At 38.7% G+C, this 72,089-nt stretch overlaps 1 protein-coding gene across 2 annotated transcripts; it reads left to right on the forward strand.

Moving 5' to 3' along the window:
• The first annotated feature begins 7,464 nt into the window (after positions 1-7,464).
• Positions 7,465-54,231, forward strand: LOC136867418 (alpha-ketoglutarate-dependent dioxygenase alkB homolog 6). 2 transcript variants are annotated; one of them, XM_067144620.2, is made up of 5 exons: positions 7,472-7,630; positions 7,714-7,890; positions 25,860-25,964; positions 43,096-43,197; positions 53,888-54,231. In XM_067144620.2, exons 1-5 carry the CDS (start codon positions 7,601-7,603, stop codon positions 54,161-54,163), a joined length of 690 nt encoding a protein of 229 aa, XP_067000721.1. In that variant the 5' UTR covers positions 7,472-7,600; the 3' UTR covers positions 54,164-54,231. The 2 variants fall into 2 exon arrangements, with proteins under 2 accessions (XP_067000722.1, XP_067000721.1); XM_067144621.2 differs by lacking the exon at positions 25,860-25,964 and having other exon boundaries at positions 7,465-7,630.
• Positions 54,232-72,089: the final 17,858 nt, after the last annotated feature.

Consider the following 72,089-nt stretch of genomic DNA (forward strand, 5'->3'; position numbering starts at 1 on the left):
CTCTCTTTCTAACAATCCATTTGAAAGGTACAGGAAGTGTTGTATGTCCTCCGCTCTCTTCGCTCTGCGCCAGCCAGCCGCACGCATGCAAGCGTGGATCGTTTGAGACTCGACGCGCAGTCTTCAGTGCGCGTGTCTGTTACGTCATGTGCAGTATATAAGGAGCTCCCTGTCTGTCACTCATTAGGATTCTCCCCAGTGTCCTGCTCCAGAATACACTGAACGTCGAACACGGAGGCTACTCCTCTTAAAAATGTGTCTCGACCAGGTGGACGGAATTCTGGTAGTATGAGGTTTCACCTCAGGTCACTGCTCCACTTTCCAGTTCCTTCATCCATGTCGAGCCCCGATGTTGTATGCCACACATCCCCAAGCTCACTCAAGCTCCGACACACACATTAGATTCTCTAATTGTGAACATAGCTTTCATTTAGTACAAGCTTATGAACTCAGACACTTCAAGTTAGAAGGAACTCTCTTAGCTAATCTATGCTAGTGCAAATGATAGTTTTCAACTATCACGAACTATATCTTTCCCAAGAACTATCTTTTCAAGATAGCAGTGAGTGTAAATACATTCAGAGTATACATAGTGTATAGAAACAGAAACTCTGTCAAGATTAATCATCTACTCTGCTTCAAGACAATTTTATGTTTTATTCCTGTACATACTGTAGAATTCTGTGTGAAGCAAATAAATAAGTTGTGTTCTTGTAAACCTTATCTTGTTTACAACAGGAAGTGTCCAAAGTTCAGGCCTTACTACATTCTCATAATAAGTAGAATACCGGTACTGAGTAAGTGAGCACCACGCTCACTATACCAGTAACCGCAGGTTAAGTTTAGGTGAGGTTTCTGACTTAAATATGTCTTATGGTATGGCTGGCGATCATCTGAAATTAGCAACCATTGATGGATGGCCATGACTGAGAGACATAAGCCTATTTATATTCATTTGATTTTTCCATAGGTTTTTTTTTTCTTTCCGGGTAATTTGTACGTTAAGATCGGCGATACTTATACTGAGGAATCTAACTTTTCAAGTTTACCACACTGAGTAGCTCTAACGAAGTAGCGTCTACGGGTCCAACTCGCGGCATGCTGGATCTCAATGCATGTCATTTCCATTATTTTTTTTCGCTTTTACGGTAGTTTAAAAATTATTCTCCTTGGATTTGTTTGCATAGTCCTATGTTTTCTCTTTAGTTTTACTGAGCTCGATAGCTGCAGTCGCTTAAGTGCGGCCAGTATCCAGTATTCGGGAGATAGTAGGTTCGAACCCCACTATCGGCAGCCCTGAAGATGGTTTTCTGTGGTTTCCCATTTTCACACCAGGTGAATGCTGGGGCTGTACCTTAATTAAGGCCACGGCCGCTTCCTTCCCCACTCCTAGCCCGTTCCTGTCCCATCGTCGCCATAAGACCAATCTGTGTCGGTGCGACGTAAAGCAACTAGCAAAAAAAAAAAAATCATTTTTTTATATTGAAGATTGCTATCAATAAATTGTAATGTAAAATAATAATAATAATAATAATAATAATAATAATGTTTAATGCGGCGAATGGCCAAAAAGTAATTACATGATATGTACACATGAATTATTCCTTACTTAGTTCAGTCAACATCATATTTCTTTCCTGACAATGAGAGACATGATATCTATCACATCGCTTGCCACACCACAAGCACACACACTAGAGCTGGGAACGGAGCAGTTGCTCCTATGACAGCAATTGGTAGTGCGAGTGCAGTGCTCCATCTGGTATTCTTCGGTAGTAAACTGTTGCTTGGAATCCAATCGGTGTTTACGGTGGGCGAGCGGAGGACGGAGGAACAGTACTGAATGTGTGCTCACTTGCAGTTCTAGTAGTGGAGCACAACGAATGTGCTAGCGACGTAGTAAATAAGGCTTTATACTATTAAGAAGGCGAATATATGAAATAAATACATTCTCATTTATCGTTAGTGTTTAGTAACAATATTATATGTACTGTATATGTTACATTATAATTATATATTATATTTAATGTAATAATTATAATATAATTTATTATTATTATTATTATTATTATTATTATTATTATTATTATTGTTGTCCACCTCTGTGGTGTAGTGGTTAGTGTGATTAGCTGCCACCCTCGGAGGCCCGGGTTCGTTTCCCGGCTCTGGCACGCAATGTGAGGCGTGACATGAGAGCTGGAACGGGGTTCACCCCGCCTCGGGAGGTCAACAGAGTAGAGGGTGGTTTGATTCCCTCCTCAGCCATCCTCGAAGTGGTTTTCCGTGGTTTCCCACTTCTTCTCCAGGCAAATGCCGGGATGGTACCTAAATGAAGGCCACGGCCGCTTCCTTCCTACTCCCAGGCCTTCCCTATCCCATCGTCGCCATAAGACCTATCTGTGTCGGTGCAACGTAAAACAAAACAAACAAAAAAGAATCTCCGACCCAAAGTCTCACGCTCCAGGACACTGTCCTTGAGGCGGTATAGGTGGGATGCCTCTCTGAGTCCCGAGGGAACACCCAACCCTGGTGGGCAAATTGATAGAAATATTATTATTATTGTTGTTGTTGTACTCCCATAACCACTTCTGTGGTTTTCTGCGACGTTAAGGTGCCGGCATTTTGTGCCACAGGAGTTCTTGCATGTGCCGGTACACCTGCCGACATGAGACTCTCGTATGTGGCCACCTTGAAGTACCGTCGAGCAAAGTCGGGATTGAAACCGCAAACTTGAGCTCAGAAGGCCAGTGCTCTACCGTCTGAACTACTCAGCCCGGTACAGCATATAACCAATTCCAATCGGTTCGTACCCTTCAGAAAAAAATGAAATGGCGTATGGCTTTTAGTGCCGGGGTGTCCGAGGACAGGTTCGGCTCACCAGATGCAGGTCTTTTGATTTAATGCCCGTAAGGCCACCTGCGCGTCGTGATGAGGATGAAATGATGATGAAGACGACACATACACCCAGCTCCCGTGCCAGCGAAATTAACCAATTAAGATTAAATTTCTCGACCCTGCCGGGAATCGAACCCGGTACCCCTGTGACCAAAGGCCAGCACGCTAACCATTTAGCCATGGAGCCGGACGTACTTATCCGTAATAAATGAGCTACGAGTATAATTAATGTAAGAGCATCGTATATAATACATGTTTACATACAATGGAATATAATTATAACTTAAACTGTTTTACTATTAATAATATTGTAAATGCATTTGCAACGGTATAATATAGGCCTATGCCAATATTCAATCTACAGTATTCTATCCACCTGCACCTATTGCAAACTGAATGTCAGCAATCAAAATCTGTTATTCATAGCGTAACAAATAATGCGGCGATCTTGAAACGACTGCAGCATTTGAATGGCAAACGTAGGGAACACATGCATATGTGGAATTAGTACCGAATTCTAAATTATAATTCCTCCTAAGATCACCGTTACAACATTGCCCACATTAAGACATTTGAATTTTCCGCCAGTGAATTCAATCGGACTACCGGAGGTCTCCGGAGGACGAGCGAAAACAACTGCTCCGCTCCTACTGTTCCCAGCTGTAACACACACTGCAGATTTGGTACATGATACGTCTGACATTGGCAGTAGTGATGGGCAGTCTGAGACTAGGTCTCAAGATTTCTCGAGATTAGCGCAAGCACTATTTCTCGCGAGAAATTTCGAGAGATCTCGAGAGCGTTGTCCCCGCATTGTGTGGCGAGCAGCGTGTCGTAGGCTTACAGGTAGTCGGAGCTGAATGTTGTTTGTGCCGAGTATGCGAATAGCCAACCACGGGCCTTCTCCATTTCGTAAATACGTGTCAACAAGCGACTACGGTGTTCATTTCTACAGAGGTCTATTTTGACGCAATATAACATAATTATAAAGGATACGCATTCTGGCACTGTATGCACTGGTAGGTACACGAATGAGTAGTTTAAGTGCAGAACCTGACGGCTACTGTAGGTACATGTGCCCGGATACTGGAGGTGTGCATTATTCTAACTCGAGACGAGGCAAGATGCACCTTGCTGCGTATGCAACCACCATTACGCTTGAGTGGAATGTGTAATCTGAAAGAGTTTGCTCCAATTCTTTCGACAGATAGGTGTACATCGTTATCAGACCCCACATTCAATAACATATGACCACTGCTTGTGTTTACTGATATTTTGGTGACGAGGGAAATAATTCCTTACAATGTTATAGAGTATTCGCGTCATATGTAAAGTTAGCATAATTACCCAACAACAACAGGAGTACAACAAGCAATTCCATGGAAAGGAAATATTACAAGTACTACTAATTTAACATTCTAATTCCAGCATCATAAACAAATTCAGTATTTGCAGTGCTTAACACTGCCGCTTACAATACTATAGGTGCAGCTTTCTGCTGGCTCAACATTACAAGTGATAATAAAGTGAAGTTAAACCATCATTACCCTACAACTATAACGACAACAACGAAAGAATATATGACAAAAAATGCTACTAGTTTAACTTTCTAAATCCAGTATCATTATATACAAATTCACACACAACTTAAGTATTTCCATTACTTAACTGGCTTACAATACTATAAGACAGGTTGAACTTATTACTAGCTTAACACTACAAGTGATATGAAAGTTAAACCATAACTATCCAACACCTACAACAACACGAGTACAACAAGCAATTCCATGAAGAGAAATATTAGAAGAAATACTACTAGTTTAACATTCTAAATCCAGCAGAAAATCACAAATTCAGTGTCCGTCGTTTACAGCTTTTACTTTTCACTTTGCACTAGCACTAATCATCATCTTAAACGATTTGATATCTGTCTGTTAGGTCATCAGCCCAGAGGCTGGTTGGATCCTCAAATAGCACCACCAAAGGTTATGCGGTTATAAGGAAACCGCAAAAACCAATGGCAGCACCAAAATGAGGCGTACTAGGCAAGACGAGGAGTGAGGTAGTTTGTCATTGCTTTCCTCACTGGGTCAGAAAGTGCTATTGCAGCACGACTGACCCTATGAGCAACACCTTTCATAACAGTCAGATGCACTAGTCGTTCTCTGAATGTCATTACTCAGCACCACCCATACCCCAGCAGCTTCCATATTGTCACAGCCATGGATGAGACTGGGACTTCGGTGGAAGCTACACTTTACTCTGGCCTGTGCCAAGAGATGGATACAAAAGTACTGTATTCATCAAGAAATGGCAGCAGGCAAAAATGATTTGATACCGGAAGAGAATCTATCAAGGACTGCTGCAGGTAATTTATTCCAATCCCTTATGATCCTGTTTACGAAGGAAAACTTGTCCATATCAGTATGCTGGTTATTATTACACTACTGTAAGTGACCGTTTCCACCGGGATATTTCCCATTTGCGATGTATTTGTTAATAATAATAATAATAATAATAATAATAATAATAATAATAATAATAATAATAATAATAATAATAATAATAATAATAATAATGTACTTCGGTATATGACAGTGCAATGTGTAATTGTGTCTAGTTGTATGCGACAACTTGAAAACGATGTCCGAAATGCAACGTAGTCGTGGATGTCGGTTATTTTGAAGAGATGCCACATAGCACAGCCCGCTGTGTTGTTTATCCAAAAGAAGTAAAATACTTCGGCAGAAATACTTCTGGGATGATCCGACACTTAATATAAATGAAGAGGAATAGTCACAGAACACCTCCGGCCCAGTCTGAATCACAAGAAGCTACCCTGCCGACAACGATTTTGAGGCATCTAGGCCTAGGTAGGTTTACATCCTAATAATAGTTATCAACAAATTATACGGGTTATTCAGCTAAAAAGTCCGCCTGAAATAACTCGTGAACAGTTTCACTTTCATTAATGGTATTAAGGAGCTCATAGTTCAACATGCAGTGCTTTCCTAGGCTTTTGACAAAATTTATCGTCACACAAGTTTTCATATGAGAACTGCTGATGATAACTATCAAGCTTACACTCGTAGTTCTGGGACGTCGCGTCGCACAGCTCGCAGCACACGAGAATCGGTCTCGAGAGCGTTACCCATCACCCCTGCTGAAAGAATTGGAGCAAAGTCCGGCATATTAGATTACACGTTCCACTCATGTGTAATGGGAGTTGCATATGTAGCAAAGCACATCTTCCCGTCTCAAGTTCGAATAATGCACGCCCCTAGTATCCAAGTAGGTGTACATCCTATCTACAGTTATTCACAAATTATGCAGGGTTATTCAGCTAAGATGTCCACCTCAAATGAGCCGTAAACAGTTTAAGATACCGTACTGACATTCGGTTTTCACTTTCGTTAATGGTATTAAGGGGTTCGTAGTTGAACACAGAATACTTTTCCAGGCTTTTGACAAAATGTATTGGCTCACACGTTTTCATATGAGAACTTCACGCTATAACTGCCAATGATTAGGCCTACTATCAAGTTTAGAGTCGTACTTACTAGTACGTAGCACAGCTTGCACTACAGGAGGATCGGTCTCGAGATTCTCGCGAGAGTCTCGAGATTCTCGCGAGAGTCTCGAGATCTGCGACGTCAGTCTCGAGAGTCTCGAGCGAGAGCGTTGCCCATCACTAGTTGGCAGCACACCTGTGGTTATCTTGGAATACAACTCATTTGGGACTAACATGACTTAGAAGAAGGTAAAAGCGATCTACCTCAAAAGATGTGTGAGTGTTTTAAAATTCATCCTATCTCGTACCGGTATAGTATATGAAATGACAAGAGAAAGCTTCTTTATTGAAGATCTTCGGAATCAGGTGCATCTGCATTACACTACGAGCTATTGGACGAACTGAAGAGGAAGAAAGAAGAAATATGGAAGAATTCTACTCTACTGATGCAATTACAACGACAGAATGGACAGATAGCGGTTACGAATTGAGACATTCAGTGACCCGCTTTGCTGTTCACGGATTTCATTGTAATGTAAAATACAACGTCGGTAAGGTCCAGTTGATGGGTTCGATCCCGGCTCATTCCATGTAATACTTTATACTCATAGGCCTACTCTGGCTCAGTGCAGTGGTATTTGAAGGTGCTCAAATACGTCAGCCAAGTATCGATAGATTACTGGCACGTTAAAGAACTCCTGTGGGACAAAATTCCGGTCTTGGTTTCTCCGAAAACTGAAAAAAAAGTTAGTGGGACTTAAAACAAATATTAATATTTATTATTTTTCAGGCGTGATTATCTAGTTTTATAGGGTATGCTACTTTGATTGGTCTGATTCTTTTGTCTTTGTTTAGTGTTTGAAACGACTAATTTTTCGTTTCAAACAAAGGGGATATATAAATTTTATTCTCAGTGTCGTTGCTGGGACTCTTTTTAACGCAAGCCTATTCGTCTCTTGTTTTTTTTATGTCGTCAAATTTCGTTATCTGTGCAAGAGCATCACTTCGCAATTCGGACCTATTTATCCTCTTTCTCCTTGGTTCGGAAGCAAAGTGGTGGACAAAAGAAGATAGAATGATGGTACGGCAGTAGCGGCAAGCGGTACCAAAGATGGTGGTGATATCTTCACGACAGATTTTCATAGTCACCTCAGGGTTTCTTACCTTCTCTCGAAGCGCTCCTTTCAAAGTGTAATGGACTTTAAGGCTTACAGACTGGAAGAGGTAAAGGCAACAGACGATCACTTCACATGATGCTTAGTTATTGTAAAATACAATTTTTCTTTGACATTCATTATAATTTGCAGGCACCACCTACGGTATACTATGTCCCTGACTTCATCACTTCTGAAGAAGAAGATAAAATTATCAGTAATGTGTATGCAGCTCCGAAACCAAAGTGGACTCAATTGTCAAATAGACGTCTTCAAAACTGGGGTGGTATACCTCATGTTAAGGGAATGATTACAGAAAAAATACCAGAGGTTAGTGAGTCAGTTGCGTAATTTCATGACATTGGCATTTCGAGGTTATGGTAGAAATCCATGCCCACATGTACAGTAGGTACCGGTATAAATATATGACACCCAGTCTTTGACGGTTGGCGAAAATCTTTTGCTGTCCTATTCCAAATTTACAAACATGTATTCAGTGCCCAGATAACCAGCAGATAAAAAAAAAAAAAAAATATCTTGATGAATGTCAGACTCAAAGTCATGTAATCTGATCTGCTGTAGCCTATACTCAATTAAATACAGACTGCCCTTTAATTTTGATTGTGCTTTGTCAGCACTTTGAAACCACTGTTATTGGTGATCTAAACTATAAACGGAAGTAACTCTATAGCTTTAGTATAGGGTCTTCTCTGTATGGACTAGGCGGGACTTAAGTAGGAGGCACATATACATCAAGGTAACTAGAATATAAGGTAGGCTACTTGGCGGTTGAAGCTTCCATTGGCTGCAGCGCTCTGACGTCACGCGGTATGAACGATAGCGAGTAAGGAACACAGTCGCAGTACAGCAAGCCTGTGAATTCTTGTGCCTGTGAAACATCTTCTCAATCTTTCATCAAATAATAGTCTGGTTTAGTCCGATTCGATAAGTAACGGCACTTCCAATAGATTTAAAAACGTGAAAATGCGTTAAATTTCGTCACATGCTGAGTAGGTAGAACATCAACTATCAAATACATGACATACAATACGATAAGAAATAAAATATTGCCATGCAACTCAAAATAAATAATTTATTTCCTGATGAAGTAAATATTTAGATTAAATGGCATAGGAAAATATGCATCATATCGACATCATTATGGAATTATATTAAATTATTAAAACGTACGTGTCAGGAGACTTAATTACTTGATGAACCAGCCCAAAGCTTAGCGTTCTTATTCGCATATTTTCTCAGTGCTGGCTCCTTACTCTTTGCATTAAAATGCCATATCCTAATAAATGTCCTGGTCCTTACGTAGAGACAAATTATTTTGTCATGGAATACTGGAAATTTTGACTTAATAATAGAAGTAAGAGTTTTCACTTTTTTGCATCTGGATACAGTCTTACCGTGAAACACACCAAATGAAATTTCGAACTGGGCTATATTTTTTAAACACTCATGACTGGGATGTGTGAGGCCCCCTTTTGAAATAACCGAGATCCAGTTACAGGTCTCTTCTCGCACAACATTTTTGTCTCTTTCTTCGTATTTACTGTATATCGGATCACGGATACTGTATTATTTCACGAGCTTCGAAATATATTCAGAAATATAAGTTATTAGCACATAATAATGTTAATGTTATTGGATTTTACAACCCACTAACTATGTTTTTGAGCACCTTCACCACCGGACTGAGACAGGATTGAATCTGCCAAGTTGGGCTAAGAAGGCCAGCGATCTACTATTTGAGTTGCTACTCAGCCCGGCTATTCGCACATAACAATAATTATAGAAAATATGATTTTCATTCAGTCATTTATATCTGACACCTTTTTACTGTACGAGCTGTAATAATGGAGATATTCAAGAGTTTATTACAAAGTGATTCGATAACCAAGCATTGCTGACGAGGAAGTATTATGCCATCACAGTAGCAAACTAACTGGCTATGATGGTTGTTGTCGTTATTGTCTTTATAATATGCGAAATAATAATAATGTTATTTGTGTTACGTCTCACTAACATTTACGGTTTTCTGAGACTCGAGGTGCCCGTAATTTTGTCCCACAGGAGTTCTTTTACGTGCTGACAATTTATAGCGCCACACACGTTTTCATAATATGTTGACTGCATTTTAATCAGTACAGTGGTTCTACTTCAGATACTGACAACACTATAAAATTACTATATATCCGTGATCCGATATACAGTAAATACGTAGAAAGAGATAAAAATGTCGGTCGGTCACTTGCTTTCTTGGCTTACGCTGCGTGAACCATCAACAATAGACCCCAAGTGTAAGCGTACGAAATGTAGAGCATAGAATCCTCTACAAAAAAGTCTGCGATGGCACATAACCTATTTCCAACCGGCTGCCCTCTAGAAGCGATTTTTATGCTACAGTCCGTGGTAAAAAATGTAACTCCTTAAAATTAAATAAATATTTGGATATTATCGTCGAGTTCCTCATCAAAATAAATTGTTTGACCTCCTCCAGTATTTTATAAGGATTACAATAACCTTGTCAGGACATTATTTGCATGAATGGTTCAGAAGTTATGACCATTTTAGACTGTAGTGGTAATACGTGTCAGCAGGACAGGCGACCGCTGTCTCATACCACATGACGTCACGCAGAAGGCGGACAGGGAAAGAAACAAGTGAGCGTGATGCAGGAAGAGACCCCTGTGCATATACATTATCAGCATTGTTGCCATACAATGTGACTAGATAGAATCAAGTGAAGGCAAGTCAATTGTTTTGTAGGGCAGATTGAAGTCAATGTCAGTCTGACGTTTACACCACAATGACCAGAACACTTAAATATTGTCTTGCAGGAAAAGCCATGGTAGCGAAGCAGAAATCTAATTTAAAACATTCAAGCTTTTTAGGCCTTTTCAGTTGTGAAATTACCGGCATTTTGGCCAGTGTAGTGGGCTCATCAGTTGGATTGCTAAACCTACCAAAGATGCTGGCGGATAGTGCGCCATTGAGACATTGCTGCAAGCCTCCTATGTACGGCATTGCAATGATGGTGCACCTCCACTTGTATAAAAGCTTGCTGTTGACCTTTATATAAGAAAAATGATAAAATCTAATTATTTGAATATTTGTGTTGTGTCTAGTCTCTCATTGAAAGGAGTGGATGTAGGACCACTTCCAAAAAGGCTTAATAAACGGGTCACATAAGACAAGAAATTGTACAGAAAAACTAAAGTTGATGAATTTGGGACTTACCTTAAATCACAATTCAGTTGTAGGCTAAGTGAAGGGAGTAATGTTTGGGTAAAATTTTAAGGAATCATTTGGGAAGGAGAGAAGAGATTTGTACCTGTTAAGAAGGGTAAAATGACCTCAGACCCTGTTTATTATACAAGGGAAATAAGAAAATTAAAAAGAAAATGTAGAATAGTAAATAGGAAAATCAAAGAGGATAAGGAGAGTAGAGAAACTAGAAAACAGCTAATGAGGAAACTTAGTAGAGCGAAAAAGAATGGCATACTTCAAGAGGGTAATGACCACTTTGGGAAATGGAAAAAGCTGTATTCATATATTAGGAATCAAAAAGGAAAAGGAATCCAAATTCCCACAATGGTGGGAGAGCGGGGTGAACACTTTTTCACAGATATTGAGAAAGCAAATCTATTTAGTAGGGAATTCAGAGATTCAGTAGAAGATCATCAGGAGTTGGAAACTGAAACAGAAGATAGAGAGGCAGAGACACATAAGGAAACAAGAAGCTTCTCATTCACAAATGAGGATATTTTTAGAGAAATTCAACTGCTTCAGCAAGGAAAAGCAGCAGGGGGTGGTCAAATTACTGGAGAGGTATTAAAGGCATTGGGGTTATTTAAAATTTATCTTTGACTATGTCATAAATAATAGTGTAATACCGAAGGAATGGAAGGAATCTATAATAATTTATGAAGGAAAGTGTGATAAAAGGAAACCTGAGAACTGCAGACCAATCAGCCCGACCAGTGTAGTTTGTAAAATACTGGAGAGTTTAATAGCAAAGTACATCAGAGGAGTATGTGATGATAAAAATTGGTTCATGAGGAGCCAATACGGATTTAGAAAGAAATTTTCATGTGAGGCATAACTGGTGGGATTTCAGCAGGACTTATCAGATCAGTTGGATTCAGGAGGCCAGTTAGTTTGCATAGAACTAGACCTTTCCAAAGCCTTTGACAGAGTGAAACATGGAATATTATTAAAGAAATTGAAGGGAATAGGATTGGACATAAGCGTTATATGTTGGATAAGAGCATTTCTAAATTCAAGGGTTCAGAAAGTCAAAGTAGGAAATAATGTATCACAGGAAGAGAAATTTTTCTTTTTCTTCTTATTAAAAGCAACTGTACTCAATACTCTCCTGCTGACTTGCTAGGCCTAACGCATAAGAGGATTTTCTTTCAGGGTTTACTCCCTTAGCCTTTGAGGATGCCTTCCTCGTCCTACAAGGCAGTAGGTTCCATCTGTACACCCCAGAAGGATGGGTTGCCTCTTCCGCCATCTCCACTGTACCGAAGTCCATCTTCTCCGCCATAGATGCCGTTGAGGTCTTCACCCTTAACCCAGAGCAAGGGCCCTCCATATTTATGACCCCTGGAGAGAGGGTGTCACAGTATTTCAAAACCCCCAGGAATTGGGCTACCTGTTGGTCCGTGGGTTGTATTGGTTGTTTCAACCAGCCCTACATACTGTAGGGGCCCCCTATCCGCCACCTGGGGACGCGCTCTGTAGGGGTCAGGTTCCCCTGGTTACTTATTGGAAGTTAACCCCACCCACAAGGAGTAAGGTTATTTGCAGATGATGGAACTCTGGCACAAGAAGAGGGAGAAATTAAACAAGAACTCAAGATCTATTTCGAAAAGCTGCTGAATGGAGATACAGGAAACAACAACGGATAGAGGAGAGCCAAGTCGAGGAACCACAACTGAACCACCAATTACATGGCTTGAGGTTGAAAATGCGCTCAAGAGCATGAAGAAAGGAAAGGCAGTGGGCATAGATGAACTAAGTACAGATATGCTGAAAGCAGCGGAAGTTCCAGGAATCCAATGGCTTTATAGACTGCTCAACAAGATATGGGAGGAAAATACTATTCTTGAGGACTGGAAGATGGGCATCATTGTACCTCTGTTCAAGAAAGGAAGCCGACGAAAATGTACTAATTACCGTGGTATCACACTACTGTCTCATGTCCTGAAAATATTGGAAAAAATAATAGAGACCAGAATCAGAGATATTGTTGAACCAATTTTGGAAGAAGAGCAGTATGGTTTCAGACCAGGAAGGTTAACTACAGACCTTATATTTGCAATTAGGATGCTAATGGAAAAATACTGGGAGAAGAACAAGCCTTTATTTCTAATATTTTTGGACATTGAGAAAGCATACGATAGTGTACCAAGGGAAAGAATTTGGCAATGCATGAAAGAACTTCAAGTGCGAGACAGCCTCATAGACAAAGTGAAAATGTTGTATAGTGGGAACAGAAGCTGTATTCAAGTAGGATGTGGTTTGTCGGACTGGTTTGAAACAAAGAGAGGAGTGCAGCAGGGCAGCTCATTGTCACCACTTCTATTTATTATTGTAATGGATGTAGTAATGAAATCTATTAAAAGGAAAGAACATGGAGATATCAAAGCCTTCACATTTGCAGATGATGTTGCGATCTGGAGTGACTGAGAAGAGGAATTGGGAGAGAGAATACAAAGCTGGAATGAGGAGTTTAAGAAATATGGTTTAAACATCAGCAGGACCAAGACAGTGGTGATGAAAGTGTATGGGGAAGGAGCAGAACCAGTAGTCATGTTAAATGAAGCTCAACTGGACAACGTTCCAGTTTTCAAATACTTGGGTAGCGTTATATCAAATGACAACCTAGCAAAACATGAGGTGGACAATCGAATCAATAAGGCAACACAATTTTACCACCAGGTAAGACACCTGCTGTGGGATGAGCAAATACCCATGAAAACAAAAATGACATTGTACAAGTCCTATTATACACCAATTCTTACATACAGTCTCGAAACCACAACACTGACCAATAGAGATAATTCCAAACTTCAGGCAGCTGAAATAAAATTCCTACGCACTATGATCCAGAAAACCAGGAAAGACAAGATTAGGAATGAGAAAATTAGAGAAGAAGTAGGAATAGATGATTCTCTCCTCAATAAGATTCAGATATCAAGACTGAAGTGGTTTGGTCACATGAAGAGGATGCCAGTAAACAGAACTGCAAGGAAGGAATTTGACAGAAAAGTAGAAGGAAGACGACCCATGGGAAGGCCACGAAGGAAATGGATAGATTTAGTTAAGAGCGATGTACTGCTAAGAGGTCATGATTGGGACAAGTTGGTGGAGGAAGAATGGTACAAGGACAGGATGAGATGGAGGAGGCTCATATACCACACCCGGGGAACTGGAGATGGTTTAGGATGATGATGAGGAAGAGAAAGTTTGGAAGAGAATTGCACAGGGTAGTATAACCGGTCCATTACTTTTCTTAACCCGCGAGTGGTTGCTATATGAGATTTTCTCTCACATTATTTTTTATTGTGATATTACTTCTCAGTGATGAAAGGGAGGTGACTGTTCCCTCTTCTAGCTGAGTTTATAACTGTTGTGAGTAGAGCGATTCACATTTGAAAGGTAAGCACCCCCTCCCCTACTCAGAACAAAGGTTCCTGTGTGTCTGTGCGTGCTGCGTGAGAGTTTCTCGCATCGCGCGACTAAAGATGGTGTTATATTGAAGTGGAGCGGGAAACTTACTCCTGTTGTACGCGTTAGTATTTGTATTATGAGCACTTCTTGTTTTTGAAAATGTTATTGTGTTCAGAAACCTTGCTTTGTACGTAAATATTACTAGATAGCCTACAATGCATGTGTGAGATTTTATTTTTTACAACTTCAGGACTTCTTATGTACATTTAAGTAGTTTTTTTGTGTCTTTAATAAACAGCTAATCATTTCATTTTTATCTAAAATATATAAGGTAGAACTTGCGTTTCATTTCAGTAGTAAATGGCAGCCTTATGCCCCACAAAACTGTGAAAAATGTCATTTATTTTAATGTGAGAGAAAGTCTCACGCGCGACCACTCGCGTTACATTTCGGCTAGCAACCACTCGTGGGTTAATATACGCAAACGATTTAGGGAACAATGTAACATAAAAGTAAGATTGTATGCAGATGGCATAATTGTTTGTAGGGAAATAAATAACATTGAGGATTGTTCAGAATTACAAAGGGACCTTGACAGTATCCAACAATGGGTTGTATGAAGGTTAATGGAGGCAAATCAACTGTTACAACATTTACAAACAGGAGTTTTAAAACTGAATTTAATTAATTTAATGAAAAAAATAGCCAAAGATTAATTGAACTTTGTGCAGATCATAGACTCATTTTGGAAACCACCAGATTCATGAGGCGACCACATAAACTTATGACATGGAAATGTCCTAACGTAAAATTGGGAGAGTTTCAGATTGATCATGTTGCTATAAGATTATCATAAAGAAATTTATAATGTCAGAATCCTCCGTGGGGTAGACATTGACTCGGATCACTATATCTCAAAAATAATAATCAAGTTAACACCAAAAAGGAAACACAAACGTAATCATCTCAAAGCAAGGAGAAATTATGATCCCAGTTAATAAATAATAAAATATATTTAGAGAGATCCAAAACACCTTTAAATGAAAAATTAGAGACGATGATCAACAAACTTAAAACCATAGCTGAAGAAATTGCTCCAATTAAAAGAAGAAAGAAACATGCATGGTGGAATGGGGAATGTGATAAAGCAATTCAAGCGAGGCACAAGGCATGGTTAAATGATCAACAGAGGAAAACAGAAAAATCTCGAGAAGAACTAATTAATGCCAGAAAACAGCTAAAGAAATAAGGACAATTAAAAGAAATTATCAAAAGGAAATGCTTAGCACTATAGAGGAAACATTCAAGCAATATCAATCTAAGTTTACCCCTCCCACACTTAAGAAATAAAAATGGAAAATTGGCACACAATAATTAAGATAATGCTAACATCCTTGCAGAATACTAAAGAGTTACTTAATTGTGAGGATCCTGTGGAACATTTAGAATTTGACCCTAACCCAAAATATAAAACTCCATTACAAAATATTATACCACCAGTTTACAATGAAGTGAAAACAGCAATTAATGCACTTAAAAACTACAAAGCAGCAGGAGAGAATCAAATAGTAGCAGAAATATGGAAGAATGCTAATGATCAGACTATTCAAAACCTAGATAAATACATCATTGTTATTTGGAACACAGAGAAGCTTCCCGAGGAATGGAATACAGTGATAATCCACCCGCTGCATAAGAAAGGTGATCGCTCCGATCCAAATAATTATCGGGGGATATCCTTGGTTGATATTACATACAAGATTTTATGCAAGATTATATACACAAGAATCCAAGAACAACTCGACCAAGAACTTGGAGAATATCAGGGAGGATTTCGACCATGTAGAAGCTGTCCAGATCAAATCATTAGTTTAAAATGGATAATGAAGCACCAAAGAGTTCGAAGTAAGGGTCTAGTCATCACGTTTGTAGATTTAAAAAAAGCATACGGCAGTAGTCATCGTGAATCATTATTAAAAAGCCTTAAAGAATTTGGCTTACACCAAAAACTTGTTAACCTCATTAGTATGACTTTTAAAAATACGAAGGTAAAAGTTAAATTTAGAGGTGAATTATCAGAATCATTCTCTATAAGAACTGGACTTCGACAAGGAGACGGACTTTCACCATTGTTATTTAATTGTGCATTGGAGAAGGTTATGTGTGAATGGAACAAGAAATGCCAACCAACTATCAAGATCGGTAGAAGTATTAAACTCAACTGTCTTGCTTTTGCGGACGATTTAGCATTACTTGCAAATACAATAGAAGAGGCTAAATTTCAAATTGAACAACTAGAAATTATAGCAAAAAAAAAAAAAAAATGGGATTCCAACTTTTATTTGAAAAAAAAAAAACAGATATGATGCCAACTTTTAAAGTTGATTTACCAGTTATTCAACTGAACAGTAATAAAGAGATTAAAATTGTTCAGAAATTCAAATATCTTGGGGAAATAATAACTTGGAACACAAATGAAAAAGAAGCAATAGAACACAGAACAACTAAATTTAAACAAGCACGAAGACTTGCCTGGCCAACCTATAAAAAAATATCTTTCGATAACCGCTAAGCTGAAACACTATAATTCCATAGTTAAACCAGAGGCAACGTATGCTAGTGAAACTTTATTCAAATTAAATGTAAAATCTACAACAGACAAATTACAGAAAACTGATAGAAGAATTCTTAGAATAATTATTAATAAAAAACACCAAGTTGATGTACAGTGGAGATTGTTGCCTAACAACATTGTCTATCATGAATGGGAATCAATAATATCTACAATGCGTAAAAGAAGAATTTCCTTTTTCTGTCACATATCAAGATTACCAGACACCAGGATATTGAAACAACTATTTGATTACGTTTTGAAAAATAAAATCAATAATAATTGGTTCAAAAAAGTTCAGGATGATTTGAAAGAATTGGGTATAACTTGGCAAGAAATCAAAGACAGAAAAGGGAAGAGGATTTTGAAGAACAAAAGCATAAGTTTCAAACTAAAAACAGTTGAACAGAAACAATATACTATATCGGACACACAAAGGGCTTCTAGGTCGGAGAGGATGAGAAAGTTCTGGGAGAAGAAAAAGAAGAAATTAACTCAAATGTATTGATTTAAGTGCTCCTATGTGGGCGTAAAATATGTAAATAATAAATAATAATACTTTGGATGAGGTAATTATCCCAAAAGATGGCAAGTGCAAATACTTAGGTGTGAGATTTGAAAGTAATTTGCACTGGAAGGGTCATGTTGATGACATTGTTGGGAAAGCATACAGATTGTTACATGTCATAATGAGGCTACTTAAAGGATGCAACAAAGAATTAAAAGAGAAAAGTTACTTAAGTATGGTTCATCCATTATTGGAATATGCAAACCGTGTTTGGGACCCTCACCAGGAATGCCTAATGAAAGAAATAGATGGTGTGCAGAGGAAGGCAGCAAGATTTGTAACAGGGGTTTTCAGGAGAAATACAGTAGTAGGTAGTGTATCAGAAATGTTAGAGAAACTTGGGTGGGAAACTTTAAGAGAAGGGAGAAAATTAGACTTACAGGATTATATAGAGCTGAAGCGTATACAGGAGAGGAAGCATGAGGAGAAATTTGTGCAAGGCTTCAGTTGAAAAATAATTATATCGGCAGGGCTGACCACAAGTATAAAATTAGAAGGGATTTTAGCAGAAGCGATTGGGGTAAATTTTGATTCTTTGGGAAGGGCGTGAATCTGTACAGATATTCAAGAAGAGAATAAACAGCAACAGAGAAAAGAAATGAAATGTTAGAGGGCATTCAATCAGTGCAGGTTATTGTAAATAAAAAATTTTTGTGAATAAATTAATTCCATCCCCTGGTCTCTGGAGATTGGACAGCCGAAGTAGGGGACTGCCTGTAGGGGTGAAGTACAGTGGAGACTTCGAGGGCCCTGGGACCGCTACAGTAGCTGTGTAGGCCTTTCAGCAACTCTGAAAAAGTGACAGCAAAAGGGGCTCGGGTTAAGACGCAGCAGGTCGTTATGCTACTAAGGTTCCAAAATGGGTAAAAATATAAATAAATAAATGGAATGTAAATTTTATTCTTATAACAGTTGTATAGTATTGTTTGAAGTAATTCCACATACTGTGTATGAGTTGACTATGTTTGTAAGTACAGGAGATATTATAAGCTCTGTGCCTCTCCAAATATTCTCCTTCCCGGCTCGTGTATGAGCTATCCAAAGAGGGATTTTATGTGGAAGAGCTAAGGTTACAGTTGTTACTTCCAGCAACAACACTCTTTATACATCTGCTTCGAGACCTACGATCAAAGAAGGCTGACATCTGGGAAGATTTCTACTCTACCGATGCCATGCTAAATCGCGAGTGGGTTCAAGGTGGATATGAACTGCGACACTTGCTGACAAGGTTCTCTGTTCATGGGTTCCATTATAAATTATGTAATATAAAGCACTATCATGAGCCAGGTTTGAACTGTGTATGTTCAGGATGTGGTGCACACTGTACTACGTACCATGTTTCAAGTTGTAAACAGCGATCGGAATCACTGGTGAAATTTTGTAACGAAGATTAATGTTTTGTACATTAATTCTTTGCACATTGTGCGTGTTAAATAAATTAGTAGGATGCAATAGTTATGTAGAAATGAAAAGGTTAGCACAGGATAGGGTGGCATGGAGAGCTGCAACAAACCAGTCTATGGACTGATGACTCAAACAACAACAAGTAGAATTTTGTAAACAATATAAATTTATTAAGGATGGGATGTGTGTTTATTAGAAAAAAATTGTTAGTGTAAATTGTATAATACTGTATTCTAGGAAAATGTCTTCTTCTCGTGTTAATTTAAAATTTAGTGCTTGATAATAATGTATTTTAGTGTACCATTTGCCACCGAGGTAGACACCTCATTTGCAAATAAAGTTATTTTGATTATTTGATTTGAACACATTTGAAGAAAAACACCGACAAGTCAGTGTAGAGGGAGGGAGGGAGAGCAGGAGCTACCTTGTTCATATCACATGTCTAGGAAAGTGGAAGTAATACCTGAAGTAGCAGAGTTATGCTCGTCAGAAACTCTGCAGCCCACTCCAAGAATTGTTCTTACTTACAGTATATAGGAGATTTAAAACCGAGATTGTGTAAATCTGCAAAATCCAACCATCTTCTGTTTTCCCATTGGCCATCTGTGGTGAAGACAAGTTTCCTATTGTCTCTGATATAGCTTGCATCCTGTCTGGCTATTGCTGACACATTCCTTGAAAATAAGGAAACCGCCACATTTGAAACTGTTGTGGCATGTGCTAGATTCAACTGCTCTGTCGTTGACATGATTCGCTTAGCATATACTCTGTAATCAGTCCAGTGGTCTGTCACTCTACAGACCTAATTGAATCAGACCAATAGTCTTGTCAACTGCCGGACCAGACCTAAACCAACCAAAGCAGACCAATAGTCTTCTCACTGACTCGCGCCCCCAAATTCCCTTTGCTCCTTTGCTCCTTTGCTTGCCGTTATGCCGTAGTACAAACCAGACAATCTTGCCATTGTTACTTCTTGTCAGTTTGTAGGAGGGTCCAGTCTGCATGCCAAGAAAAAAAAGAATTTGATGCAGTTTTTATTATTAAGTGTTTTCCAATCTTGAACATAGAATGTGCTGCGGTTGCTTTGTTGCTTAATGTGACATGATGGGTCTCTAACCTCTCCTTCAGGACCTGGATAAAGAAGCTTTACCAAGAGAAAAGTAGAAAGAAGAAAGCATAAAGGCAATCAACAATCTTCACATCCACATATATTGCCATCTTGAAATAGATTGGCTCTCTCCTCGTCAACCACAGTTCTAGATTCATTCCTTCTCATCCCCCGATGAGCTTGTCTCTGGTTCCCAGCTTCATCAAGCGGGCAGGCTTCTATACTCATTGAAGGGCCATGTTAACAGGTCTACAGTCTTAATGTGGGAGTGTAGGATTAGAAGAAAATCTGATAAATACTGGAAAGGGGAAAAGATGACCTATTAGGGCTCCTTTTTGTGTTTGTCCTGTGTTCTTAGCCTTTTATCACCTGTATTTTTATCCTTAAGCCTCTTCCTTTTGTTGAAGCACAGGCCATATTTTACTAGCTGATTGCTCGCTCCAGTCTTGGGTTTGGTGTTACATGTCAAGCGTGGTCTTAGCTACACAAAATCTTCACTGATAAAGATAATATATTGCTAAAAATATCCTAGGAAAAACACAGTATCCATTAAAGAAAACTGGATCAAAATCAGTCCAATAGCTATTGAAAGTAATACATTTATAGATTACAGACATGTGGTGATGGTTTTCTGAGTTTTAAAAGGTAAAACTGTGATCATCAGACCGTAATTATAGCAGATTGAAATTTTTCTAAATATGCAGTTCATTTTGACAAGAACATTGTAAGGCTTCTAGAGGGTGTTAACTATTGGTCGAGCAGCTGTAACCCAGCAGTATTTTGTGTCTTTTTTTAAACTTGGATAAAGAGGGAGGCATGGTGACGTTAAAGCCTTGAGCCTTCCCCCCGGTGATATTTGACAGGAATAGGCTATGTTCTGGCAATGGGTTTCACCCTCTCCCTTCTTACTGTCATATATCATGTTTTTCACTTTATCTCATTAACTCCTCTGATGCGGTTGACATCAGGAAGGGCATCCGGTTGGAAAATCTTGCTATGAAGATCTCATTTCACTTCATACCCAACTGTGTAGAGAAATGGGATAAGGATTGGACATACATACAGTCTGGATCTCCCTCTTGCCCTCCCTCCTATGTGGTTTTACATCATCTGCTTTGGCATCCTTCCTTCTTCCATCCTCTTAACATATCCAAAACAATGGTTTTGCCACTAGCTGGACCTAACCAAACCAGACCAACACTTTTCGTACTTGCTGGACGTACCTCACACTTGTCAAGTTTTGGCCATGTCACATCAGCCGCATCATATCGGATCGTTAATGTCTCTTTTACGAACCATCTAGTGAAGTCTTAACTCAATTTAGGGCCTGCAGACCATCAATTTATATGTTTAGCTGCTGCTACATGTCCCTTCGAATTATCTGCCATGATTGCAAACCTCAACTTTCTAAACACGTCATACATGACGTGCTATAGACGTACGAACAGCAGCTGTGGAGCCTGTGCCGGCGGATCCTGGACTTATACACCAAATTTTATTGGCCTTCATCAGGGCATGTGAAGGTTTGCATTAAATATTGAACTCCGTATGTATGATACTTCAGTGCAGCACTATTTTATATTGACAAGGAATTAAACATGTGAGGACGACAGAGTAGTTTTGGAATGAAACTGGACAATGGCAAGAAAATGAGCTGTCACCACTGTTATTCACATGCCCTGATGAAGGCCAATGCAGTTTGGCAGAAAGCTCGACTTTGTTAAATATATAAGGCTTTAATGTAGTTCACATATTTATTTCTTTATTTTAGTTACCTTAAAATGTTTGTCGAGGAGAGTTGTGTTCATTATGAATGCCAGGGTCCCACCAACCCACCCCAAAAAGTACATTTGTAACCTAATGGAATATTTCACATGCCATTGTTCATTAGTCAGGCAGCTACTAGCACTGCCATTGGCTGACATGATGTCATTCTCAGAAATAAAATCTCACAGCTTCCGTTAGCAAGCCATGCAGAATTTAAACACAAGTAAAGGCTCTTTTCTCTGGCCGCGACGCATACTGTTTGCACAGCAAGAAAAACTTACCTAGTAGTTGTAAGCTATCTTTTGTATCGGTTGTCCCATCCCACTACAGTTGGCATCACCTAAAGACGCTCCTATCGGCAGTCCTGTGAACTAATAACAAAAGAGCATCACCCTGCTTTCGCACTCCCGTTAAGGGAGAACAAAAAGAGCATCACTCTGCACTGAGTCCCCTCCTCTACTCTCTGGAGTGCTTGTTTAGGACTCTGGCGGGCAGTACTTCATCTTATACCATCGCCTCTTTACACTTCATTGATAATACTTCCTTCCTTCACAATAGGTTTCTCACAGCCTGGTAGAATGCATTTCCCAGTTGAATCCTTTTACTGATCTCCATGGCCAACCTCACATCTTGCATCAGTTTGCTGTCCCAAGTATTTGAAGCTCTCCACAATTTCAAGGTTTTCTCCCTTTATTTGTTTAATTCCTTTCTCCTCTAGTCAAAATCATTGTGTTACTATTTTCCACACTGATTTTCATTCCATTATTTTCAATATTCTCACTCAGTATTGTTGAGTTGCCCTTGTACTTCCTCTCTGTTTGCTCCCCACACCACAGTCTCATCTGCAAATAGCATTACCTTCAGCTCCCTGTCCCCGTATTTTACCTTCGTCTCCATAATCTCATCCATAACAATTATGAATAACAGTGGTGACAGCTCATTTTCTTGTCATTGTCCAGTTTCATTCCAAAACTACTCTGTCCTTCTCACAGGTTTAATTTCTTGTCAGTATACAATACAGTAGTGTTGCACTGAAATATCATACCAATACAAAGGAAGGGAGTTCAATATATAATGCAACACTTTTTTTTTTTCTAAAAGCAGGTTGGTTTTATTGAGGATTCAAACACTCCATTTATTCCCCAATCCTTTTGATACAATACCCTACTTTTCAACATAATCTCCTTTCAATGCTACGGCCTTATGCCACTGTAATGTGAGGCCCTGTATGCCTGCATGGTACCACTCGACTGGTCGATGTCTGAGCCAATGTCGTGCTGCATCGATAACTTCCCCATCATCCACGTAGTGCTTCCCGCGGAGTGCAGCCCTCATTGGGCCAAACAGATGGAAGTCAGAAGGCATGAGATCCGGGCTGTAGGGTGGATGAGGAAGAAGAGTCCACTGAAGATTTTTGTACTCCTGTTGGGTGCGCAGACTTGTGTCAGATCTTGCGCTGTCCAGCAAATCTTCCTGCAATTCTTCCTGCCTTTTTTGAACTGTAATCTGCCTTCGCTTTGTTGGCGGTGGTGAAGTCAACCTTGTGGACACAATATTTTCCTGAAAATAATAGAAAGAATGTCTTACGTTCCAGATGCCATCAACAGGCACAGAGTGGAAAGCTGCAGCAGCAGGTTTTGAAGACAAATGTTTTAGTAGTTGTGTCAGTGTTATGGACGAGAAATGTTGCTATTCAAAAACCACAGAGGAGTGGATCTGTTTTTTTTCAGTCATAAACATATTTTAGTGTGATTTTGTTTGCAGTTGTAAACACAAATTACAAATGATTGTGTGTCAGATGTTACTGGTCTACATAATACAAAGTTCTATGAAAAATTGATACATAAGAATTAAAATAACCAAACTCTTCTCCATTACCAGGTACTTAATACTTTCATCTCTCACGTCTTTGTTGGGGACATTGTATTTGCACTAAAACATGTTATGAAGACATATCCATGAACATAATATTTCACATGCAAACTTAAATTCAACTGAAGATTATCTTGTGTTGGAGGGTGGTGGAAAACTGTTTCGAACATCAACCGATCTCTCTCTCTCTCTTTTTTTTTTTTTTTTTTTTGCTAGTTGCTTTACGTTGCACCGACACAGATAGGTCTTATGGCGACGATGGGATAGGAAAGGCCTAGGAGTTGGAAGGAAGTGGCCGTGGCCTTAATTAAGGTACAGCCCCAGCATTTGCTTGGTGTGAAAATGGGAAACCACAGAAAACCATCTTCAGGGCTGCCGACAGTGGGATTCGAACCCACTATCTCCCGGATGCAAGCTCACAGCCGTGTGCCCCTGACCGCACGGCCAACTCGCCCAGTTCAACCGATCTCTGTAAATGTGGAAAATGTAAACATTATTGTGTGTTGCTGTGTTTTACATAACTATTTATCAAAGAAGAATGGATTTTATGGCAGTGATCCATCTGTTGACAGTGAAGATGTTAAATGTTTGGAAAGCTTCAGCAGCAGGTTTTGAAAAAAAAAAAAAAGTTAATTTAGCTTTTCAACCAGGTGATTGGGGTCAAACACATTCATTCGTGCCTGTCTGTCAAAGCAGCATGAAACAGCACAATGAAGGAGGGAATGAAGTGCGAACAGAATACCTTAACTCAGTATGTCAACAATGAAGGAAAAGTGTCATTCCAGGGAGGTATGTTAAGAATAATACAAATGAACATGATTGGAAAATCAGTGATGGGTTTTTCTCATATTACTCTCTTCCTGATCTGTTATATCCAATGTTTCAGTTCCATTTCTGTTATTTTAATTTTCATCCAGGAATGTTAAAGTGTCGAAGTACCACAACCTTGGCATGTACATATCTCCTGATCCAGATCCCATTCTTGTGTTATTTTTGACCTGCATTTACAGTATATGTTTATCATTAATCAGTACAAAATAATATTGAAAGGATGTTAAAGAATGTGTTATGCAAATAAAGAAAAATGATCATGAAACTACATACCACACCTTTTTTTCTTTCCTTTTTGTAATACCAATATAAATGGTCCATTATTGGACATTATAAATTTTCCAGCTAACTCATCCCTGGTTGCCAGCGTTTCGCCCCCGTATGCTAAGTTGGGCTCATCAGTTGGTACTTAGTACACCCACCAACACGCATGGCTAGTGCATACCATGAAGGCCATTGCATAGGCTACTTGGAGCCATGCGTCTACTTTATGTGTGATAAATGTTTGCACTAATGTGATGGTGATCATAGTTTAAAGCAGCAAAATAAAAGTGTTATGGGATTTGTTTTTGCAGAAATACTTCATGAAAAGGAATATGAATACAATATATCCAGATGAAGAAAAAGTATACATGTGATTCCTCAAGTTTCCATGATTGCTCATACAATGTATGAAATTAAGAATTTCATCGGAGGTTCTTGAAGATGAGAGTTATTACCTGGGCACAAATTTTGATGACCTAATAAATTCCCAAAAGTGACCTATAAAATTACTTTTTTAAATTCTAAAAGAAGAATTGAAATGTACAAAAAAAAAAAAAACAGGAAAGTATTCATCTACTCATAATAGCAAATAAGTTGCAGGGAAAACGAAAAGGTACTGCGTGTGAAACAGTGTGATTCTCGGTCAATTTCATGAAACTAATTGAACATAATAGTAAACCGAACTGGGTACACTGGAAGACTTTTTTTTTTCTTTTTCCCATAGAAGTTCCCTTTTTTCTAGATTGTACACTAAGGAAAGAATAGGCACGTAGCATTTTTTTTTTTTTAATGAGGGTGCAGGGTTGCAGTTGCCTCTTTGTGATGAGAACAGTGCATTGTGTGTAGTGGAGGATAAAAAATAGCAATGCTTAATGAATTTAGATATTACTTTAGATCATTTTGTTCAGTTTTGTTATCTTGCCATTCTCGGCTATTCATTTTACGAATGTCTTATTTATTAATAAATTAATTAATTATTGAACTGTGATGCAGCTTTCTCAGAATAAATTCACGGTTTGAATTTCAGGATATCTATGAAGATTGAAACTATTTATCAGTTTATTCCTGTTCATGTGTCTCACTGTATAAACTAAACTGAAATCAAATAACACTACCTCAGTTTTGAAATATATACTTGATGCTAAGTTCCTCTAGTGTTTTTATTTTCTCTGTAATTTTTCCAGTGGCTGACTATGTATACAGAGAAGATTGGACAATTGGGCGTTTTTGGAAATGTTAAGCCAAATCATATATTGGTGAATGAATATCTACCAGGACAGGGCATAATGGTAACTCTGAACAGACACACATTTATTTTCTGATCCTTCATTACAGTAAAAGCTCTTTTATCCAGCAATCGGATCATCGAGAAAATTCTGTTAAGGAAGTAAGTATTAACAATAAAAGAAGATATGTCGTAGACTTGAGCGTGGTGAAAACCATATTAAATTAATAATGGTGTACGACCTCCAGAGAGCCCTGGTGGTGCAGGTCTTTTGAAGTGACGCTTACACACTCAAAGGCAAATGCACACATAGTCGAGCCGGAGGAATTAACTAATTAAGGTAAGTCCTTGACCTGGTCAGCAATCTAACCCGGGACCCCTTGGACCAAAGAGCAGCATACTAAACCATTTAGTCATCGAGCTGGACAAACTCTTATCTTTATCCCAAAGTGGTGCAGCTCTTTTCTGGCACATCCCCAATGGAGATGAGCTGCATGTACATTTTAATCATATATCAGCCCTCCTGCTATTCTTAAATTTCTGGCAGTGCCAGGAATTGAACCCAGGCCACTTTGGATGACAGCTAATAGTGATAACTGTTATGCTATAGTGGCTGACAATTAAATAACAAGTATGGCATCTAATCGTCTTACTAACTATGACATACAAAAGCAGAAAGATGAATTGATGAAATTCCATTCAATCATAGAATCAACCAAGGTTGTCATTGGATACAAAGCTTAAGCTGGGGCAACTTAACATTATTTTGCAACAGTAATGGCGTATAGCCTTTGGAGAGGCCTGGTGCAGGTCTTTCGAGTTGAAGCTCATGGACAATTTGTGCATCCGTGAGGGTGAAATCTGATGTCGAAGGTAGCACAAACACCCAGTCACCAAGCCAGAGGAAATAACCAAACTCAGGACCCCTCAGACCAAAGGCCAGCTAGCCAAGGAGCCGAACATGTTTTTTATGAATGCTTATTACATGATCCAGGGAAAGCACATATTTCTGGACCTATGATTGTAGAAAAAGCTGCAGAATTGTAACCAGCAGAACCAACACCAATCACATGCGCTATATTACTAAAGTGATGATGAAATAGTGATCTACCCCCTGTGGGTGTGGGACACAGACAAAGAATACACCCACGGTATCCCCTGCCGTAAGAGGTGACTTAAAGGGGCGACTAAGGGATGATTGTATTAGAACCGTGAAACTACTTGTGTTTAGTACCATCACCTGGGGAACACCATGGGTCGCCTTTACTTGCGAGTAGTACCACTATGCTAGGTATACAATAGGTTTGTGATTAGTAGCAGCAGGGAGTGATTCACTGTGGGTTTCCATTACCCGTGATTAGTACCATTGTGAGAAACACCACGGGTCTAGGCATTGCCTGTGATTAGTACCACTATATGAGCGACACCGTGGATCTGCGTTGCCTGTGATTAATACCCACTATATGAGTAACACCACGGGAATACCGGTGCCTCTGATTAGTACACCTAGGTGAGGAACACCATGGGTTTGCGTTGCCTCTGAGTGGCGCCATTATGTGAGAACCACCATAGGTCTGCGTTACCTGTGTGATGTACAATACTTGTGAGTAGTACCATAATGTATGGAACACCGTGAGTCTACGCTACTTTTGATTAGTACCGCAACATGGCAAATACCCTGGTTCTACTTTACTAGCGATAAGTACCATTATGAGGGGCCGTTGACCTGGATTTTGGACCCCTTTAGACAACAAGCATCCTCCAGTCAGGATTGTGCTTTAGAAGCAGTCCCTTGGTGTGTAATACTATTGTTTATGATAGTTTCTGGGTCGGATCCACTAATTGTTTTAAGTTCACATCCATCCATTCATTCATTCTTCATCACATTTTTTATTCTGGTCAGTGGATGATTTTGAACTTTTAAATTGTCATTACATTTTTTACCATTAGGGGCTGATGACCTAGATGTTAGGCCTCTCTAAACAACAAGCATAATCATCATCATCAAAATAGTGATCTAATATTTGGAAAATGGCTATAATTGGGAGTCGCTTGGTTCTGAATGTACTGGATAAAACAACTTTTACTGCAGTTCATTGAATTATGTATGCCATTTTATTTCATTTAAAAATACATATGCTGCTGTTGGTTGTTTCATATAGAAGCTTAGGAAATTTTGGTATTCAGTTCCATGTATTTACAGAGTTTTCAGGTCGGGCCGATGACCTTCGATGTTAGGCCCCTTTAAACAACAAGCATCATCACATAGTTTTCAGGGTATAAACTCTTATATTTTTCATGGTGGTAGAGAACGATGTGGTGAACCATCCTGTTGGTGAACATTGAATTAAATTGTTGAGAGAATACCTATTTTCTGAGCTCACCTGTGTTCATCATAAACACAGTTTACTGCATTCACCCAACTGCATAAGAACATCTCTATGGTGAGTCTAATTTTAGCATTCAGTTCTTAGAACTCCACGTGGGTCTGATTAACAGTTGTCAACATGTAAAATTAAATATTCTGTTGATTGCTGAAGGCTTAACAGGTGAGGCCTGGGGGCACCTAATGCTGTTCAGATGATGCAAGAAAGGAAGATGAGGGATAGTGACTAGCTTTTATCAGTAAATTCAATTTAATTTCTCATGGGCATGGAAGGGAACAAATCAAGGCCACTTTACATGGAAGCCAGCACAGAGGCATTGTAATTTTTAATAGGAAATCCATGGAAATTGGTTTTGGTATGTATACAAAGTTAGCTTGAAGGGAATTACAGAAAATTATTTAGCAGAAATTCACATGCTTTACGATTCATATTTTGTTGTTTTGAAATAAAATCTTAGTAAAACTATCATTTAGGAAAAGGCTAGGAAAGCAACAGATAGGGAATCTGCCACCTGGGCGACTGCCCTAAATGCAGATCAGTATTGATTGATTGATTGATTGATTGATTGATTGATTGATTGATTGATTGATTGATTGATTGATTGTACCCATAATGACATGCTAAAATGTGTGACCATACAAAGTTGTAGCTACAGGGTTTAATTACTAATTACATATGCTGTTGTTGGTTGTTACATATAGAAGCTTAGGAAGCCTGCGTGCAGCTGAGCCAAGGCCGACTGGCTGGCTGGCTTTCCTGGCATACCTGAGGCCTGCCTGGCTGTCCTTCACTTCCCATGCTGTAGTTGTAGTCCACATTCATTTGCGATGATGGGAAGATATCTTTAGAGCAATGTATTTTTGTGTGTAAATGTTATTATAAATATGAATCAGCTCATTTTGTGCAGAGTTTATTAGGGGGTTTCTCGGGTAATTACCTCTTTCTAGAACTCCAATTCATGTCTTGTGAATAAGTTTGAGACTACTGGTTCAGTGCTAAACCAGAAACATATGTGAAAACGTGCAGTGTTAACAGAAAGACATTAGATGAAACTTCAATGTTCACAACGAAAATTGATAACAAAATTAGCACAGCAGTTGGTGTTTCAGTGACTTCTGCTCATACAGCAACAAAATTATTAAAATTTAAACCTTAGAAATGCACACATGCTCATAATTTAAAACCAGGTGATCCCGCAGCACATGAGTGTTTTATTACCAGTGGTTTCTGTCATCAGTAGACGTCGGATTTATATGCTTTATATAATCACCAATATAAGCATGCAACTATGCTGCAAAAAATGATGAAATATGCATTTAAGTATGAACTTTATTCAAACGTAAGATTCCTTTACTAGACTCGTGTTTCACCCACACCAGTACATAAAATTTTGATCATGAATAAACAACTGAATGTAATATAAATCACACTTTACTTACAGTTGCAGATGTTCCTCCAGTACAAACAATTCATGCATAGTTTGTGAGACGTATCAACCAGTGTTCACTGTTAAAACCTAGATAAGGCACAGTGTGTGTTAATCAATGCACGTGATAAATCATCATTAGTAAGGTTGTAAGAAAATTGTATGAAAAAACAAGCATGGAGAAACACACTTAAATACACATTCCTCTTTCATTTTACACTGCACATCCTACTTTTCTGTCCATAATTTGCTTTGCAGTACACTACAGCAACAACAATAACAACCACCTTCTCAAAGTTTTTTGATATAAATCTGTGACTTCAATGCAGAGAATGATCTCTCTACATCTACGAATGTGACAGGGCAGTACTTGAATTCGGGAGCGAGTGTAGGTGTTAAACATTTTGGTAGATCTACTATCAGAAACAGCATCTTCCTTTCACACACAGCAATCAAGATTCCGGCAGATCAAGATATGAGCTAAGAAATATTCGGTCTTGCTCACACCCCCTCATACTTTCCAAACACATTCATGTTTCTTTCCTTCCCTTGCACTCTTCACTTCAATACTTTGTAAAAAATTTCCCTCTATTCTTTCAAACTACCAATTCTTTCCTGATAAACTTAGAACCACTGTCTTGCTTCTCCCACAAAAGCTATAGCTAACATTTCCTTTACTGCATACCGGTCAGTGAACCCATCTCCCATGACTCTTGCTAAACTTCTTTTCTACACCCTTCAAGAATTCCATGGGATTAAACTGTTTCCTTATACATTTTTGATTAAAATGGTAATAACTACATTGCTTATTAATTAACTTCATTTGCTGAATTTCAGATTTTAACTGGAGAGCATTACTCTGGATTCTTTCCTCCAATACACATATCGTCACTGCTGTGCCAGTGCTCTTCCTATCCGTTATTTTCCTTAAGACTGGTCATGTCTCCCAGCTACATATGCAGTTCATCAGAACAATTTTCGTTGAGTTCATTTCCTATATGCATGTGTAAAGGAAAATGAACCTTACTGTACCGTGTTGTAGGAATGTATGTTTGCATGACAAATTTACCCACTCCTAGCGTATGAGTAAGATTAATTTTCCTTTATACTGTAGCATAGGAAAATGAACATAATGAAAATGTTCTGATGGACTGAATATCAATATGTGGCTGGGAGGTGTGACCTTTCTTAAGGGAAATAATGGATAGGAAGAGCATTTGTCACATTCATGGTTTTGGCACCGCAGCAACGATATCACTTCCTCTTTGGCCCTATGGCTCTTTTCTAGCATATCACTCTTAAATGAAAAAAAGCTTCCCTTTGCTTTCTGGACATGTCTTACAACTTGACCTTCTGGAGATTCTTGTTTCTCCATAAGCTCATGAATCTATTTAGTTTCTCCATCATTACCTCTTAATTCATGAGATGGTTATGCAGTTTAAGGTGCAGATGCGCCTCTCAGATGAAAGTGCTTGCATTGGTACTTCTTCATGCACAGTTCCAATGACACTACAGCTATGATATCTCATATTCTTACACTCATAAGCACAAGATAGAAGTTCTCTTCACTTGATGAAATTTTCTACAAGCTAATCATACAGCTTTACCAGCATAATTGTTTGCTCACATTGAATAACTCATACACCTGGTCCAAGTCAGGCTGTTCAATCAATTAGTCAAACATCAATCATCAATGATCTGCATTTAGGGCTGTCTTCCAGGAGGCGGATTTCCTATCAGTTCTTTACCTAGCCTTTTCTGAATGTTTTCAAAGAACTTGGAAATTTATCGAACATTCCCCTTGATAAATTTTTCCAGTCCCATTCTCCTCATTCTGTAAATAAATATTTGCCCCGATTTGCCCTCTTGAATTCCAAATTTATCTTCATATTATTATCTTTCCTACTTTTAAAAGCTCTGCTCAAGTTTATACATCTACTGATGTTATTCCAAGCCATATCTCTTCTGACAGTTAGGAACATACCACTTAGTCTATCATATCATCTCCTTACTCCCAAGTCTTCCCATTCTAAATTTTGCAAAATTTTTGTAACACTACTCCTTAGAAGCACCCACACTCTGCTTTAGTTTAGGTCTTATATAGTTGTGTTCATGGATAGTGAAGACTCAAGTGTTATTTTTAATATCCACCTATTCAATACAAAGAGATCTCGTAAATTAAGAATTAACTTATCATAAAAAGTTACAAGGGACATGTTTCGCCCATATTAAGGACATCATTAGCCTCAAACTCAAACCTGTAAGGTGAATAATCAGGATCCTAATTGTTCTTACAAATCGTAAAAGGAGGATATCAATGTAGGTGTTTGTCTAACATAAAATGATTAGAATGTCCTTAGTTAAAATAGTAGTATCAAGCTGCATGTCACAAGTTCACAAGATTACACTTTCCGGAGTGTAGAAGTGAAGACTCATCGGTGAAGCAAACGGTTAGAATTTTGCCTGTTCCAAAATGCACATTGCAAACAGATTTCATAATAATGTTATTCTTTACAATGTATTTGCATTATATCTCTTTGATCCTACCTGATACCGTATTTTCTTGCATAATTTACACATCCCAATATTTTTGGGTCCAAAAGTGGAAAAAAGTGCACATTTGACGCATCCACTTCTTCGACCATCCATCACGCAGCTCCAGGTGCGTTTCGAAATAAAGATGTCAACTACTCAGGTAGCCGCCTACCTATTGCGAAACTGGATAACGTGCTGTTATCAGCCGGTAGAAAATACCACTGCACTAGTTCAGTGAGAGAATCAGGGCAAAAGTTACTAGTGACATTCTATTCCAGTCTGGTACAAACGTATTTTACGAGTGTTTCAGGTACAGGACATGTGTTTTCTGTGATCCCATAATTGTTTGTTAGTCCACAGTGAGCATGTATTCAAGTAATAATGCATCATATAAAGTCGTGGTGATCAGTTGCGCCGAAACATACGGGAATAGGGCAGTGGGCCGCAAGTATTCAGTGTGTCTGAATGCAACGTGCGCTACCACAGTTACCGTGGTAACAGAGAAGTGCACTTCAAGCGACCAACAAGTCTCGCAAAGCATTTCGCAGACCAAAAAGTGGCGAGTTTCTGAAATTAGGGGAGGATCTGCTTAAATGTACGGAAAGCGCCAAAATATATGGTACTCGTTTTCGCGTAGTGCGCATGTGCACACCTGAGCATCTGCGTGTTATTACATTGCCATGATGAATTGTTAGATGTGTAAAGAACGTTGTGCTCTGTGATTGGAAGTGACAATGGGTCTCACGACAGAGGAAAAAATGTTTATAGTGAAGTATTACTTTTGCTCGTATGGAAACAGTTATCACTGTGCGCCGAGTTTAAAGTTAGTTGTGGAACAATATCGTGAACACTTCAATAAACCAGCACCTAGCAACACAGTTATGCTATCTATTGTTAAAAAATTTCGTGGTACGGGTAGTGTATTATGTCAATGCAAAGGAAGGTCTGGTAGGCCAGTAACTGTGTCCACAAATGAAAATCAAGGACGTGTCCTCAGTCAGGTGTTGCAGTCTCCAAAGCAAAGTCTTCGGCGAACAGCTCTGAAATTAAACATCAGCCCTACGTCTCTTCGACGATTGTTTAAAGGCATTGATGGATATCCGTACCGAATACAGGTTGGGCAACGATTGACGGAGCACGATAGGCATGTCAAGTTGGAATATTGTGCGCGATTTTTTGGTCATGGTGTACAAGGATCCAGATTTCTTGTTCAACGTGTGGTTCTCCGATGAAAGTCACATTCACTTGGACGGTTTTATCAATCGCCAAACAACTCGCTTTCTTGGTTTCGAGAGGCCAGACACTATAGTCCAGAAACCGCTATGCAGATGAATAGACAGTGGTTCCAACAAGACGGGGCGACCTGCCACACCGCTCGACAGACTATGGCTATGCTGCAAGAAACCTTGCTAGGACGAGTAATTTCCCCGCGGGGCTGAGTTCCCCTACCCATCACATTCCCCCGATCTCACACCACCTGATGCTTACGTGTGGGGAATGTTAAAGGAGCAAATTTTCAATTGTCCAGATCCACCCAAAACTGTGCCTGCATTACGTCAGAAGATCGTCTCGTTCTTCGGGACTCTGCAGCAACCTATATTCCAGAATATGTTGGAAAATCTGCGTGTTCTTTATGAACACTGCCTACAGCGCAATGGTGCACATTTTGAACATTTACACTATCATCTCGATAACTAAGGTAATGACAATAAGACTAACATAATTTCCAGTACTGTATATTTTGGCGCAACGTTGAATATGCCGTTTCTCACAAAATGCTGTATTTTAAAGGACGAGAAATAGCTGCTGCACATGAAATCAGTGTCTCGGATTTGAAGGTTAGCTGAGGCTTCATTAATTTTGTGAAGAGAAATGGACATTCTCTGTGAAGAAGAACAACATTATGCCACAAAATGCCGAATGATTTCAACCAAGTACCGGTAATTGATTTTCATCGCTTTGTGATTGAGAAGCATAAAGTGAAAGAATATTTGCTCTCCCAAATAGGGACCACAGATCAGATGCCAGTCAGTTTCCGTATGCCACAAAGTTGAACAATCGATAAGGAAGGGCTGTCGAGTGTTATCATACGCGCTACCGGAAGCGAAAAAGAACAATGTACTGCACTCATTCTCTTTGGTACTGCAGTGCTTGCTGTACAGGTGATGCCAGAAAGCTTGCAACCTTATGTTGTTCTATAACGAAAAACAGTGCCTAAAGTAAAATTTCCATGAGGTATCCACGTTCCTTTCCAAGGGTGGATGAACATGTCACTCTTACAAGATTGGATATGAACGGTTTGGGAAAATATAGCAGGGGTCCCTCCTTCGATGGTCGAACCTTCTCGTGTTGGTCAGTTTTCTTTTTTTGCCAGTATCTCATTATTATATACTTGCATGAATTGTAATTTTATTAGTACACTAGCTGATGTACCCGTGCTTCGCTACGGGATACTCAGAAAGACTGACTTTGTGGTTTTCCTAACTGAAATCAACATAGGCCATTACAAAAACGTAAGTATGAATGCAGCGATTAAAAACAATGCTATCATATAAAATACTCGATCAAATGGAAAGCCGCACGTTTTATCACTTTTAACGAACAGTGCTGCGGTTAGATTGCGGTGCCAATCTAATAGTCCAAAGTTCCAGAGCTGGGATGACCAGGCCGCAGATTGCCACGAACACTCAGCTGCCATTATTCCGCTAAATATGCACACTGTTCATTCCAATCAGTGCCTCAGAGTAGGGATTGAATAGCCCGAATGCTATGATGATCAAGTGTGTTACGTACCAGTAGCATCAGAAAATTTATAAACCAGGGGAATGGCATGCTACAGAAGAAAGTTATCTAACTCCCCAGCTACTTCCCATCAATATACAGGCAGGCTGTTACACTCTGTATGACTGGGTGAGTTGACCGTGTGGTTAGCAGTGCGCAGCTGTGAGCTTGCATCCGAGAGATAATGGATTAACCCCATTGTCGGCAGCGCTGAAGATGGTATTCCGTGGTTTCCCACTTTCACACCAGTCAAATGCTAGGCCTGTACCTTAATTAAGGCCTAAGGCACTCCTAGCCCTTTCCTATCCCATCGTCGCCATAAAACCTATCTATGTCGGTGCGACGCAAATCAAATAAAAATACTCTGTACGCAGCAGTAATCCTATCTACCGAAGATGAGGGGCAACAGAAGACACAATGCACATCACGACAAACAATGGTCAATGTAATGTTATTGTTGATCAATGTTATGAGCTTTCTATATTGTAGGCCTTCACATTTAGTTTTCTTTCAACTTTGTGATTTGTAAATTATTTTATACCGTAAACTGTAGTTTCTTATTCTTCGACTTTACATACTGATTTTCATTAAATACTGTTTACCCATTTTCTCGTTACTCGGCGCTGATATGGACTTAGTAACAAAAATCCAAATTCATGAATATCTTTGTGATCATAGCCAGTACGGTAACAATGTATAAGACATGAATAATAGGAAATTTAATACTATATAACCTTAGTTATGTAGCATTCATCGATTACACCTCTAATAAGAAATATTTGAGAATTACATTTTAGGCCTTCTCCTAAACTACCATTTCACTCAGCGTGAATAAAATAATTTACAGCCTAGACTATAGCGACTTATTTCCTGACTTTGCATAGCGATTTTCATCAAGATAGGACTACTAATAACAATATTTGAGAATTAAATTTTAGGCCTTCCCCTAAACTACCATTTTTCTCAGCGTGAATACAATTATTGATAGCCTAGATTGTAGCAACTTATTCCCCAACTTTTCATACCCATTTTCTTTAAAATACGACCACGAATAACATAAATAGTTAAGAATTTAATTTTAGGCCTTCCCCTAAACTACCATTTCACTCAGCGTGACTAAAATGATTCATAGCCTAGATTGTAGAGGCTCATCTCCTGACTTCACATACCGATTTTCATTAGACCACTAATAACATAAATAGTTGAGAATTCAATTTTAGGCCTTCCCCTAAACTACCATTTCACTCAGCGTGAGTAAAATGATTTATAGCCTAGATTGTAGAGGCTCACCCCCCGACTTCACATACCGATTTTCATTAAATTCTCTTTAACCGTTTTCTCGTGATGCGTGTACATACATACAGACAGACAGAAATTACGGAAAAGTAAAAAGTGCATTTTCTTGTTACTATGGACATGACCGATACAGAAATACCATTATTTTCAAATTCTGAGCAATGTACAGACAAAACTCTTATTTTATATATATAGATGTTTATTTCACAGCCCGCCTGGTGGCCATGATCGTTAAGGCGCTGAAGTCTAAAACGGTCTAACACCGAGGTTAGCCGGTTCGAGTCCCGTTGGTCGAAAAAATTTTCACCATCAGAATGTTGGCCGGCAGGGTAGGGGAGGTGGTGGTATACAATTTCTAATCACTAGATTGCGTGCCAAAAGCCTGGATTAAATTCCAAACCTCTCCGCAGTGCTCATATGGAGTGAGGGCATATGACGCTGTTGATGGTGATTCGTCCGTCGGATGGGGACGTTAAGCCTTGAGCAGACCCCTTGGTGCTATTCGACAGGAGTAGGCTATGTGCCGGCACCGGGTTTCACCCTCTCCCTACTATCATATATCACGTCATTCATTTCATCTCTCATTAACTCCTCTGATGAGGTTGACGTCAGGAAGGGCATCCGGTCATAAAAAAACCGCCACGACAAATTCATCTCACCTCATACCCGACCCCGTAGGGAAACGGGACAAGGGTTGGACAAACAAACAGATGTTTATTTCACATCAGGCCGTATTGTCAGCTCATAACGGGAAGAATATTTTCCAGTGTCGATACTTCAAACCCATGTGTCTAACTTACCTCATGTACCCTATTTGACTATTCAGAAAGAATCTCACGCTGGAATTTTACGCCAAATGCCGATTAACTGCAGATGAGTTTAACTAATTGCGTGTATATTAAATTTGATGTAACTTTTAATTGTAAATAATTGTGAATATTTTTTTTAAAATATCTGAATTCCTCGATTAATTTATACATCCAAAATTTTCACCTGTATTTTTCGTTAAAGAAGTACGTTAATTACATGAGAAAATACAGTATTATCAGTATACCGGGTGGTTCACCCGCCTGTTGCAGTTTACTGCAATTACTGCGTTCAATTCTGAAATACATCAGTCCCTCTCCCTAAACTGGGGTAGTATAACGAGATGTGTGGCTACGGGCTAGAAAACAGTAAGAATCCTGAGTGCCACTATGAATTCATTATGATTATCCCGAATTAGCCCATAGAACTAGCACAGATACGAAGAACGTGTATCTTACAACAGGAGGTGCACACACAGACCAGGGATAGGTATTGCATATGCTAGGTATTGCCCGCTACATGTCAAGCCTCACAATACCTCACTTGTTAGGGGCGTGATTGGAGATTTGAAAGTGAACAGTGTTTGAGGGTTAAGAGGTTCAAATCCCATGCAGATTTTCTTTTTTTTTTACATCCCGTTGTCTGGGATGTGGCAAGGTTGCATACTTAATAGTTTCCACAGACTGATTTCTTTATTTGTCCCTGAGGTTAGGAAACATGCGACAGGATTTTACCTGTCATTGCTTAACGCAGCACTAGCTCGAACTGATGACCTCCGTGGTTGATACAGAGCTGCGTGCAATGTTGTAAGGACCGTCTGGCACATTGCAACATCTCTGGTGTAACGGATCGGCATGCCTCGGTGATGAGCTGTCTGAGGTGACCAGAGTTTGCCGGCTGTGTATACACCAGTTGTTTTACATGGCCCCACAGAAAAAATCCAGGTGTGTAAAATTGGGCAATCTGATGGACCAGGAGACAGGTCCTCCGCTTCCTGTCCATTTATCAAGATTTGTCACATGGAGATGGTCCAGGACAACCACTGCCATCATGTGCGGTGGACTCTGTCATGTTGAAACCACATCCTAGAGCAGTCAAAGAGTGGCCTATGTTCCAAGAATGGTGGCAGTTCTTCTTGAAGAAACCGCAGATAGCATTCTTTCATTAGAGGTCCCTCAAAGAAATCTGGACCAATGAGGTAATCACCCACAATGCCACACCATACAATCAAGCCTCACTGTACTTAAGTAGCTACCTGTCGTATGGAATGGAGTTTATCCACACTCCAGTAATGCATATTATGGCGATTAATGGTTCTGTTGTGGAACAGCGCCTCATCCATAAATAAGATGGTCGCTAAAAATGCAGAATCACTGTCCACAGTGTCCATTGACATAACGCCACCTGGGCTTCAAAATCATGACCCTCTTGGTGTAAGTGCAGATGATACAGATGAAATCGCTGGGTATGTAATATCCACATATCAGACGCCCAGCTGATGTTCGTCTCCTGTGCAATGGCCCGTGTGAGAGTTATGCTGGATATCATCCAAGATAACCTCTTCATTGTGAGCAGACATCACAGGATGATCTCGAACAGGCCGTATCCTTCCCAGAGATGTAGTAGCCTGCAGACATCTTTCCTCACACCCAAATTTCATGTCTATCAGTTGTTATCTATCCAGATAGCGTTCTCAGTACAGGCGTTGTGCATGGTATGCATTCTGTCTAGAGCAACATATCCACATACTCATTGCTAGAATACATCACGTGGCAGTAAATAAGCTTTGTGTTATGTTGTGACTTTCCACGAAGGAGGGGAGTTCGTGCAGTTACATACCTACACGCCATCACTTGTTGTTCCAATGGGGCACACTTTTCCCTATACCTGTAGTCTATGAAGCTTGAAACATGTACGATGTAGCTAACTGGTTGCCTGTGTCTTAGCTACAGACCATCACCTCCTCATCCTCATCCAACCCAGCTCCATACCCTATGCCATGATACGTATGGCCCTTTACAGGCCCAAATCGGTCTGTGGAAGCTATCAAGTATGCAACCTTACCACATGCCAGATATTTGGTGGTAAAAAAAAAGAAGAAAAATCCGTGGGATTTGCACATATCCCACCACGCCCTTGCCATGTGAGCTACTATGAGGTTTGCATGCAGCACACAATTTCCAGCCCATACAATACCTGATCCTGGTCTGTGTGTGCACATCCTGTTGTAAGGTATTCGTATCTTTGCTGGTTTTACGGGTTCATTCAAGGTAACCTTAGTGAGTTAATAGTGGCGCACACAATTTCTTCTGTCTCCTAACCCATAATCACACATCTCGTTATATTACCCCAGTTTAGGGAGAGGGACCGATTTATCTCAGAATTGTAGTAAAAGCGGCAGGATGTATAAAACTAGATCACAAGGGGCTGGTGGATCACCCAGTATACATATTTATATCTTTATACTAATTTAATTTAACATATGCACATTTCACCACTTTGTGAAAGAGTATGCATGTCAACTAGTGTGGCAAATGAAATAGTATGTGGTATCAATAAATGATATATTCATAGGAATGACGAAAATGATGTAAATCACAGCACAGGTAATAAAAAAATGATCGACCCATGACACAAAGGACCATCAAACTGTATACGTTTTGAGCTGCTCAACGCCCAAGGCAGGCATGTATCATCTCACTGGTGGGAACTTGTCAGACCACCGAAAGGCATATGTATGATACACCAAACCATAAATCTCATTAGGTTACGGCAACACAAAAACTGATGTGTTAAACATGACATTTATCAATCAGCAGAGTCAGTGGAACTTCGGCAGGCGGACCAAGGCCCTCCATGGTAAGTGCAGAGTCAAGAAAACAGAGGGGAGGGAGCGAACAACAAACAAAATTAAAGAAAAGGGAATGAATCAATTTAAACAACTTATATTTCAACCATAAATGACTAGAACTGGCAAAGTGCAACAAATTATTATAATTAATAAACCACCTTTCCAATACACAAAATCCTTATATTTAGGATGAAACCATTTAATCACAAATTGGACATGTTTCACTCAACTTTGTGAGCATCATCAGCAATAGTTAACATAAATCATTGGTGGGTCAGGGCCCTGATCCTGGTGTATATCACAAAAGAATGTCTAATATATATTGATAAAAATATATAAATTTAACACTTTAAAAATAATCAATAAGATTATTTATGTCTATTAAAACAAAAATTTTAATCATTCAAATTGTTTAAAATGTAAAACGGAATGGATGGCTTAATTGTTAAAAATAGTATATGGTAATTAGATGTTCTTAAAAATCGTTGTCCAACATATCTACGCTCGATTATATTAGACTGTGTATGATAAAATCAGTTTTTCATATCAGGGTGAGTTCTTATTATAGACTATGTTGCTGTTTTTTTAAGAATAAACATGATGAGAAACGCTAAAATCGCACATGATGGTTGAAAAACGAGTTCACTGGTGATAAAATGTCGTCTAGATCGGCGTAATTTAGCCTTTATGGGACTCCTTGCGTTGTAATTTCTGCAATTATTTTATGCAGTAATATGTTGAAATTGTTCTTCTAACGGAAAAATGCTGATCTATTATATCACTGGTGATAAAATGTCGTGTAGATCGGCGTAATTTAGCCTTTATGGGACTAAAAGGCTTTCCGTTAGAAGAACAATTTCAACATATTACTGCATAAAATAATTGCAGAAATTACAACGCAAGGAGTCCCATAAAGGCTAAATTACGCCGATCTAGACGACATTTTATCACCAGTGAACTCGTTTTTCAACCATCATGTGCGATTTTAGCGTTTCTCATCATGTTTATTCTTAAAAAAACAGCAACATAGTCTATAATAAGAACTCACCCTGATATGAAAAACTGATTTTATCATACACAGTCTAATATAATCGAGCGTAGATATGTTGGACAACGATTTTTAAGAACATCTAATTACCATACACTATTTTTAACAATTAAGCCATCCATTCCGTTTTACATTTTAAACAATTTGAATGATTAAAATTTTTGTTTTAATAGACATAAATAATCTTATTGATTATTTTTAAAGTGTTAAATTTATATATTTTTATCAATATATATTAGACATTCTTTTGTGATATACACCAGGATCAGGGCCCTGACCCACCAATGATTTATGTTAACTATTGCTGATGATGCTCACAAAGTTGAGTGAAACATGTCCAATTTGTGATTAAATGGTTTCATCCTAAATATAAGGATTTTGTGTATTGGAAAGGTGGTTTATTAATTATAATAATTTGATACTCTGAACTCCAATACGGTTGGAAAATGAGATTTATAACTTGTAAAGTGCAACAATCCAAGAATAGGAATCACAAAGATTTTAGTAAGGGTTCTGCCCTTTTAACAACAAAATGCAATTGAGACAGATCTTGATTTAAAAAAATTGTTGCGAATAACACCAATAAGTTTCTACGAAAGCCCAAGACTCATATTCGGCAGAAAACCACAATTAGTATATATTTAATTTACATATTTTTTCTTTAAAAAAAAAAAAAGACACTGATTAAGAAAGAAGGGGGAGGCATGAATATAATTTGATAATAGTAATTAAAGGCCACACTTACAATCAAATACCAAACCCAAAAGGGGTAAGAGAGTTAGATCACGTTACAAGACTGAAATATACGACTTAATACCATAAAATTAAAAAAAAAAGGAAAAAAAGGAGACAGACAGAGAAGGGAAGGAAAGGGAGGGGGATTCTTCCAGGCTGCTTAAACACTGTAAGTTGGCAGTGTGAGTGACCGCTCCAGCCTCAAGAAAAGTTTCAGGAAGTGGCAACACTTCTAACATTTGTCCAGATACTGTTTATCATGTATAGTAGGAGATTAATTAAGATATCAGTCTGAAGGACTCAGTTAGAATGAAGGCCATAAAGGCACAGAATAATCAATCGTTCAGTGTTCAAGTCTTGATGGAAAACACGAAAGATGAAAAAGTTATAACATTTTGCTCACCCAGTCTGAAGATTTTCAATGCAGCTTTTCACAGAATAAAAATGTAAAACATTGCAACGGGCCAGCCGCCTGCGAAATGTTCCGCTCTCTCCACTCAGGGATGTTTTCACTCGATGTCTGACCGGCGAAACGAAGTAATAGCACGCTTATATAGGTGGTGAAGCGAGTCCAGAAGTTACTCGACGAAAAATACGTAAGCGTGACGTCACAGCGGAGCAGCAGCAGTGCAGGGGAACAGGCCAGTTTGTCAACAGCTGGGCGAGGAAGCAGACGGAGAGAAAATGGCAGCAGTAGAATGCGACGGATGGCAGACGGTAAGGAGAAAAAATATTGATGTAGTAGAGAGGCCGTAACACTAGGTGGCTTGTTTGTCGATTGAGGAGATGTAACATGGCACATTTTAAAACACATTCATAAATCTAGTCAGGACGAAGTCACAGTGGGTCCATCTGCCTCCAAGAGGAACTGAAATGAAGTGTGCTTAACTTATTCCAAATAATAACATTTCAGTTATTAGAGAAGAACGGCTGCTATAACACCTAAGGATTACTTTGAAAGTAAAGTAAAAAATCAAGAGATGTCTGATGGGTACAGAAGTTTCTCATCAAGAGAAACTGTGATGGGGAAGATACTGAATGAAGAATTATAAGGCAGAAATATTTCAAAGAAATTTGTTTAGTTTGAGAACTGGCCTGCAGGAGTGGAAAATCAATGGCGATGGTAAGTACACAGGAGTAACTACTCTTTCCCAAGTTTCTAACTGAAACAACACAATAAGAAAAAGCATTCACTTGATGCTTGTAATAGAGCCAAAATTGTAAAACTTGTATGTTATGTATTTCTTGGATAATGAAATTTTTGAAATGTTCCTTCCGTTTTGTACCCCCTCTTAATTTTTTTAAATACATACATATATGCTTTTCTAGCCACATCTGGATGGCCCACTGTTTTATCCTACGGTTACAACAATCAGCTGCGGATCACATACAATGTTGGACTTCAAGAGGCCTATTTTGACTGATGAAAATGTAAGTACCTACTCGTATATTATATTCTGATTTGCAAATCATTCCTTCTACACACTGTGGATGTGATCTTTTACTCTTCACCTCCTTTTTACAGTAGACCTAAATATCCCTGACAGGAGCCACGCAAGCAGGTCATTTCCATTGTAGTGCAAGTTGGAAGCAATCGGATCCATTCCTGACTTTCTTCAGTCATTTTTCCTGGCAAATGCTGGGGCTGTACCTTAATTAAGGCCATGGCTGCTTGCTTCCTCGTAGCCCTTTCCTATCCCTTCGTTGCCATAAGACCTACTGTATCTGTGTCGGTGCGATATAAAGCAAATTGTAAAAATAAAAGAGAGAGACCGGCTTTCCCATTTCCTTGTTGCATCAAATGCTCAAAAATACATGGCCTGGCTTGGGGTTGGTTGTAGATTCAGCTTTGGAAATCTATGTTCAATGTGAAATTCTATTTCTGGACCATGAACATCTCCTTACTGTTTACCTAATCTTATTTGCCCACTTAGTTGGTGCAGTCATTAATATCTTAAGTAAGAAATATTGTATATACTATTCACAAGTTGATGAGTGAGACTGTGGTAAATCATACCTAGGATGGCTGAGAGACATAAACCCACTTCACTTCTTTGTTATATTACTGTATCTGTTCCCTCTTGAGTGAATGGTCAGGGCAGTGGTGTTTGGTGCAGAGGGTCTCGAGTTTAATTCTTGATGGGGCTGGGGATGTTAGCTGCATCTGGTTAAATTCTGTAGGTCAGGAATTAGGTGTTTATTATCATTTTAAATACATATCTTCATTTACATACCACACATAAACACGCAAGAGTGAATATATCCCACCAGGTAGGATTGGTGTCAGTAAAACTAGGCTTAAGTCATATGTAGTGCTGACACCAAGTAATTAGGAATAGATCAGAAAGAAGAAAGCTTACTTGGTTACTGTAAGTTTAATATGTTCTGTTCTGTTCACTCAATCTAGCCTTAGAGTAGTGGCAATACTAGGAATTGCATCAGGTACCTGCTAATCCTGGACCATGGTATGAGATAACTGTATGTTGTATTTACACATTTTAGAAGTATTCCAGCCTATTTTAGGAGTTGTGACTACTTAACTGGCTATAAATAGTAAAAGTGCCAGCTCAGAAAGGATTCCTGCCTTATGACAGAGTTTTGGGGCATAACTACATGGCCTGGGTCAATTGGAAATATGATTAAACAAGAACCAAGAAAGACCAATTGCTAGCTGCCTGGTTGGATTATCGAATGCTTCTAGCTCTGGTCTGTATGATGCCATCTTTGCATCCCTTGAAAGGACAGTTGATAAGAACTCTGGTATGCAGTATGCAGAATTCTGAGGACCACATAATATAATCAAAGATGGGAGGCAATTGAGTAAAAGTATTGTTCGGAGATCAGAAGAATGCACATGGCCAGTGCGGCACGAGGCGAAGGGGTTTTCGTCAGTAGAGCCAGTGATGTAATCGTTACCATAGCAATCCCGCTACTACCCAGGCGACTTTATATTTGCTTTTAAGGTACGTTTTCCTAGAAGCGACTCCAGCGATAGTCGGTCAGCGATCATCGCATGTAGGAAAATGATGACGTGCAAACTCAGAAGAGGAGTTCTTCATAATAATCAATGAGTGACTATCGCGAAGTGATTATCGCTGGAGTTGCTTCTAGGAAAACGTATGTTTACTGACAGCTCTTCGCTCTTGTTAGTTGTAATCCAGCTATTGCGTTGTTCTGCATTCCTTCGTATTCCTTCTCAGTTGTTGCCATTTATCCGTTGTTATTGTTCTTGCTCTTCATTTCTCTTGTTATTTCTGTGTAACTGTTTTGTAAAGACTGCGTAATGTCTGTCATAAGCAAGACGGGAAAGACAATTTACAGTGAAGCTAGAGAAGTGATCAGGAATATTATAAAACAATGTGATGAGGAAGCTACACACTTGGTAACAGAGAGAGTAACTTGCAGGCTGCTAATTATAGCTGTATATTTATTTCTTCCTCAGTATGGTATTTTATGCCATTTATTCGGTCTCAAACTGTTCAATCAATTAACTTCATCGATGATATGTTTGTATAGTCTTCAAAGCATTTTTCTGAGCACCATATTGATAAACTTTATACAACCGTACTCTAATAATTTGCACTTATTTGAAGATTTTTGATAGAAAGTGCAAGTTTATTATTCTCAGAGTTTGTATACATTGTAAAGTGATACAGTGAAACCTCGGTTATCTGTTCTGATGCCCGGGAAGGGGTGAATGGTTAATAAAAAAGAACGGATAATCCATACTGCTAATATTAATGGACTTTAAAGTACATAAAATACATACCATATAGCCTTAAAATGCAGTGCATTAAACCCTCTTTAAAACCATTATGTAGTCAAAGCTACAACAATACATACTAAATATTCACCTAAATTACCAGCAGACCATAAATAATTAATTTACCTGGTGTCATTTAAGCTGTTTTAAAAAATCTGTTACTTTTTTGCACTCCTACAACTTATTTTCTTCTTTATATCCATTCTGAGCTTTCTAATGATAAGAATGTCTGAAAAATCTGTATCGTCCTCTTGCTCCAAGAATTCCACTAATGCTTCAGCCGACTCCGGTGCGGTCTGAAGTGGTACGCAATTGTTTGTGACACACTCTTCTTCCCCATCCTCCTCACTTTCACTCGTCACTTCGCAGCTGACTGCCGAGTTCCCATTCGCGCTTTTATTTACTATTTCGTCATTAGTTGAAATATGATGCCCAAGGAATACATCGTCAGTATGAAGCCGCTCCTCAATGTTACTTTCATCCACTTCTCCAAAATGAATGTTATTTTCAGTACTCTTCAGGATATCTTTGATCATCAATCCCTCATTTTCATCTTCATAAGTGAACCCATGAAAATTGTCGGTAAGCTCTTCAACATCAACATACAATTTTCTCCACGATCGAGTGAAGTTCTGAGTGGTTACTAGATCCCATGATTTCTGGGCAAGATAAAGCGCTTTTTTAAGGGCCATTTTCTCCAAATCGAGTTAAACCTGGTATAAATTAAACCCGTTTAACTTTAGTACTTAGTTTAAACCTGCGTCCATTTTCTCCACCAATTTCTGACCCTCGTTTAGTTTAAACGACAGCTCGCCTATTTAAACTAACGATTTAATGTCAAGAATTTAAATTTTTGGTCCGTACTGAATTGAAATTTACAATTACAGATAAGGATAAAGGTTTCCACCTGTTCAATACAGTAAAATAGTGAGATTATTAAAATACCACATATTTATTATCTGTCATTCTGGGACCAGTTTTGGCACCTTCCTGTGCCATCATCAGCCTAGGAAATTGTTGCAAGGCTATTTTAAGTACCAGTGTGAGAACATGAACACAGCATTCTAAACTAAGTTGTAAATTTTTATAATTACGTATGTTGCTTAAAATCTGTGTAATTAAAATACAGAGACTAGATTAATCCTTATGGGATAATAGACGCATCATAAAACATTTATATATATTTTTAATTTAAAGCTCTTTGTGGTATCGATTTGTTGTAGCTATTATAAAACTAATTGTAACATCCAGTTTTGATAAAGTCTTTCTTGTAGGGCAAAACTCATACAGCTATGAAGTATGTACGACTAGCCTTAAAGAGTAATAAGAGCATTCCTTTAAAAATTTATGTCCTTAGGCACTTTCTAAAATACTAAACTAACGGCTGATTTCTAGCATAGTGTTCTCTTTACGTGGGTAGAATAACTTATCATTGTCCATTTTTTAACATGAAACAGTTCCTCATAATATGTAATCTAAGAACAATCTATAATTTACAGATTTTCTTCCGTTAGAATAAAAGATCTAATGTCACAGTCCTTGTACAGTTACTCTAAAATAGCTTAATTTGATGATGTGCTGTAAGTATTAGCTCTGTATTTCAATGTTGATCCAATATTAGTGTAGGGCTGAAGCCGTGCGTTGATTGACGAGATATCTTGAAAATTTCAATTTTCAGGTGGATTTGAATGAGTTTAGAACGATCTCGAACCAACACGGACCGAAAAGTAGAGACAAATTCTTTGAACTGTATGTTAGCATTACAAAATCGGAGACAGAGAAAGCACTTTGTAAAAAGATAGTAAGGAAGGAAACTCACCTCGAGCACCAAGTTGACAAGCGTAGAGTTAGTGAGGAACTGCAATGCAGAGTGTCAAGAGACAGCTTGCAAGCATCAGCTGTTAGGCGGGGCATGTTAGGTAGGTGGAGGGGAGGTTGCGGTAGCAGGAGAATGTAGGTCAGGAAGACGTGGATTCCGATGGGGATAGTAGGCCAGCGTGTTACGTATTGTTTTGTGATCCGATTGATCTTTAGGTATTTTAAAATTATTTATAACCGAAATAAGCATATAAAATAAAATTGTGGGTTTTTAGGACAGATCATTGAGATTGTAGCATCCAGTTCTTTTAAAGATGATGCTTTCATTGTTCTTTTATTGAGTCCATGCGAACTGTCAGAACTCGCTACAAACTGCAGCACTTTGTCTTCGTCTTTATTCTTCATTAGGTCCCGCACTGTTGTCACACCCACACTGAACTCTGATGCTAAATTTGAGACTAGTTCACCTTTCTTTAACCGTTTGATTATATTATCTTTATTTTGTATGGTTAAAACTACACGTTTTCTTTTTACTGCAGATTTCGATCTCAACATTTCTCGACTGTTAGAACAGAAAATAAATGTTCAACTTTATCAGTCACTCTCGCATTTCCTTACTTTGCACTACGGTACAGAATGTAGCCTACCTGTCTACTAATAGCGGACCGCTAGGCTGGTTTCCAATTCCTGTGCATTGTGAAATATTTACAGTGCAGTAGCCTGTGGTGAAAATATTTAACCTTGACAGAGAACGATATGAAAGACATACCTGCCAACCCTTCCGATTTACCCGGAAACTTTCCGTTTTTTAACTCGTCTTCCGATTTTCCGATTTATTTTTACTTTTTCCTATTTTTGACCATTATAACCTTCAGTACGATCAATACTCTTCCCCTAGGATAAATTATTGTGTGCTTGTGTAATTTACGTAATCTTATTTACAAGCGTATTTATTTGGTGCTTTATGTGGCGAGTGTATCGTCTGTCGCCTTCGTGTATCGTGTTTCCCACTCATTACAGCATCGTGTGTGTGTGGTTTTTTTTTACAGCTGGGAATTCGGGACGACAATCGTTCTACAAGCGAAATAGGCTATCGCGTGCTAGCGACTCCGTTAATCGGAACAAAAGGTTAAGTTTCTTATTGTGTGGTTCGCGCGCTGTTAACATCATTTCTGTGCGTAGTTTCGTTGGAGTTGTAGGCCACATGTATTTTCTTGCGGTTCTGTGCTTTTCCCCAAGTCGTATGTTAATAATATATGAAACATTATTGACCTGTTTTGTATCTGGTAGTTTTGCCTATTTCAGTACATTTGTGTACATTCTTAGTTCATAATTTTAATGAGTTGAATGTGTTTGAGAGTTGTGTCGGTGACACCTTCTCGTATTTTCTCTTCACATTGTGGCCACAAAACGTAACAAACCTTATCTCCAAGTGTTCAAAGATACCTATAAAATTTAATTTCCGTTCATGTTATAGTCTAGTAGTCGGCTCCGCGGTGTAGGTGCCTCATACCCGAGGCCCCGGTTTTGATTCCCGGCCAGGTCAGGGATTTTTACCTGCATCTGAGGGTTGGTGAGGACCACTCAGCCTACGTGATTACAATTGAGGAGCTATCTGACAGTGCGGTCCTGGTGTAGAAAGCCAAGAATAACGGCTGAGAGGATCCGTCGTGCTGAAAGCTGCAGGCCTTCGAACTGAGCAGCGGTTGCTTGGTAGGCCATGGCCATTCAGGGCTGTTGCACCATGGGGGGGGGATTATAGTATAATAAAGGAAACTATTATGCATTTTGCTCCGTGTTTGTTACATTTTCTTGTAACAATTTTTATATTTTTTAAGTTTAACTTTCTAAATTTAATGGTCAATTCACCTTGTAACTGTAGATATGGATACATTTTATATTGTCCTTTTTTAAGCGAGACTTTGGCGCAATATACGGGATGAAATCCAAGAATTGAAAAATCTTCCTATTTTTGATTTCTGAAAGTTGGCAGGTATGGAAAGATCTACGTACAGTACTCGGAGATGTTACACGCTACCAAATAAGTTCTAGGTCTCATTCTGAAGTAGAAATGACCAGCATACCGTACTCTACGCTCCATGGGCTGAGAGAGGGCACATTTTACACAAGATAAAATTACGTATGAAGTCATGTCCCAATGCCGATTGCCGGTCTACGTGCGTGTACGTACAGTAGTTACTGATTATAAAAATTGTAATTGAAAACAATAAGTTAAACCACCTCTCCAGTACTTATCAATCCTTATATTTAGGATACAATCATTACAACTGGTGTTACAAGTTGGGACATGTTTCGCTTAACTGTCGTAAGCATCTTCAGCCACAAGAAACATAACCTAAAGTTTGGCCAGGGCCCCGAACGTAGTGATCTCAAAGTATAGTAGTTCTCCAAAATCTAATGTTCACATTAGTGAAGATCAACAACCATAAAAGTAGTGTGTAAGCTTATAACAATTTCATATAAGATAATGAACTAAAAACACTACATTTGTATTGACGGAGGTTAAAATACATCAAATTATATGAGCTGATAATAAAGTAAATAAAAATCATATTAGATTTCACATTGCAATCAGTTAATCACTAAAAATGTTTTTTACAATACTATTAAAATAGTTTTTATTTTCGTTGAGTGAATTCTAAAGTAAATTAGAATAGTCACTACTTAAATCTCATTCTATTGCATAGAAATGAGCCAGGTACAAAAAATCACTTAATAGTTGGTTAAATAATGGAGTAGTTCACATCACGGAATTGAATCATGCCTGAAACTGCATAAGTATATAGAGACAAATGTCCAGATTTCCTTAATAAAATGTTAAAGCCGAAAACAGGTGTCTTCGAGTTTCAACTAGCAAAGTCTTAGGTGGAGAATGAAACGCAATGAGCGTGTATTGAAGTCTGAAAATATAAAAGAAAAAGAATGTGTGTCAGTTTCTAGAAAAGCAGAGTACTCAATAAAGTGAGAGTCTAAGACCGCTTACCCCTTATGTTCGTAGAGAGGCGACTAGTCACCTTAGCCGCTTGAGGAGGTCTGGTAATGGTCTGTCCACCGAGCTCGTTAGCTGCAGTCGCTTAAGTGCGGCCAGTATCCAGTATTCGGGAGATAGTAGGTTCGAACCCCACTGTCGGCAGCCCTGAAAATGGTTTTCCGTGGTTTCCCATTTTCACACCAGGCAAATGCTGGGGCTGTACCTTAATTAAGGCCACGGCCGCTTCCTTCCCACTCCTAGCCCTTCCCGTCCCATCGTCGCCGTAAGACCTAACTGTGTCAGTGCGACGTAAAACAACTAGCAAAAAAAAATTTTAAAAAATCGTCTGTCCGCTTCTATGTGTGTTGTAGGGGTGTGCCTGCATGGGTGGAGAGCAAGCCGTGAGGGAGGGTTAGGCGCAACCTTGAGAGCGCTAGAAGTTGGCGGCGAAGTTATGGCATAAGGAGGAGATAAGGCGGAAGCTGCTGTTATGACCGGGGGGGTTATTTAAGAGTTTATAATTGAAAATTCTCATGAAATTATCATGATTTATATCAAAATTAGTAAGCATCCTGGGGACTTGTTCAATTATCGGGCTATCATTTTAAGAAACATCATTCAAATTATTATTGTTATTAAAGTGTTGATCCAAAAAAACGTGTTTTCAAATTCGGTCATTAAGTTGCTTTTATTTACATATGTAATAATGTGAAGGTCCTGATCATTTGTAGTAAAATTATGGCCGGATCTCTCGTATGGTTGCTCATAGCTGAATATTTTTTATGCTTTAAGGCGTTATAATGTTCCAAGTATCTAGTTCTAAAATGACAGCCAGTTTGCCCGATATAAGAAGATTCACACTGGGTGCACTTAAGTCTGTAAATACCAAAATTTGAAAACTTTTCCTGAGAAACATTAACAGAGTTGGAATTAAAAAATATGTTCCGATTAGTATTGCGAGTACGGTAGGCAGTTCTGATATCGTGCTTCTTTAACTGGTTAGTAATGCTGTACAGTATATAGCTGGGTTAACGAAGGTGAAGGTGGCAATTTTCATTCTTTTGCACTTACCAGAACGTGAAACATCAGAGACATTTGAAATTAAAACTGGACTATGGCAGGGAGATGAGCTCTCACCACTATTATTTAACTGTGCTCTAGAAATGGTAATGAGGGAATGGTTTAGGAAATGTCCCCCCAAAATAAAGATTGGACAAAAAATCAAAACAAATTGCATGGGTTTTGCTGATGATTTAGCATTACTAGTAGTGGACATAAAAGAAGCAAAAACCCAGATATCAGAACTTCAAAACATTGCAAATAAATCTGGCCTCAAAATATCATTTGAAAAAACAGAAATTATGCCCCAAAAACCAACATAGCTAAAAGAAGTCACCATAAATGGTAATAAAATCAAAATAGTAACTCAATTTAAATCTTGGAGAAGTAATAACACATAACCTAAATGAAAAAAATCTCAATCCAAATAAGAACAAATGCACAAAAATTAACATGCGATATCTACAAAAAGAAATGTCTATCAATAAATATAAAAATAAAACACTACAACACAGTTATAAAACTGGAAGCTACATATGCAGCAGAAACACTCTTTTACCTGAATAAACAATCAAAGACTGACAGACTTCAGAAAATTGAAAGGAGGATTGGAAGAACCTGCATCAACAAAAAATACCAGAAAGATGGACAGTGGCGGTTAATACCAAACAAAGTCGTGTACAAAGAGCTAGAACCCATTACAGATACTATGCGTAAGAGGAGACTGGGTTTCTTTGGACATATCATGAGGATGCAGGATTCGAGACTTCTGAAACAACTAGTACAACACAATCTCGTCTCAAAAAATACCACAACAGGATGTAAATGGATCAGAGAAGTAAGAGAGGATCTGAAGGAAATAGGCCTTACAACAGAAGACACCACAAATAAGATAAAATGGAATACAAAACTCAAGAATACAAACCTCCGCTTTACCCTTACACAAAACAAACCAACAACACGCACGTTTTCAACTGAGGAAAGGGCACGAAGATTGGAGAGTCTGAAGAACTACTGGGAGGACCGCAAAGCCCGAACAATCCCTTCAAGGATACCTGAACGACGGACTGACTAAAGTGATCCTATGTGGTCATAGAAGAAGAAGAAGAAGAAGAAAGGTGATCTAGAAAACATCTTGAAGGAGGAAAGAAAGATCTTGAAGAAAATTCTGGGCCCAGAGAGAAAAGAAGAAGGGTAATAGATTCAAATCACGCAAAGCTACGGAAAGACTATCCAACCTTGCTGCAGAGATGAGGAAACAAAGAGTGAAATTCTATGGACACAAAATGGAGTAATGTCTCTTCCCTTGTAAACTTTGTCATAAGGCAGGAATCCTTTCTGAACTGGCTTTTACTATTTATGGACAGTTAAGTAGTCATACTTCTTAAAATAGGCTGGAATACTTCTAAAATGAGTAAAGACAACACAGTTATCTCACATCATGGTCCAAGATTAGCAGGTACATGATGCAATTCCTAGTATTGCCATTAGTCTAAGGCTGGTTTATTGACCAGAACAGAGCACATTAAACATACAGTAACATAACTAACAAGTAAGCTTATTTTCTTCCTGATCTGTTCCCAATTACTGGTGTTGGCCGTACATACGGCTTAAGTCTAATTTTACTGACACCAATCCTATATGGTGGGAAATATTCACTACTGCGTGTTTATGTGTGGTACGTAAATGAAACAAATATATATAGGCGGAGGGGGTGGAGAGAGAGGATGGTGGGGGGGAGGGGACATGAAACACACAATACTGTAAGATGAATATAATGATAGATCATTGTGGAAAGAGGACACAACGATAAACAAGGAACCACAAATGGACAAGGACAATCTCCGCATTATTATACATTTGTCTTCAAATAGATACAAGAAAATTGAATGAGACTTGTGTACTTGTGTATTGAGCAAGGTTAAAAGGTGGGCAGGGTCCTGTACCATGTTGCTGTCTACTACAGAATCCCTCCACATTCGATGTAGTTCTCTAGCTCTCTTTATCTTTCTTAGAAATCCTCTCAATTCTCTGAATTGTATGAGGCAGAGTGAGATAGAATGATCATCAGAAATTCCAGTCTAATATATTTTAATAAATTACATTATGAGATTTTAAGAATCCGTTAGAAAAATTGGCCTAGAAATTATTTTGATATGTTTGCAAAACTCACCCCCCCCTTTACTCTGCGTCTCTCGTATGTCTGTTGTCAGAATTACTAAGTAGATCAACTTAATTTTAAATTTAAAACTTTGGAAAATGACATGTGACCTGAAATTATTCTTATAAGTGCATGATTAATTAAAACAAGCAGTTATTTACAGAATTCATTCATATGTTTTCGTATCATGTTGAGAGTTTATTACTAGCTATTGTCATATTCTTATGAACTAACTCAGCTAGTCATCCTAGTGTTAAAAAACAAGCAGTCGTTTTCTATTGATATTGGAGATTTTTGTAATAGTAACACTCCTGATTTATTCTTCCAGGAAACTGATACATCAGACCATGGGCCAGACACCAAGATACTTTCCTTGCTATTGGAACGGCGTAGCCTTCTTATTTTGCAGGATGACATGTATCATAAATATATGCACTCAATAGCAGAAGTAGAAGACGACATTGTAACTGATAAAGTCGCAAATCTCAAGACTTGTGGAATTCAGTACATTCAAGGACAGACATTAAAACGTAGCACACGGATTTCCCTAACAATTCGTCATGTACCTCGTACTTCCAGATTCCAAATCAGATTGGGGAAATAAATGTGTTCTGTTTTGTTGTTTTATTTATTGTAATAAATTTAGAAACAAAATCTTGTTTCTAGAATTGATTCAGGTGTGTTTATATTTCCTAACATATTCATTACATGTATAACATTTTACTAGAAAGTCTTCACAACAGGCAGTAGCTGGTTATTGTTCTACTCTGCTCCAGCACACAACTCAGGATTGTTAGGAATGAACTTTTATCAAAACCAATTATATTTTATTTACAGCATAATCATCACAATAATAATAATAATAATAAATAATAATAATAATAAATAATAATAATAATAATAATAATAATAATAATAATAATAATAATGTGGTATTTTTTTTTTTTTGGTGACAGTCAAGAAGTGATTTCATAACTCTCCAACACAATTTTCACATGGAGCTGTATTGGGACCTTTGTGTATGAGCTCAGACAGCATTAAAAAATAAAAAAGCAGTATGCACCTGCAGAGCTAGTTTCAAATCCTCCATGGACATAGAACCCATCAGGATGGTTACCCAGTTGTGTTTCCATTTAAAATAATCACCATCATCAGGGGTCGTGGCTTGCCAAGATGACTGCCACCCAGCCTGATGGCTTGCAGATATTGGAGTATTGGAACGACACGTAGTCGGCACGATGATGGCTGTGTGGCGTGACTTTTGTGACTCCAAAACCTAACCTAACCTAATCCCATGGCATTACAGCCCTGAAGGACCTTGGCCTACCAAGAGACCCAGCCCAAAGGCCTGCAGATTACGAGGTGTCGTGTGGTCAGCACGATGAGTCCTCTTGGCTTTATAGACCGGGTTTGTGACTCCAACCCTCGGATAATTCCTGCCACCAGGCACCCTCACATTGTTTCCAACAATCTCTGCCACATCAGGACGGCATCTGCTAAGTTTGAAGCTACAGTAATAGTGAGGGAAAGTAATGTTGTCAACGAGGTAACTAATGAATGTTAATCTATGTTACCGGTACTTAAAATTTTGTATTATTTAAAATTTAAAAAAATTGGCCTAGGCTGTCACTATTGTAATGGCCACACAGTTTTGAGGGTTCATAGACTTGCTTAGACAAATATTATGTGGATAATAAATTTTATTCAATAGAATGTGGTACACTTGGAATGTGGGTAATAACTCGGTGTAGTATGGGTCTGTGATATGAGAAATAAGAGACATAATTTAAGAGTTCAGTAGTAATATTACACGTAAACTTTTCTTGTCGTCTAACAAAGTCGTACTTGATGTAGATGCACCTTCATTTAATTCAAAGTAGTTACTTATTGTAAATTGTTTTAGCTATTTCAATTTCTCATAGTAACGCCTAGTATGTGCTTTTCGTTTCAGTTCTTTTATTCCTTCATCATTCACTTTTCTCGTTTCAACTCCTTCATTATGCACATTTTTGCCAAATCCTAATCAAATCTTTCTTTTCCATTATTGAAAATGTTATTCTGTACAACTGACCACGATGTATTCACGACAGCTAACTTCCAACTGAGCACACGAGTCAACACAGCGCCATCTTATAACAGAGTATGCACGTGACATCACATATTTAGCACAAATTTTGCCTTAATTTGGAGTGCTATTTCATGAAAACTGAGTTTCAGATTTATTTATTTATTTATTTATTTATTTATTTATTTATTTATTTATTTATTTATTTTTGCAATAGGTAGCGTCCTCTTTATCTGTCAATCGAGACATCAAACATAATCGTAAGTTAAATACTCTGTAAACGCAACTTAAAATTTTTCATTTCACGTACCCGTTGTTGAGGAAAGTAAGTCTACGTTTAAAAGAAAAGACTTAAGGCAAGTAGTTGGAAGAATTAAAGACTAGGTTGGAAGGTCATATCACAGTAGAAATATATTCCATGCTAATAACTGGAAATGGCGAGGGTTCTCTGTAAAATAAGTCTGTTGGCAGTACTAAAGTTTCATAATATTGTTGAGTTTGATTTTGGGCCGATAACCTAGATGTTAGGCCCCATGAAACAACATCATTACGTTAGGTGTATGATACACGTGATAGCTATATTGCTTTTATATAGCTTTTGCTTATTGATGATATTAAGTATATTCAAGGGAGATCACTTTTATTGTAGTTCTTTTTTTTTTTTATTCACTGTGATGTACATAAAGAGCTAGAATTCACAAGTGAGCTGTGTGCAAGCAGTGTTGCCAACTTATATGTTCAATATCGACTAAATACTACTTAAAATCCGCTAAAATTCTGCCAAGAAATCCAATATCAAATAATTAGTAATAATAATAATAATAATAATAATAATAATAATAATAAAAAAGTAAATATCTGCACTCACCTGATCTGTGAGTTTCACTGGGATTAACCCCCTGCCTGCAAGCCGGAACACTAAAACTTGTAGGCGTTTTAGTGCTGGATGCAAACTAGGTGAATCCCTACCTAAAGGGCCACACACAGAACAGGCCAGTTCAAACGGTCTTCCTTCATAGCATAAATATAAATCCTACTCTCTCACAGTTTCATTATCTGTCGTCATTCGTCGACTAAGAGATAAGTACCCTTTCCCCCACGCTTTAGAAGTTTATGATACCATGATCTCATAACATCAAATCCAAATAATATGTTTTCCTCATGTGACTGCTAGCTCCTGACAAGAAAAATTTGGAATAGCTCGGAGACAGACTGGAGTAAAAATTAACCAAGAACGTAAAATGGATAAAACACTAAATTCCGCTATAATAAATCTAGAATTCCACCAAAAATTCCGTTGTCCGCTAAATGATATATTTCTCCGCCGACAGTCTTCTAATTCCGCCAAATTTAGAGGAAAATCTGCTAAGTTGGCAACACTGTGTGCAAGGGGCAACATTTCCCACTATTCTTTAATGAGGACAGTTTTCTGAAAGAGCAAATTTGTTGGGAGAACATTAGAGGAGAAAGACAAACATAAAATGGTGTCATCACCACCATCAGTCTTCAATATAACCAAATACAGTACAACACCAATACCTTCACTCACTTTGTGTAGCATGTAAATGTCTGGCACGCTGCCTTGGTGCTGCCAAGAGTACAAAGCCGCTGTTCCTGGTCAGCACTGCTTGCTCATTTATTGTAATTTTGTTCCTTTAGTGGAGAAAAGCATCACAAAAAAAAAAAAAAAAAAAAGTAAGATGGCCTCCTAGGAAACCAGTTGTTGTAGGAATTGTAGGGGTATAGATCTTGCAGTACTGTTTGCTCTTGTATTGACTCAGCAGTCCGCAGTCCGTAACTATCAGACGGAAACAATCTCAGTACTAGCTAATAATGTGTACAGGTGAGAGGGCATAACCTTCCAGAAGACTGAGCTAGAGGAATTACATTTCTTTGTAAATAAATAATAACTGTGCATTTCTGCAGAGATACTCAAGAACTTATACTGCAATAATTTTATTACATTTTGGTTTTTCTGTCTTTTCTTCTGTTGAGGAAAACATTACGCCTTTAAGGGTGTAAGGTACTTATTGCAGATGTCATACTGGAATAATATGGAAATATACTGAAGTAAAGAATGGTTATTCAAGAAGGTATAAGATATATTGTATATAACAGGGTTTATTACTTTCAAGAAGTATTTACTACACATTCTACAAACATATGTTTTATATTATTTTCATGTATTACACTGACTGACAGAGCAAATGCAACACCAAGAAGGAGTGGTCAGAACTTTATGCCAATTGCAGGGTAGACTGACGTCACTGAGGTATGCTCATGATGTGAAATGCGCCGCTGTGCTGCACACGTAGCGAACGATAAATGGGACACGGCGTTGGCGAATGGCCCACTTCGTACCGTGATTTCTCAGCCGACAGTCATTGTAGAACGTGTTGTCGTGTGCCACAGGACACGTGTATAGCTAAGAATGCCAGGCCGCCGTCAACGGAGGCATTTCCAGCAGACGACTTTACGAGGGGTATAGTGATCGGGCTGAGAAGGGCAGGTTGGTCGCTTCGTCAAATCGCAGCCGATACCCATAGGGATGTGTCCACGGTGCAGCGCCTGTGGCGAAGATGGTTGGCGCAGGGACATGTGGCACGTGAGAGGGGTCCAGGCGCAGCCCGAGTGACGTCAGCACGCGAGGATCGGCGCATCCGCCGCCAAGCGGTGGCAGCCCCGCACGCCACGTCAACCGCCATTCTTCAGCATGTGCAAGACACCCTGGCTGTTCCAATATCGACCAGAACAATTTCCCGTCGATTGGTTGAAGGAGGCCTGCACTCCCGGCGTCCGCTCAGAAGACTACCATTGACTCCACAGCATAGACGTGCACGCCTGGCATGGTGCCGGGCTAGAGCGACTTGGATGAGGGAATGGCGGAACGTCGTGTTCTCCGATGAGTCACGCTTCTGTTCTGTCAGTGATAGTCACCGCAGACGAGTGTGGCGTCGGCGTGGAGAAAGGTCAAATCCGGCAGTAACTGTGGAGCGCCCTACCGCTAGACAACGCGGCATCATGGTTTGGGGCGCTATTGCGTATGATTCCACGTCACCTCTAGTGCGTATTCAAGGCACGTTAAATGCCCACCGCTACGTGCAGCATGTGCTGCGGCCGGTGGCACTCCCGTACCTTCAGGGGCTGCCCAATGCTCTGTTTCAGCAGGATAATGCCCGCCCACACACTGCTCGCATCTCCCAACAGGCTCTACGAGGTGTACAGATGCTTCCGTGGCCAGCGTACTCTCTGGATCTCTCACCAATCGAACACGTGTGGGATCTCATTGGACGCCGTTTGCAAACTCTGCCCCAGCCTCGTACGGACGACCAACTGTGGCAAATGGTTGACAGAGAATGGAGAACCATCCCTCAGGACACCATCCGCACTCTTATTGACTCTGTACCTCGACGTGTTTCTGCGTGCATCGCCGCTCGCGGTGGTCCTACATCCTACTGAGTCGATGCCGTGCGCATTGTGTAACCTGCATATCGGTTTGAAATAAACATCAATTATTCGTCCATGCCGTCTCTGTTTTTCCCCCAACTTTCATCCCTTTCGAACTACTCCTTCTTGGTGTTGCATTTGCTCTGTCAGTCAGTGTATATTGTCCACCTCCATAGCGTAACAGCACTATTAACTGTCGCCCTTGGGGTCCTGGCTTCAATTCCTGCTACTGCCAGAAATATTTCTTTTTTTACAATTTGTTTTATGTCGCACCGACACAGATAGGTCTTATAGTGACGATAGGATGGGAAAGAACTAGGAGTGGGAAGGAAGCGGCCCCATGGCCTTAATTAAAGTACAGCCCCAGCATTTGCCTAATGTAGAAGTGGGAGTCAGAAATTTAAGAATGGCAGGAGACCTGGTATTTGATTAAAATGGTACATGCAGTTCACCTCCATTGGTGGTGTGCCTGAAAAGAGTTGCACGAGGACATGAGGTTATTTACCTATAAATTATAGTCATTCATAAAGGCTGCCTTATGTCTACGATCTTTAAGGCATCAAGTCTATAGGGTCACACCGTAGTTAGCCAGTTCAATTCCCATTGGTTGAAAAACATTTTCATCATCAAAATATTGGCCAGCAAGGCAGGAGAGGTGGTGGTATACAATTATTTCTAATCACTAAATAAGTATGCCAAAAGCCTGAATTCAATTCAAAAATTATCTGCAGTGTTCATATGGAGTGAGGGCATATGACGGTGTTGATGGTGATTCGCGTGTTGGATAGTGATGTTAAGCCTTGAGCAGGCGCCTTGGTGTTATTCGACAGGAGTAGGCTATGTGCTAACACCAATTTCACCCTCTCCCTATCTCATCATCATTTCAACCATAATTCATTTCATCTTCATTAGCTTCTCAACTGAAGTTGGCATCAGTAAGGGCATCTGGCTGAAAGAAACATGCCATATAATTTAATCTCACTTCATCCCCAACCTCGTATCAGGAAACAGAACTAAGGGGTATATACTATGCAGTTAATCCTATCTCCGTTATTCAAAGTATTCATCACTAGCAAAATAAAGCATTTAATTCACATATCTTTTTAGTATTATTCTCATCATTTTTTGCTAGTTACTTGAAATGTTCTCAGGTTATTCAGAAATTTATTTCCCTCTACACCTGTAAAAGGGAGAAGAACAGTGTCATTTTTAGTAGCCGCACCTCATAGGTTTCTGGGTCCCTTAGAGAATTCTTTTTTCTTTACACATCTTGGTCAATACTGCCCCATTTCTTATTCCATCCACCCAGCTGATATGACAGTAGACCCATATTTAAAATGCTTTAAGCCAGACTGAGTGGCAGGTTCAAACCTGGCACAGTCCGGTGGTATTTCAAGGTGTTCAAATACGTAAGCCTTGTGTCGGTAGGTTTACTGGCACGTAAAAGAACTCCTGTAGGACTAAATTCTGGCACCTTGGCATCTCTGGAAACCGTAAGAGTAGTTAGTGAGACGTAATGCCAATAACATTATTAAAATGCTTTTAGTCTTTTCATGGTGACTTTAGTCATGATCCAAGACTCTACTCCATACAACACGATGGAGAACACACAGCACCTTGTGATTCAAACCTTAGCTACAGTGACAGTTCTCCGCATTGGAACACTTGGCGGAGGTTTGTAAAGGCACCCCTTGCCTTCTCAATGCAGCACTTTACTTCTTGAGAATGGATCCTATGTTTGTTGATGACGCTGGCTAGGTGCACGATCTTCTCAATCCTCAGTATGGGCATACTGTTGACCTACAGATGAGGATCTACGACAGCGTCCCTGCTGCTCTCAGTCATGTATTTGGTCTTTGTGCTCAGCTTGAACATAAAGAAGACAAGCTTGTCAATAGGCCCAAATATAATAAGTACAGTATATCACTGTTTCATAGCTGAAGTCACTTGCTCCAATAAATATTGGGAATAAATATTGAGTTAATTCTAGTATATCATATACATATTAGCTGCCTCTGTGGATGCGTGGTAGAGTGTCGGCTTCCGGATCCCAAGATAGCGGGTTCAAACCCGGCAGAGGTAGTTGGATTTTTGAAGGGCGGAAAAAAGTCCATTCGATACTCCATGTCATACGATGTCGGCATGTAAAAGATCTCTGGTGATACATTTGGTATTTAGCCGACAAAATTAATTAAATCTCAGCCATAGACGCCCAAGAGAGATCCGGTTTACTCTGTCTGCCATCTAGCAGACCTAGAGTAAAACGGAACGTCGAAATTGACGAGCAGACAGCCAGATGGTGTCAATTCGAAATGTCTGCAAACAGTAGCTGAGGCCATACGATTATTATTATTATTATTATTATTATTATTATTATTATTATTATTATTATTATTTATATAAATATTTTGAGAGAAGTCCACTTTTTTTTTTCAATATTAAAAAATTTAAATGCAATTATGTCAAGTAGGACATGTCTTATCCCTTCTTATGGGACATGTTCAGCTACTTAATGAGTCTGTCTGTCTGTCTGTCTGTCTGTCTGTCTGTCTGTCTGTTAGGTCATCAGCCCAGAGGCTGGTTGGATCCTCAAATAGCACCAACAAAGATTATGCGGTTATAAGGAACCCCCAAAAACCAATGGCAGCACCAAAATGAGGTGTAGTAGGCAAGATGAGGAGTGAGGTAGTGCTTTCCTCACTGGGTCAGAAAGTACTACTGCAGCACGACTGACCCTATGAGCAGCACCTTTCACAACACTCAGATGCACTAGTCATGCTCTGAATGTCATTACTCAGCACTACCCATACCCCAGCAACTTCCATATTGTCACAGCCATGGATGTTGACTGGGACTTCGGTGGAAGCTACACTTTACTCTGGCCTGTGCCAAGAGATGGATGCAAAAGTACTGTATCCATCAAGAAATGACAGCAGGCAGATCTTAATGAGTAAGAACAATAATTCCAAAAACACACAAGTTTACATTGATTACAATTATATCACACAAGATGATGCACTGTCTACATATAGTCTTAAAACATATAATAATGTAGGCTATCTCACATTTTAAAAAATCTTTGAAAGTATGATTCTTGACATCAAAGGATGGTCAAGTAAGCCTATATAGGGCAAATATATTAGCATGATTACACTTGAAGTACAATTACATATTAACAACTTTGTGTCTACAAAAACGTATGGTTATGAGAGTTAATTTTTTTTTAAATACAGCAGGGATGTTCTTAAATAAATTTTTATGCAGTTGGTTTGAAAAAAAAAGTTGACTTCTCTCAAAATATTTATTTGATATAATTAATCACTGTCAATACAGGCTTTTGACCATGAAATTTATTTCATGCAATAAATATTGAGTTACTGAGGAAAAATTCTAGGTCCAAAGCTTTCAGCCAATAATGTACACCTGTCACTGCAGGACATTTTCATAACAGGTGGAACAGGAAATGCTTGACTCCCTATTACAGGCCTTAAAATCTGTGGCTTCAAATCCTATAAGAAACACAGAATATTCAGCTTTTTATTCGGGCAACATTCGACTTAGTGTAACAACTTCAAACTATTACAAAACAGAATCCTTGAGAACCCAACAATCATATGATGGTATTTCTAATCATTATCAGTACCATACTGTATGGTGATAGGTCTGATGCCCTGTTAAATGCACAGAACTTGATCTAGCAAAGGCCAGTATCAGTGCTGTTGACGTGGCCAAATTCTGGGCTGATATTTTGTAAATAACTGTATAATTTAATGTAAATATTGTAATTCCATGTATTTTATTTAATTTTGTAATAAGTTATGCATCTGTAATCTTTATTGTGCTACTGACATAAATAAATAAATAAATAAATAAATAAATAACTGTAGGCTGATGCCACTTATAAGTTGTAGATAGAACAATGAGTTCACAGTCTAGTACATTGTACTTAGTTAACTCCCTGAGAGTGCAGGATGATATTGTATTCATATTCTCATGCGTAAGATTCACCATCATTTTAAGACTGAAATTCAGAGAAAACACACAGAAATGAATTTTATTTTGTATGAGTCAAAGCAAGATCATATCAGGTGGGAGATTGTGTCACGAAGAATGCATTATCCACGGGTGCCACAACTGAAGCTGAACTGCCTTGTGACTATAGATACCGGTACAGTTTTTTTGTTTGTTCGTAATATTTGAAGCCATCTCTTTTGAGTTTCAACTCAATTTATAACTGTTAGGTTCTTCAGTCTGCCAAAACTAATTTTGAGTAATAAATTTATAAACTACCTGAAAAAGAACATATGGTAACAGTATTACGCTTGAAAAAGAAACAACTTAAAATAGAATGACATGCTTTGGTTCTTGAAAGAACATCATCAGATTCTATGGACTTCATTAAAATAAGTTCCAGATTTCAAGTTCATAAGTTTTTAAACAGAAATAAACATAAATATATATACTTTTCTAAATATTTAAGTGTGATTTGATAGAATCCGATGATTTTCCTTCAAGGACGAAACATGTCATGTCATTCTGGGGAGGCTGATTTTTCTAAGTCTATAAAAGTCATTACTATATCCTGTCATTTTCCGAGCTCTTTTCCATGATTTGTCTCAGAATGAAAATGGAATCCCCTGTTGACCTTCCACTTCTGAATCCAAATTGTTCTTCCTGTAACTGACTTTCCACCTTTTCTCTAATTCTTCTTTCCAGTATCTTTTCCATTATTTTGGCAACATGGGAGGTGGTGATTCCTCGGTAGTTATCACACATCTTCTTACCTCCATCTTGAATATTGGCATTATAACCTCCTTTTCCCAATCTTTAGACCCTTTCTTCTCTCTCCATATATTCTTGAATATTCTCTTAGTCCACTGGAGTCTCGCTGGTCCTGCAGCCTTGATCGTTTCTATGGTTACTTCATCTATTCCCACAGTTTTTCCCCTTTTCATCTTTTTAACTGCTCATTCCACCTCAGTCATTGCAATGTCTGATTCCTTCCCTGTTATTTCTTCTATTCCTGTTGCCTGGACACCTCCACATGTCTGGTTTCTCACGTTCAGCAGTTCACAGAAATATTCTTTCCACTGTTCATTTTCTCTTCTGGTTTTGTCAGTAGTATTACTCCTTTATTCTTCACAACTTGTGTTCACTATTTTATTCCTATGGTTTCTTATAAATAATTTTTCTCACAATTCAAATCTTCATTTAATTCCTGGGTGAATGTTTCCCAACTTTTTTTTTTTTTTTTTGCAAACTGGAACTCTTTTCGCTTCTATGTTTCTCACTCTACTCTCTTCAGTCTTTTGTGTTTTCCACTCCTTCCAAGTTTTCATCTTTTCCTTTAGTGTATCTTTCACTGTATTACTCTGCTATTTGCTTCTTTCTCTCTTGCCTTTCCTGATGTTCTGCCACGTGTTCTCTGCACACATTATAAATTCGCTCAGAAAATTATTCCATTTCTGTTCAACATGACTAATATCTGTCCTTGTTATCAGTTGTATTTTTTTCCTAGACTCTTCCTGAACCTTTTCCTTCCATCTCCAGACCCTAATCTTTCTTTCTCTCTTTTTCTTGTAATTTTGTGATCTTGCCTACTTTCAACTTTGCTATCACTGCTCTATGGTCACCCGCAAAGGCTTCCTCAGGCATAAGATCCATACGATCTTTCCAATGTCCTTTTTCCCTTCCACTAAAATGTGATCAGTCAACATTTTCATTCTTCTGTCTCCCCATCCATACTTGTAATCTTGTGGATATTTTTCTTCCTGAACTATGTGTTTCGTATTATTAGTTGGTTCCTCTGGCAAAAGTCCATTAACATATCCCCTTCTTGATTCTTGTTGCCATATCCATATGGACCCGGAATCTCTTCTCTTCCCACTTCTGCGTTCAGATCTCCCAATATAAATGGTCCGTTATTGGACATTATAAATTTTCCAGCTAACAGACAATTTATATTGGTATTATAAATTTACTCATTCGGGACAAATATTTCAGATTCCCTATAGGAATCAACATCTATGTCAATTTCAGATCTCCCGTTATAATTACTTCCTAGTCTTCAAAATGTATTTCTCCAATTCTTCAAGGAATTGTTCTGTATTCTCTTCCTATTTCCAGTTTGTGGAGCATATACTGTACTTGAAACAGATCTCATGTTTCTGTCTGAAACTGTATCCTTGCTACAATAATTCTGTCATTGATTTTCTTTACCTGCTTCAATATTCCAGGATATCCTTTCTATTGATCATTCCTACTCCATTTACTGCATTCCGTCCTTCACTGTAAAACAGCCTGTATCCTCCTTCAGTTTTCTTTCCCCTCTTCCTTTCCATTTTGTTTTACTATGATCAAGGATGGCTGTCCTCTTTCATAAACTCTATCAGCTCTTCGGTCTTGTCAGCTAGAATTAGAATGGTGACTGTCCCAATTCAAATATAATGTGATACTGGTTGTCCACTTCTCACAGCATCCCCAGTACCTGAAGAACTGCATGTCGCCTGCAAGGGACGCCATATTTGCACTTATTTTAGGCTTTTATTATGATGGGTTCACCACTCCTAAAGACATTTTAGAGCTGCAGCCAGCAGATGATGAAGCCTGCTCCTAACATGGAGTACAAATGCCTTCTGCAGCTGCCCTAACTTGAGGACAGATGCTGCTTGATGGGTTCCATTGTCATTTCTTACACCGAAGGGACCATCATCCCACCAAAGAGAACTCATCCGCTCGGAGCTGTTGGTCCTATTAGGAAGTTGAATTATTTCTCGCTGCCCAACACTCGATAACGATGCATCTCAGGGAAAATGCCGAAGATATTTCATTGTCTGTCCACTTAATTTTTTTATTTTCACTCCGAAGAATGTTTATTTTATTTTCAGTTAAAACTGTGCTATGTATTTTTCCACTTTTTAAACACATTGGTTTTATCAGTTCTTATATGCTTTAATTTAAAAATCTCCCCTTTTTCTGTTGATTTTTCTCCCATAGCGGGTCAGATATTTCTCCAGCTTTAAAACTTGTTGCTTTAAGTATCTGTTTTTATTCCTGAGAATATCAAGACCCGTCTGTGTCGGTGGACATAAAGCAACTTGCAAAAAAAAAAATATAATATATATATTTTGTTATATCTTGATCGTAATCACACTCTTCTTGGATTACAAATATGCTTTCTAAAAGATGACTGATGTTTCTTTTCATAGGTATACCTAACTTATGTGAAGGTATAACAGCCTGATTTAGTTTTCTTAGGAATTAATTTTAGCAGTTGTGCTTTTAGGTCCCTGCCATATTAGTCTTTTCCAGGCAAATGTTCTGAGTACAGGATGAAGTTTTCACTCCTCATCTCTTCTGGAACAGTGCAACCATTTTTGTCTAATTAAAGTGTCTTTCTTACTTTAAATTTCACAACAAACATCCTTTATACACTGAGCCTAAGTTTATAAATACATAATAGTCTGTTTGCTCTGACTACACATTAATATGGAGATAAATATTCATATCCTATGATTTTTGCTACTTCTCAAAATTTCTTCACTTTAATTTTGCATCTGGAAACAAAAAATGAAATTGTTTTTCTACTAAATTCTCAGATAAAAGGTAAAAAAATCGGGTGAGCTGTGAGCTTGCATCCGGGAGATAGTGGGTTCGAACTCCACTGTCAGCAGTTCTGAAGATGGTTTTCTGTGGTTTCCCATTTTCACACCCGGCAAATGCTGGGGCTGTACCTTAATTAAGGTCACGCCTGTTTCCTTTCCATTCCTAGGCCTTTCCTATCCCATCGTCGCCATAAGACCTATCTATGTCAGTGCGACGCAAAGCAAATAGCAAAAAAAGAAAAAGGTAAAAATTATTTTGATTACATGTAGTAATGTATAGTCATACGACACTGATCGAGCGTGGAGGGAAAGTGCATGATGTAATATGTACTGGAGGCCAGTGGGAATGCATGTATTTCTCACTCCACATGATAAATTTGAGAATAGGTTCCACGAAATTCAGGCATTAGAAAAGGACTTGCAGGTCAGTGAATGTACAAAATATCAGATCAGAACTGCAACTAGAGCTGATATGACTTACAGTGCAATACTCAAATGAAAGGTAAGTTTGCAAATACAAACAGTTTAACTGAATTATATGTCCGTTTTCCACGGGAGAAATCTCCTAGATTGCACACACGTAATGCACATATTTTAAGTTTATTCGGATCAATGTATTTATGCAAACGGCTGTTTTCATTAATGAAGGTTTGTAAATCTAGACACAGAAGTAGGCTTACTGATCAAAACTTGAAATGTGCTCTGCATTGCCAGTAGTGATGGGACATTCGATTCATTTGATTCCGTTCACGTTACTGAATCAATACAGTGATCCGATTCACGGCACATTAGAGTCACCGCTCCTACTGCATCTGTGTAGTATGTAATGGTAAGATAGCAGCAACAGCATTCATTGTTCGCTGCTGACATCTGGTCTTCATACTATGAACTCCTTTCTTAGAAAAAAAATGTTAATCACTCTAATACATCGAAGGTGTCCGGCGACACAGGATGGGAAAGGTCCTGGATTAGGAAGGTAACAGTCATGGGCTTAATTAAGGTACAGTCCCAGGATTTCCTGGTATAAAAATGGGGAAACTACGGAAAACCATCTTAACGGCTGCCGGCGGTGGGATTCGAATCCACCCTCCCCCGAATTTAAGCGCATAGCTACGCGATACTAACCGCATGTCCAACTCGCCAAGTCATTTTTGAAAATATGTACTGTACTTTTCTATCAGCAGAGGATATTTTGTATAGGCTACCCGAGATGTACAGTAGCCCACTGGTTTTCTGATTCAACATACTGTTGGTTAAGTTATTGCGTCAGTCGGCTCACTTACTGTCCACATATGATTGAAGTCTTGTGCAACGATGTGACATACGAACTAAGACAATACTGAGCCATTCTTCCCAATATAAAACAGGTACTTTTGAGTGGTCATGAGCATGACTCATAGTCATAGGGCAGGCTAGTGTCGAGTTTAATTAATTGTCAAATGTCAACTAAGTTATAATACTAAGATTCATTAAACTAATAAATAGTATAACCTAATAGCTTACCTACTTACTAGCTACTTTAGAATTATGTTTTGACTACCTTTTTAACACTGAAAATAAATCCGTCTATTATTTAAACCTTCCTGTAAGAAGAGGACAGTGAATGCAAGTGGGTATTAATTTCAAATGAGCTGAGCTCGGGAGTCCATTTAGCGTACAATTCTTTCAGTGCACCATGGCTCTGTATGTATTGCTTCAGAGGAAGCCCGGTTCTCCACCAGTGTCCACTGTCCAGTGTGCCGATAAGGAGCCGTGTGTATCTTGTGTCTCACTGAGCCGTGCTCGTTCACGATTCTTTCGGTGTGCCATGGCTCAATGTATGTCTCGCTGCAGCGGAAGCTCGGCTCTCCGCCACCCGCCAGTGTCCAGTGAGCCGATAAGGAGCCGTGTGTATCTTGTGTCTCACTGAGCCGCGCTCGTTCACGATTCTTTCGACGTGCCATGATTCGCTGTCTCGCTGCAGCGGAAGCTCGGCTCCCCATCAACGTCCAGTGGGTGCGCCACTCAGCACTGTCTGCTGGGAGTAAGCTGAATCGTGTGCCGTGAGCTCGCCGTTCCTGTGAATCGATTAACTCGGACAGTTGAATGAATCGATACACTGCTTCGAATCATACATTCAGTAGCCAACACTAATTGCCAGTATGCAAACGATGGCACCAAACAATGACACAATACTATCTAAACAAGCCCAAAGGTCCTGTGAAGGAGTAGTACACTGGTGATGTTTCAGTTTGTCATTATAGTCATAAATGCCATACATATATTGTTGTTATATATGTTATATAATGTTGTTTAAAGCAAGTGCAAAGAATTTTCGAGACTTTTAGGCATTACACAGTGACATAGACTTTTTAAACCATTTGTTAATATTTTTTCACTTCTATTTTATTATTCGACCATCAAGTTCCTAACCTGTAAATTTTGTAAGAATGACTTTTAAGCACCATCACGTTGTATATTTCATCCAATTAATGTCATTTTATTACTAATGGTCTATATTTTGTATTATAATATATACATATATCTTTGTTCATTTGACCTATTGTGGCTGATGATGGTGTCCGAAGACATTGAAACCGGTACCTAATAAAAATATTGTGATTTTGTATTAGCAACATATTTTGTATTGATATAAGGTGGATCATTTGTGCTCTCCTTTATTGTATGTTAGTCTCCTTTCAATACAGACCAAATATGAAGTTTTTAATATTAAAAGACATATAAGACTCTTTCATCAAAGGGGTATGACCTCATCGTACTCTAGAGAACTGATTATTTCATTCATGGTAGTTTCATAGGACCTGAGTCAGTTTTCCCCCTTTCAATGCACTGAATCCTACAAATTTAGAAAATGGGAAAAGAAAATTCCAGCGACTGAGAAAATTAGTACAAATCGAATCTTATGTTTAGCCGTCAAAAGGGGCTTAATTGAGACCCATTCAACCACGCTCTGCTACCACTTGTTACGGGGTTACCCGTGGATCAGTAGATGTGAAAGGAGGTGCCGGGGTGGATGGGTCTAACTACAAAGTCAAAGTTAATTTAAAATTTTAACAACCGGGCGAGTTAGCCGTGCGCGTAGAGGCGCGCGGCTGTGAGCTTGCATCCGGGAGATAGTAGGTTCGAATCCCACTATCGGCAGCCCTGAAAATGGTTTTCCGTGGTTTCCCATTTTCACACCAGGCAAATGCTGGGGCTGTACCTTAATTAAGGCCACGGCCGCTTCCTTCCAACTCCTAGGCCTTTCCAATCCCATCGTCGCCATAAGACCTATCTGTGTCGGTGCGACGTAAAGCCCATAGCAAAAAAAAAAAAAATTAAAATTTTTTTTTTTTTTTAACAAAGGTTATATTTTTCGAAAAATAACAAAGCTTTAACAACTTTTCACTTAGTGAAATAACAATGACATAGCAAATTAGAAACAAGATTTAGATAGATCCAAGATTTCCGAACTTGAACATTCTTGGGCTACAAGCCCCTAGTTTTACAATGTTTGGGTACCCGGCTTGATTTTACAAAGAATATACATTTACTCAACGGGCAGAAATTCCCTAATACCTGGAGCACTTGCTCCCAAAATTGCAATATCAGGCCTCCCACAGGCAGTTTTACAACACTTGAAAAAGAGCTCACACGCTCTCAGTTCTTAAGCCTATTCCAGGCAACACAATATGAAAATCTAATAATCACTGGCCTTACAAGGCACTATTTACAAATAGCCATCTTATTACACAGAGGTATCTAGTACCCAACCTACGGGGCCTTAGTGAAAAAGAACAGGTTCAATAAACGGCCCGAGTACAACCGGAATGGAGTCAAAGATTGAGCTCCCAAAAAATTTTTTTAAACCTATAGGGCACTTGGCCAACAAAACAGGGGCTAATCCCAAACTAGTGAGGTAGCGCAAATGGAGATAACTTCAATACATTGCAGAAACAAATGCGGTACCTCAAACCAAGATGAAGGGGAGCTCGAGAGGGTATATCACTCTTTATCACCGGGTTACAGTTAAAGATTTATGAAATTTTACATGAGCCAACAGGAGATTTACACTTTAGAGAAGTTAGTTACATATTTTAGGTTTCAGACCTTTCCCTCAGGTTAAACTGCGGGGCAGAGAAATAAAGATGTTAACTGGCCATTACCTTACTGAAGAACTGCTGCCTGATGAAAGAGGCACCTCCCGCCCCCTGCTTGACACACACACTAAGTTAGACGACGATCAAAATGACCAGGAGACGAGAAAATCTGCAGTTTATAAACCCTCGGGGAAAGTTCAAGACCTTTCACGAATAAAACAGCCACACCCTCACAATTTTATTGGTGAATGAAAAAGTTACACTCAAAATCGAAGAAGAAATACGGGATTGGTTGAAAATTAATTCCAGAAATTCTTGATTAGCTAAATTCAAAACTGGCGGAAAGAAAAGATAAATATTGCCAACCTAAAGATGAATGAACAAAATTTAGTAAGGAAAAAACTTACGAATACAAAATTTCTTCAAAAGGTTCTTTCACTTCGCACCAGGGTGCATGATCAAAGGTTTTTTTTTTTTTTTTTAGTGGTGACATCTATGAGAGAATGTCCAAACTTCTTGATAAATGGAAAACAAAACAAGGTGAAATTCACACAGTACTGAAAGCTTCACAATAACAAAATTTTAGTGGTGCCATCTTCAGAGAAAATTTATAAGTTGGTCCAGTTTCAAGTTCACTGTTTCTCCTGTAGAGGAGTTCTTTAAGGCTCAAGATTTAAATGTGCGGTGTAGAGGTGTACCTCCCGGTACATTGTTGTTGATCAATTTTATGAGCTGTCTATATTGTAGGCCTTCACACTTAATTTTCTTCTGACTCTGTGATATTAGGGCATCTTATAAAATTATTTATAGCGTAGGCTGTAGTTCCTTATTCCCCGACTTTACATACCGATTTTCATTAAATTCTGTTTGCCCATTTTCTCATGACTCGGTGCTGATACGGACTTAGCAATAAAAATCCAAATTCATTAATATCTCTGTTATCATAGCCGGTACGGTAAGAATGTATAAGACATAAATGATCGGAAGTTTAATACTATATAACTTTAGTTATGTAGCATTTATTGATAAGACCACTAATAACATAAATATTTGAGAATTAAATTTTAGGCCTTTCCCTAAACTTCCATTTCACTCAGCATGAATAAAATTATTTATGGCCTAGATTGTAGCGACTTATTCCACGACTTTACATACCAATTTTCATTAAATTCATTAAATTCTGATTTTCATGATGCGCGTTCACACATACAGACAGACAGACAGACAGACAGAAGTGATGGAAACTTACAAAGTACATTTCCTTGTTACTGTGAACACGACCAATATGGAAATATTCTTTTTAAATTCTGAGCAATGTACAGACAAAACTTTTAT

This window comes from Anabrus simplex, chromosome 3, assembly GCF_040414725.1.
Source record: "Anabrus simplex isolate iqAnaSimp1 chromosome 3, ASM4041472v1, whole genome shotgun sequence".
Classification (NCBI taxonomy): Eukaryota; Metazoa; Arthropoda; class Insecta; order Orthoptera; family Tettigoniidae; genus Anabrus; species Anabrus simplex.

What these genes read in the sequence shown, in the direction of transcription:
- LOC136867418 (XM_067144620.2), top strand. Translation starts at nt 7,601, where the DNA reads ATGGACTTTAAGGCTTACAGACTGGAAGAG. An exon ending in AGGCTTACAGACTGGAAGAG is followed by an intron (nt 7,631 to 7,713) that starts GTAAAGGCAACA and finishes TATAATTTGCAG; the next exon opens with GCACCACCTACGGTATACTA. An exon ending in TACCAGGACAGGGCATAATG is followed by an intron (nt 25,965 to 43,095) that starts GTAACTCTGAAC and finishes ATGCTTTTCTAG; the next exon opens with CCACATCTGGATGGCCCACT.